Source organism: Pinus tabuliformis, chromosome 3_1 (genome assembly GCF_031772625.1).
Source record: "Pinus tabuliformis cultivar Carrire ecotype Pingquan chromosome 3_1, CPIR1, whole genome shotgun sequence".
NCBI lineage: Eukaryota > Viridiplantae > Streptophyta > Pinopsida > Pinales > Pinaceae > Pinus > Pinus tabuliformis.
In genome coordinates this window covers 515,657,521-515,729,609 of record NC_142301.1, presented here as the reverse complement: position 1 = coordinate 515,729,609, position 72,089 = coordinate 515,657,521, and the positions used below count along the sequence as shown (strand labels likewise).

Genomic DNA, 72,089 nt, shown 5'->3' with positions numbered 1-72,089 from the left:
TTTCTTGCCATGCAACTGGATACCTTGCGGGTCCAAAAGAAGCAAGAAGAAGCCAAGAGGGCTTTGGCCATTTTTTGTCCTAGGTGCACTAGAAAGCATCCTAGGAACGAATGTCCATTGTACTCCATAGAAGTGTGTTTTGTCTGTGAAGAATACCATCCTACAGATCAGTGCCCTTCCTTACCCAGAATCAAAGCTTCATATCAGAGAGCCAAAGGAGCCACTGAATCACTCTATTATATGAACCAAAGGAGGCCACATGGACCTAGATCTTACCAGCAGGAGCTGCAAGGGACACCCGAGACCTATTATGACCCCTATCAAGCCACTTTCATGCCTTCTTGGGGTCCCCCTGCTCATCCTTCATGGTTCACACCTCTTTCGTGTTCCTTCATAGATCCATATTATGCCCAACCAGCTGCTCATTCGTTTCACTCTTATGCTCAGCCACAGCCTCAGTGGAATGCACCTCATCAGGGGTGGAGGCCCCAGTACAACACTCCTCCCACTTCTTTTCCTCCACCACCTGCTCATCCACAACCATCACCTCCTCCTCCACCAAGGCAACCCCAAATGCCTACCTAGCCACAACCCCATCCGCATCCATCTCAAATACACACCTCCACTCAACTACCCATACCACCAATTCCAAAACCATACCATGGAGCAGCTCAACCCAATTGCAAAGCTGAGGCACAACATGTCCAAACAATTGCTCTTGAGCTCAATGATCTTCACCATAGCTCAGGAAGAGTATTGCAAGAAAGAGACTATATTGAAAGCATTGAAGGACCACATCAGGCAGAAGAAGATTCAGAAGAGGAAATCAAAGAGCCATGGGCTTTACTTGATGAAGAGAAGACATCAGAAGCAGAGATAAAGAAAGATCCCTCATGGTTACCATCAAATATTCCATGTATCCAAGAGAAAGATCAGCAAAAAGAGGAAGATGAGAAAGTCATGTTAGAAGGTCACATGAAACATGATCCAAATCAGCAAAAGAACCAAGGATATCAGAGCTATATTGAGATATGGTTTCAGACGGTCACTAAGTTGCAGCAGTACGCTCTTCTTCAGCTATGTTTGATCCCTTCAAAGTCAAATCATTTGGTCTCTGAGATCCGGATAGCTGTCAAAGCATGCATTTCAAGCCTCCACATCAGTTTATCTCTAATCTCGATGTGCACATGGCTCCATTGGAAGTATTCTTATACTTGAGAACGATTTTGTTTTTCAAGTAGGGTAGGGTAGAAAAAAAGAAAAAAAAGACAAAAAGACAAAAAAAGAAAAAAGAAAAAGAAAAAAATGAAAAAAGAGGAAAATAGAAATCTAAGGTGAAAACCTCCTCGGAGGCGCCTTAGATTGGCTCATTGATTGACAACCTCCATGAGGCGGTCAATGGGTTGGGAAAAAAGAGAAAAGAGAATAAGATCCCTGGGTGAAAACCTCCCTTGGAGGCGCCCAGGGCAGGCAATTAGGGTGAAAACCTCCATGAGGCGCCCTAGTTGTTTTTCAAAAAAAAAGAGAAAAAAGAAAAAGAAAAATAAATCTAATTCCCATTGAATAATTTCAGGTTGCAGCAATGACATTGCAGGTCAGGAGGATCACTCAAAACAAACACAAAGGAGTTTTTGTGTCTTCTAGAGGAGGTTCTATATTTCTACAGGAAACATCCTGTAGAACCTTCAAGCGAGCCAGATTCAATTTTGGAAGGGGATCTAAAGCTTGGAATCCATTGGTTATGCCTGCAAGCATCCATGTTCCCATTCCTCACCCTTTTCCATCATCTTTTCCACCTCATTGTGCTTCTTCATTGTGCTTTTACAGGAAGTTCCTGTAGAAATTGTAGGAAGCTAGAAATGGATTTCAAAAAGGTGGTTTGGCGAACATGGTAGCTTCCTCGAGGGTTCAGAAGTCCTCCTGCAATCTTCAAACTCCTCCTCCATCATCTCCATACCTGCATCACAGCCCAAGTTCATTTTTCATACCATGCAACAAAATTGCAAAATGCCTTGAAGCAAAAATACCTAGAACAGAATTTGTTTTTGCCTTAACTTGAAAACCATGCATCCATTTGAAAAACCGTTTTACAGAGAATCATACAGGGATGATGGCAACATTCTTGAGCAGTTTCAGCCAATTCCGGTGCACGGTTTCCAAGAAATCAGCCTCCATCTCCTTCAGCCATTTTTGCATTTTCTCCATATCTGTGCATCCGTTTTAAAACCTGTTTCATGGGAAGATGCACATGGGTGATAGTAGCCTACCCAAGTAGTTTCAGCCAATTCTGATGCACGGTTTTCGAGAAATTGATCTCTGACATATTCAGCCATTTTCCATTTTTCTCGAAATCTGTGCATCCATTGATCACGATTTTGCTATGGGAGGTGCATCATGATGATAGGAACATGCTCAGAAATTTTCAGATCGATCTGGTTTACCGTTTGGGAGCAATGGTGAAAACAAGTTCTGGTCCTGTGAAAATTCAGTAGCAGCAGCTTGAAGGTGCAGATCTGAACGTGGAAATGAACTCCTGCAGCATGCATCCGGCCAGAGGACACCTGCACAAGGAAAAACAACCAAAAATCATCAGCCAATCCCTCATGCAACCAAAGGATCCAGGCATGCAGCAGCAGAACATGAGCATGCAGCAGCAAAAAGCACTTCACAGCAGCCATTTGATTTCAGGTACGTGACTAAAACCTGTTCCTCTATTGCATGAATCTAATTAAAGAAATGCATGAACGAATGGAATGGTGAAATTAAGCCACGAATATAGCAAGGTTGACTTGACATCCAGTTCTCTAGCGCTCAAAGAAAAATCACGCAGCATGCATGGGTAAGTCATTCACGTGGAAGTTGAAAAACACAGTTAGTGGTAGATCTGTTGAACTCCAGTGCACAGGACGTCAAATAATTAACAGATAGAGGAGAACATACAGTTTATGACATCACTGTAGTTCGAATAAAGACAGCACACGTTTTTTCCAGCTCACCACAAATCACGCAACAGTTAAAGAAGGCTCGGCTGAAACTCACAAACTGTTGTTCATCTGCACTTTCCACATCCTCAACTGAAGTGTGCACAATCGGTTAATTGGTTCTCTATCATCAACTCATTGATGGTTGTTTTATTTCTCTCTGAAATGGTTGCAATGATCATGATGCGAAAATTTGTACCAGGATATCTCAAAATACAACCAATTAGAAAAACAGGATGAGGCTCAAGAGGAAACAAGATGGAAGTCGGTCCATGGAGATGTGGTCAGGGTCCCAACCAATGCAAGCTTACTTTGTGTCTATGTGGGAACTGGAGTTCAGTTTTTGCCATGACACTAGTGACAATGATATTTGCAGTCCTTGGTTTCCTTTCTCCTTCGAACCATGGAGGTTTCATGACAGCTATGCTTCTATTGTGGGTGTTTATGGGTTTGTTTGTAGGGTATGCATTGTCACGTCTATATAAGATGTTCAAGGGCACAGAATAAAGGAGGAACACGCTGAAGCCAACGTTCTTGTTCCCAGGCATTGCCTTTTGCATTTTCTTTATTCTCAATGCACTGCTATGGAAAAAAAATTCAGCTGGTGCAGTTCCTTTCGGGACTATGTTTGCCTCAGTCCTTTTATGGTTTGGAATTTCTGTACCATTGGTCTTTGTGGGCAGTTACTTTGGCTACAAGAAACCTACAATTGAAGATCCAGTGAAGACCAATAAAATCCCCAGGCAGATTCCAGAGCAAGCTTGGTATATGCAGCCCATTTTCTCAATACCAATTGGAGGCACTTTTCCTTTTGGAGTTGTATTCATTGGACTGTTCTTCATATTAACTTCAATATGGCTGCATCAGTTCTACTGTATATTTGGGTTCCTGTTCATTGTCTTTGTGATCCTCATTGTTACATGTGCAGAGATCATCATTGTCCTGTGCTACTTTGAATTGTGCGGTGAAGATTACAACTGGTGGTGGAGATCTTATTTGACTGCAGGCTCCTCAGCATTTTACTTGTTTCTCTATGCCACATTCTATTTCTTCACCAAGCTGGAGATGACAAAGCTTGCTTCTAGAATTTTATATTTTGGCTACATGCCCATCATGTCATACTCATTTTTTGCTCTGATCGGTACAATAGGTTTCTATGCATGCCTTTGGTTTGTGCGGACAATATACTCATCAGTGAAGATTGACTGAGGCTCTACATGCAGCTACCATTTTTCAGAGGGGCTGTTTAAGTTTTGGTTTAGGGGAATGGTGCTTGCTCCTTTTATGTTGTTTTAGAGGTTTTTGGGTAACATTACAGGAGACACCAATGTCAATGTGCTGTTGTGGGAGTTAATTCTGAAGATGTTGCAGAAACAAAATGCCGAAAGGGGGCCTCCCAACACAAGCAGAAGGGTCCCTACCAAGTTACCGGGCATCCTCACATCCACTCCCTCCATGAACACTCATTTTTTCAAGGTTTGGACACAATCTAGTCACGGTTCAACCTTCTACAGGAAGCTACAGGACTTTCTACAGGAGGTTCTGTATTTTTACCAAAAACATATTGTAGAAGCCTTTGGGCAGGCCAGAATCAATTATGGAGAGGGATTTGAAGCTAGAAGTCTGTTGAAGAGGTATGCAACCAGTCTTTTCTTCCATCCTCCACTGGTTTCATCTCCTTTCACCACCATTGCCACCATCAGATTGAATATACTTGCACAATCATACCAAAGCTGAAACTTCTCTAAGAAAAGGAGCACAGGCAGTGGGAAGAACAAAGAAGCATGGTTTCATGATAGAGAAGAGGACATCACTTCAGAAGCTTGGCATGACAGGGAGGCCACTAGGGCCATCAAAGATGAGGAGATAGATTGGTTGCTCAGAGGATGAGCAACACTTTCAGTAGGGGGGTGATGATGAGCCCCAAAAATGGATAATTATTTGGGCTCATTCAACCTCCTAATTCGACTTAATCCACCATTATCATTAGTTTATTGCATGTTTTTTATTATATTTATGCTAATAGAGTGAATTGGGTTAGTCATTATGCCAACGAGTCTAATGTGTGCTTTGTGTAGCCTTTTTGGTCAATTTGGAGACAAAATCAATGGTTGAAATGAGCACTTGGCAGCCAAATTCATGGAGAGTATTTTTAGGAAGGTGTTCCCTTCATTTATGGGCCCTCACCTCGAATTCTCCACCATCAGCTCAGAGTTCAAGGGCCACCAAATCAATCAGCACAAGGGCAGCCAAGCAAGTCAAGTAGGACTGCTGTTAACTACAAGTCTTGGGCAGCCGAGTCCCTAAAGTTTAGGAGGACTGTTGGGGTCCTCAATTTGTATAAATAAGAAGGCTTAGGGCATCATTTGGGGTTAGCTGGTAGTTAGTCATTTCATAGTCTTGTTGTAGTCATTTTGTAGTTCGATTTTTTAAGCAGTAGATTAGCTTTGCTTTCAGCTCATTTTCAAGTTCTCCTTATGGACAGTTTTGATGTAACTCTTCATTTCTTGATCAATAAAGATGAATCCAGCTTTTCACCAGCTCTAAATCTCTCTTAGGAGGCTGTAGCTCTTGGGGTTGGTCCCATCTCAAGCGCCTAGTACCTCCTTTGTTTACTTTCATGTGTCTTTGCTGCATTCTTAAAGTAAAATCTGCTATTTAGATTTAAAACTTGTTGTGTTATTTAGATTGCTTTTGATGATTAAAGTAGATTTTCATGTTCAGATTGATTTGGATAGATTAATAACATAAAGGATCCTTGGAAAAAGGGGCTCAAGAACCTCTGATCTTACCTCTCCCTCAGTGGGATCGTGAGTTGGGACAAAGGTGACCTTGCTGCCCACAAAAACGTTGTTTTGCTTCACCATGCAAGTATTAGTGTTGGGTTCTTAGTTTTCAAACTTGATATCAGTTTTGACTGCATGCTTAGGGTTATGATTGCTTAGTTGCATAGTTAGTTCATCTGATTTTGTGCAAATAAACTTCTGTTCCATTTCTTTTTCTATTATCTAGGTCAGATTAGGTCAAGGTAATTAGGTTCTTGATTTTCCAAGTCTTCATTTGTTAAATTCGAAAAATAACTTGCAGAGCACCTGTTATCCTTCTCTATCTACCCATAATCCATCAAATAATCTGCTCCAACCCTTAGTCCATGATTCGTACCCTTCATTTGCCATACTTTCCCCGCCTTGCCCTAATTCCTACATTCTTGTGCATCATCGCTTCCCCCATCCTTGAACAAATCCAATCGCTCCTTAGCCTCATCCACCAAGTCCTAGACCTCTTCACACCCCTATTTCACCTCCATACTCATTCCTCCATCTTTTTCCCTCCATCCATGCTCCAAAATCCCATTTCGAAACATCCTGTAGAAGAATTACAGAACATCCTGTAGAAATCCTGAACATCCTGTAGAACCCCTGCAGACTTCCTGTAGAAGCTCATAAACACGGTTTCTTGGCAGCCAAACTTTGTGAGACTCTCTGGAAGGGTGTTAGGGACCCCTTAGACCCTCTCTAAACCTTCCCAACCTTTCCCAAGCATTTCTCCTCCTTGATCCACCTCTGCACAGTCAAAAATAGTTAAAAGCACATGCATGATAATTCCAACAACTTAATCAAAAATACAAAAAGATGTTTTCTTCAGATAGAGGTAGTCTAGACACATGTATTTTACCTTCATAGAAGTAATGGCATCTCTTTCAGTAGTTTGCATGCTCTCCTTTGCGTCAGTAGGACTAGCTGGTAGAATTAGGGTTTGCTAGGGTTTGCATTTCTTTTTGGCTTTCAATTTCTTTTTGCAATTAGATTAGCTTCCTTCGAGTTAGCTTTCATCCATCAATTAAAAAGCTTCTTCTAAGAGCTCATAGAATTTGGCTTAAGCTCCTAGTGGACTTGTGCCAGCTGACCAAGTGACAGCGGCAGCAAGAGCTAGTACTTGTGCATACAGCACCGTCGCTTCCAAGTTTGTTACGAACTACCGGGTTGATAAAATTAAAGAAGGGAGTTCCAGGAGTTGTAGCATTATTGCTACAATACTGGAGCCCACCAGGTAATGTGACAGATGTTGCAATAAATAACAATAAAAAACACTATGGAGTACATATGCACCATTTCTTGCTATGTTCCATAAATATGTATTCCCTTTATGTTAACTCGATATGTGATAATAACATACAATAATAGGAACATAATTTGTTAGGTCCCTATACTACTAGTGTATCCCCTTATTGTTATTAGTGCAACCCCCTTATTGTATTGTTGTGCCCATGTAGTCCCCATATTGTTATTATTGTGCCCCATAGAAGCCCACTATTGTTATTGTTGTGCCCTTACATTATTATTTTTATGTCAGCTATGATTATATTGTGACCCCTTAGACTCCTATATATAGAAAGGAGGTCTTTTCATTTGTATCATCCAAGAATTATTCATTTGTGTAATGTAAAGGAGGTTTCCCCCTTGAAGAGGCTTATTTTGAAGTCATTGATCTATCTCTTCTTTTATTTTGTGAGCTAGTTTCATAACATAATCCCTTATTCTCCTATTAGTAAGATTTTAACCCTTTATCTTGTATTTTATATGGGGCTTTAAATCCCCTCATTTCAATTAGGATTAAAGTTTGTAGTTGGTAGATCGCTTCACATTGATGGCACAATGCACATATTGGTTTTGGAAGCAATAATAATAGTAGATAACATTGTTTTTATATATATATAGATAGATAGATAGATATTCCCGAGGTAAAATCGTAACTTTTCATTATTTTTAAAAATTGCATGTACTATATGCCCTTGGCATATGCATAACTGTTGGTTGAAGCCATTTAAGTAGTGTTAAAAATAAGTTATGGCCGAGGCCATTTAAAAAGAGATGTACATAAATCACTACGCAAGGTGTACTTGATATGTCTAGTAACAGAAAAAGAAAAAATATAGATAGATAGATATATATTCCTAAGGTAAAATCGTAACTTTTCATTATTTTTAAAAATTACATGTAGTAGATGCCCTTGGCATATGCATAACTGTTGGTTGAAGCCATTTAAGTAGTGTTAAAAATAAGTTATGGCTGAGGCCATTTAAAAAGAGATGTACATAAATCACCACGCAAGGTGTACTTGATATGTCTAGTAATAGAAAAAGTAAAAATATATATACATAAGTCAGCATAGTGCAACTATAAACTGCAGATCATAAACAAAAAACAAAAAATTTAGTGCCTGTCCGCTCTAGGATATGCCCTATCAATGTAGGGCCAGTGATAGTATTGGTATTGTTCTTCACCAATATGTTCCTATATCATCCACAGGCTTCTGGGATGTGCCATAGCCTCCTTGGATAATTTGTAAGCAGCCAAGTTATGTTCCCTGTAAATGTGTTGATAGGTAACAGAGTTAAATTGTGCTTTGAAATCTTGTATTTCATCCAAAATGTTTCTGAGTGAATGTGCATGACAATTGTTAATGTTATTGAACCAATTTATGATGATTTTGGAATCACCAAAGATCTGTAATTTATTGCATGAGTGAGCCAATGCAAAATGCAAAAGATGCCTGAGGGTGATCAGTTCAGCATAATTGTTTGTTCCCTCTCCCAATCCCAATTGAATTTTGTAGTGATGGTGTTCAAATAGATGGAGTAAAATTCCACCTCCACACCCCTGTGCTTGGGCAGCACCATCGAAATATGCCCAAGGAATGGTGAGATCAATCGATTCAGTGGATAAATTTCGATTTGTAGGAGTGTGTATCTCGTTTGGAATCTCATGGTAGGTAGCAATGATTTTTGCAGCAACATGAGGCCATCTGGCCTCTTTTACCTTGAAAATAATATTGTTTCTGATCAGCTAGATTGACCAGCAAACAAGGAGAGGAAGGCAATGATTTTTTGAGTCATTTTTCATGACTGTCCAACGTTCTGAAGCCTCAGGTATCAATTGACCCTGCCATCGAGCTGTTTTGGAAAGCATAATTAAGACTTGTATCCATAGCTGATCACTCATCCGGCAGTATAGGAACAAATGATTGTTGGTTTCCTCGGCCTGTTTACATAGTACACACCAATGAGGACCATAATGGGTTCGATGCATGAGGTTTGCTCCAGTTGGGTTTTGTTCCGAAGGACATTCCACATGAATAATTTCATTCTCGGTGGTGCTTTGAGTTTCCAAACCTTCCCCCCCCCCCAGTCTAGGATTGCTAGTGGCCTTTGCATTGAGAGTAGGATGGGGTATCCAAATTTAGGAGAGTATAATCCATGCTTAGCCGAAGTCCATATGAGATCGGTGGGGCCTTCTTTGATGTGCACATGGGATTCTTTTAGGGCATTAATATACCCTTCCCAAGCCTGCTTCCAATGTTCAAGGATTCCTAAATGCAGAGCTGATAACCAAGCCTGTTCAAAGATGGAGTTGTTCTCCAAGTCAGCAACCTATGAAATTACTTTGATATTCCATTGATTGAGAAACAGGATGAGGTCAGGAGGTAATTGATACATATTCCCACCTCCCATCCATGGGTCCATGCCTATATGGGCCAATGTGCCATCATTTATTCTCCAAGCTAGTCCCTCTCTGATAGAAGGCAAGGTGTTTAATATTGCTTTCTAGACCATAGATATCCCAGATCGAGGCGAGGAGGGTAGTCGTATCCAATCCAAGAGATGATGAGGACATATATATTTATGGTAGGAGACTTCAGTCCATAGGTTTTATGATGTGAGTAGGATCCATCCCATCTTGGTAGCAAGAGCATGTGCAAAGACTGATAAGTCCTTTAGTCCCCATCCACCCCATTTCTTGGGAAGGGAAATGTGCTTCCATCCCACCCAAGCAAAGGGTTTTCCCTCTTTAGACCTATTCCAAGGGAATCTATAGTAAATATTCTGAATTTGGGCAAGGATTCCTTTAGGGATCCAAGCCAGCGACATATAGTAGACTAGGGTAGCCTCCAAGACAAATTTGATGAGGACTAACCAACCAGTTCTGGATAGGAATATGTGGTTCCAGTTTTGTAAACGTTTTTCAATTTTAACCACAAGCAAGATCCAATCCTCTATTTTGTAGCAATGTGGCTTGATCTAGAATCCCAGGTACTTAAGGACATCCTCTAGATGATGGCTTTGAAAAGGAAATTTATGTAGTGTGTACCTTGTTTCCCGAGGAGATGCATTGGAAAGAGTAATGGTAGACTTGGAGTGGTTTGCTTCCCTACTAGTAGATAAGGAAAAAAGGGTGAGGATTTCATGGAAAGTTGAGAAGTCCCTGATGCTTCCATTTAGGAAGATGAGTACATCATCTACAAAAAGTAGATGAGTGAGGAAGAAATGGTCAGACATTTTAATCCCTTGTATCTTCCCTTCTTTCTTGGGAGATGCAATGAGTTTGCTGAGGCCTTCCATGACAATCAAAAGGAGGAGTGGGGAGAGTGGGAATCCTTGTCGAAGTCCTCTCCCAACATGGAAGAAATTTGTTGCTGAGCCATTTATGAGTACACTGAAGGTGGCTGAGGTGATACAACACATAATCCATTCGATGAAGTGGGGTGGAATCCTAGGTGTGTAAGGATAATCTTAATGTATATCCAACTAACCCGGTCAAATTCTGTAGCAAGGTCAATCTTAAGAATTGCCCCTATTAGCCTTTTTGTTTTTAGGTAGTGTATGGCTTCCTGTGTTGTGCCAATAACTTCATGAATTTGTCTATTCTGGAGGAAAGCAAATTTCTCAATGGAAATGTGATAGGATAGGATGGACCTGAGATGATTGGCAATGATTTTATAGAGACAATTACAAAGTGAAATAGGTCGAAATTCATTGAAAGATGAAGGAGAGTCAGATTTATAGATCAAGGCAATGAAAGTGGTGTTGATGGCCTCATACATACGCTCGAAAGTCTTGCACTCCTCCACCACCTTGAGTAGGTATTGACCAATGATATCATGAAAGGCAAGATAGAATTCAATTGTCAAGTGTCTGGCCCTAGACTTTTATATTTTTTTAACCATTTCACTGTACCTTCCAATTCCGCCTGTGTCACAGGGGAAATGAGCTCCTCAGCCATTTCCAAGTCCAAAAATATGGGGAAGTGTCCTACAATTTGGACAATTTCAATAAGAAAGGCACTAGGATGGGCCTTGTAAAGATTTCAGAATGAGAATTCCCAAGGCGAGAGAGTTGGTTATAAGTTGTTGCCGTGCTCCCATCCTCTAAGGGTATATTCCAAATAGTATTGCTGACTTTTCTTCCCTTGGAAAAATTTTGAAATAATTTTGTGTTCTCATCTCCTGCTTTTAGCCAAACAGCTTGACTTTGGAGTCACCAAGTTTCTTCCCTCTCCCTCAAGATTTTTGACCTCTATTTCTTCCCTCTCCCTCGGGATTTTTGACCTCTTTGCCTCTGTCGAGGTAAACCCCCGTCATTGTTCATACAAAAGAATGGCCAATGTCTATTCAATATCTCCAAGGGTTGGGTCGTCCCTCAATTTATTATCCTTAGCCCAATTAATGGAAAGTCTCTTAATCTTAGAAAGATTGGTACAGAAACCTTCCTCCAAAGTTCTCCCCGAGGAAGGAGGATTTGATAGCCAGAAATTAGAGACCATTTGAATATAAGAGGGGTCTAATATCCAGGTGGAATTGAACTTATACTGGGCCCTTGGTTTCTGAGAGGGGCCAGAGATCTCCAAGTAAATGGGGGGTGGTCTGATAATCCTCTAGAACCAACCCATTGTCTGAATAGGGATAGTCATTGAACCAATGTGTCCTTGATGAGGAAGCGATTCAATCGATTGGCCAGGGTTGCCTCCCCAATTCTGTGATTTCGCAAGGTGGGAAGGGGATTTACCATGGGGATATCCTTCAAATGATGTTGTTCAAGTAGTTTCTCCATAACATTTGAAATTGGATCCACCTGAGCATTTGTCCCCCATGATTCCCCATATCCAATGGAGAATTTTAGGTCGCCACCCAAAATGAGGTTTTCAAAATTTGTGAGGGATAGATTAAGGAGACGGTTCTAGAAGGCCTCTCTGTTTTGACTACCCAGAGATCCATGCCCAAATCCAATGAGAAGATATCCATTCCAATAAAACTAGCACCGCCCCAGGAGGACTTGAGGTAAATAGATCAAGGGTTATATCCCAAGGCCAGTCCACCCAATCGTCCCATGACATCAAGGGATTAGAAGATCCAACCAGGTTTCAGGGAGCAAAGAAAACTGGAGATAAGGTGAACCTCACCCAATGTTTCTTGTAGGAAGATAATGTCCACAGTCTCAAATTCAAATAGTCGTCTAAGGGATAGATTTTTGGGCGAGCTAGCCAGACCCCTGCAATTAAAAGAGAGCCACTTCTTGGGGGAGATTTAGGTAGGGCATTCAGAGCTATAAGTACCCGATCAAGTGATGATTGTCTTCCCGAAGCAACTTCCACCCCAGATAATAGGATGGCCTTTGATAAATGGGATTTATGACCTCTAGTGCATTTGGGGGCACTTGTAGGGGGGGTTAGTCCCAATCTAGAGGATTCGGAGTAGGCCGTTGAGGGAGGGAGGCAGGGATGGATATTGTAAGGGTGGGGGGTGCCGGGAGGGGAGATGTTGATTTGGGATAAGAGGGTGGAACCTTAGGAGGGAAGGATGGTGGAGTGGTCGAGAGGACCGGCTAATGTGAGATGAGGGGATAGGGGATGGAGGTGGAGGTGAAATCTTGAACCGATGCAGATGAAGTGTGCAAATGCAATGCAGAACAAGTAGGATAAAAAGAAAATATAGAGTTAGGGAGAGGAGGAGTACCTGAGGAGCGAGCAGCCTCAGCAACAGCCCTCGATTGAGTCATCGGTGGGGAGGGACGATGAGGAGTGCTCGAAGTCAACAATTGATTTGGTGTCCCCTTCCTGGTCATCGGTGAAGCATCTGGAGGAGTCTTCCCTAGAAAGGATGTAGGAGCCCTAGCAGCTTGACCCTCTGGTACCTTAGAAGAGTCCGAGTCTTTACAAACCAAGGGACATTCCTTGAAGAGGTTCCCTACTTTGTGGCACCTACAACATCTGAACGAGACTCCTTCATAGTCCGGGATTTAGATCCTGGTAAAATTCTTCCATTGTAGAGTGACTTTCTCCTCTAAGCCCTATCTTGTATCAAGGTGGACCAAGATGTGATCCAGAGACCAGTTCCTTGATTTGATATAAGACCTATCGCAGTCCAAATAGGTCCCCAGCATGTTCCCAATACGTACAAACACATCCTCTGACCAGTATTGCAAAGGGAGCCCTGACAGCCTAACCCACAATGGTCCAACACCGATATGTTCTGTTTCAGGGTCAAATAGTGAGCTCCAGTGTTTCAGCATGACCGGGGCCATTTCAATGTGTCAGTATTTGGCCAGTGCCCAGTTGGTTTATTTCTCCTACAAGAAGTGGAGCGCAAACCATCCGCGAGGTAGTGTCTGCACCTTAGGAAGATATTTTAAAATGTTACCCCAAATCTCCTTAACCCAGAGACTGAGCCACTCTGCTAAATAGGTTCGTCCCCAAACCCTACCCACCAGAACCTTACCAGCCATAGCGACAACTTCAGCCATGTTCAAACCCTCCCCAAATTTGAGGGTGAGGTCCTTACCCGAGGCTTTCGCATAATTTATCTTCCTCTTTCCCGATCTAGGTGCAGTTAAGTTGTCCTGCAATGGGTCAAGAGAGCCCTGATTCTCCTAGTGATGATTCTGTGCAAAGTGTCGAACCTAAATGACCAGGGCTTCAAAGTAAACGGATGGAATGGTGGAGGGTGTCACCACAACAGAAGTGGAAGGTGCTAAAGGCTCAGGCACGGTCTGCCTAGGCATAGAGGTGTGATCATCTTCAGAGGGGGGCAAGAAGGGTGGAGTGCACAATAGATCCCTGGAAGGTGAGGGTTTGAAAGGAAGGGATGACGGTGAGCAAGCAGTAACAAGTGGAGGGTCGCTAGCGAGAGTGGAGAGCAATCAAGCTTCGGGGAATCAATGGAGAGGATGGCGAAGGGGAGGATGGATGTAGATGGTTCGAGGAGAGTAACGATAGTAGGTGAGACAGAGAGGAGAGGTTCAGTCAGTTCCCGGTCATCAGCAGACGGATAAACTAGCGTAGGGTTAGGGCTACGAAAAATATAGACATAGGGGTTAGGGTTGGCAGAATAATCCACCTCCTCTAATTCCATATCCGACATAATGCAGCGGGCCCGACGAAAATGAAAGGAAGTAGTGACAACGGGAAGCATGGAGAGTAGCCAACAGGTGACGGAGAGTGCTAGAATGCACCTGTACAGATCAAGCGATTAACAATGAAAATAGGGCAACATTATCTGTAACCCTTGTTCGGAACGGCCGCCAGAGATAGGGTTTCCATCCTCCATCAAGGAGGCATTGTTGACATGTAGTTAAGGAAAACAAATTTCACCACCATTTGAGAAAACTCGAAAGCCACACACTGAGCACGGTACAAAATGATGGTGATGAAGAGAAGCACTAACGTCAAGGTGCTTGCATGAGGAAAGAGTGGCACCGATGCTTATATAACATAAAGTATATTATAGAGATTTTTTATAATATCAAATATTTAAATTTTATTGCAATAATATAAGATGTTTTTAAAAATAGAATCTATACAAGTGAATTAAATTTAAGAAAATGTGGAATAACATGTTATTATTTCTTTAAAAAAATTAATAGTTAAAAATTTCAATTTTTATATGTTAAATGTAAATATTCAAATGTAATTGATGAACACAAATTTATAGACTGTAGTGAAATACATATAAGCATAGCTTATAACAACTAAATAATTGATTAAGTAGTAAAGTGAGAAAGTCAAAGATAAGTCCATTATTGGTCTTGCACTTTCAGTTTCGAAAGTACATCAATTAATTTAGAAAAAACATCTAAAGAAATTTGTGATGAATTAAACAACTTATATGAATTAAAAGTGACAAAACAAAAGTTTTCCTTGAAGCTACATTTATTCAAATTCAATGTTTCTACCAGAAGCACTATATCTAGCCATATAAACAATCTAATATCTCTATTACACAACTCAAAAATATTAATGCTATGGATTAAGAGGATGCCAAGGTCATTTTGTTAAATAGTGCATCATCTAAGAGCAAAAATGTCATTTTTTCTCTTAGTTATATGTCTTCAGAAACTATATAAAACATGAATTCATCTCTCTTAACTTAAAAAAGAGAGAAATTACAAGAGATTGTCATTTAGAGTTTACCTTAAACACAAAAGAAGGATGAGGAAGAGAATGACATGTAATATAGAAATTGAGTGTTACTTTTATAGAAAAACATGCCATATAACAATAAATTGAAAAATCCATACTAATAACATTTTCAAAGGGAGTCTTGGGGGCAGATCAATTGGTAATCCGAGATATGTGAAGTCGTTGAAACTTGAGAGACCCAGGTTCAAATCCCCCCTATTGTGACCCGGGCTATGGGGAAGAGTCAAAGATCATATCCCTTCAAAGGTTTACTAGTAGTTACGTGTCAGGAAGGTTGTTGGGTTCCTCTGGGTCACCAAAAAAAAACAAAAAAACAAAAACAAAAACCTTTTCAAATGGAACCTTAAAGAATCAACAAATATCACTATTGTTAAAAACTCGTAGAACACTTATAGAGTTTATGATCTTATTGAAGGTAAAACATTTTTAACATTTTAAGAATCTTTCACTTTGAATATATGGAAGGGGGTGCAATAGAAGAGATATAGTTTTGCAATGGTGCAGGATGCTTGTGAATTCTAAAAGCTATATCTCATTGGGGTTATGAGATGTGCATGTAGGGATCATTATCTTATAGTTGTTGGGAGATCTAGTATATGGAGTTTGACATCCTACATTTCCAAGGGTGATAAGGTGCTTCATGTGCAAATTATGTCCAATGACATGGGGAACTCTTATATTTTTGGACTATACCTTTCAAAGGAATAGGAGGTAATGTGAATGAGTCTTACTAGTCCAGGAACCATTTTCAAAGAAGAAATTTTTAAAGAATGTTTGTTTCTATTTTTTTTTGTTCACCTACTATGTATTTACTTTTAGAGCTATAAATATTGGAAGGAGATGTTAGAATATTAACTTACTTTCAAAAATCATGTCATTAATAGATTATAAATAAAAGTAGATAGATGATGGCTGTGATTATTTATCGACCTCTTTATCTAATAAGGATCAATTAGATTATGCAACAAATTGTGAACTTTATAAAAAAAAATTAACATGATTATATGAAAAATATCTACATATAATTAATTATGTTTCTATGATTTATGTGTTTCATGGTTCATATTTGTTATAAAGTTTAGTGAAATAAAAAAAGTTTTAAATTTAATTTAATATGGTCTGAGTCAGCTTATAATAGTGATAATGGTCGAAAGTAGATGTGTTGTTGGACATGGAATCCACCCAAGGCATGTTTTGGGGCTTAAAGCCCAAGTTTTGACCAAATCTTGTTGTAAAGCTCCGCGAATTACGGGCGCAGGGTGTGAAAGTATGATAGAGTCACAGGGTTATCCACCCTAGTTTTGTAATGTAATGTCAGCTGGATAGACCTACCCATGGTCCGCGGACCATGGGATTGTATAAATAGAGCAATGCTCTACGTGTAAAATAAGACTAACGAATAATGAAGGAAGCATGAGAAGTTTGAGTGATTGAGTCGCAGTGTGAAGTGTGTCTTTGGGTCGTAGAGTAAGGGAAGGCTCTGCAGCTGAGTGCGTAGAGTCCTAGTAGTCCGCAGCTAAGTGTGCAGACCACTACAGCTAAGTGCATAGGGGAGTTGAGTCTATAACTGGGGAAAGAATCAATAAAGAGAAGCTTTGCTATGATTCTGTGTATTTGTTTTTGGGTTAATGCATGATTGATATAATTTGCAAATATATTGTTTATTTACTATGCACACCTGTATGAAGGTCTTCTGTTGTTAAGTATAACTTAAAGCACTCAAATAGGTAAAGATAATTAACTAACATTGGATTATAAGCAAGGTCTTCGATAATAACACAAAGCACAACGCTCAAACCCTAGGTAGGGCTATGCGAAGACAGTATATCAGGCCGCGAGGAATGGGAAAGTGCACGAAGCAACCTGCACGTAGGGACAAACCGCATACCAAGAAAACTCATCAGACATCTCTAGGGTGCGAAAAACTGGTTCTAGCACCCTCCCATACTACTTCGGGTGAGACATCAGTCCACACTCTACGGACTGTTTCCGAAAGGGCCATTAGTACCGAGATTTGTTCAGCTAATTAACTCCGAACCTGGGTCAGGCCCAAACAAGCCAACAAATGGTTCCGTTGCCGAGACCGAGATCTGCATAAAGATGTCTGATGTCATATCACTAGAATCCGACAAAGAAAGGAACTGAAGAGTGGTTGGACAGAAAGATTCACGAGTTCATGGCGCAGGAAAACAAGAATCCACGAGTATCAAAGGAAGAGTGGTTAGATTTCTACTTGTATATGAAAATACGCAAAATTTTCTTTACGTCCTTCCCTACCGATTTGTACAAGTGGATCGCGAAGCTAGAAGATAGCCATGGAAGGTGTAAACTCAACAAACCTAGTGTGTGGACTCCAGAGTTGGTGCACAGACTGGAAGCATCGAAAGATAGGATCGCGCGCGTTGTCGATCACTGGCTGGATCAGATCATAGGAGGGTTCATCACTGAATTCACGGTAGATACTTAGGTCAGCTATAGTGAGGCAGAATGAAGCTTTCTCAAGGGACTGCGAGGTAAGTACGATAAATATTTGAATAGTTGGATTAAAATTCTACTGTGTGAAATGCAGGTTATTCGAATAAATTTATGTTTGGGGCTATGCGGAGTGGGAGGATCTATAGAAATGAAGGTAGCACAGAACTAGAAACTAGCCCCTTGATTTCACCTCCACGAGGAGGCGAAGAAAATCTCGCAAAGGTTTCACCAAGAAGTGTGATCAATCTGATAAAGCAGAGAATTCCACACATACCATCCCCATCCACACCACCACCAGTTTCACCATCTTCACCCCTGACTTCACCCATACCACCTCTGCCACCACCATGAAGCAGTATGGCCAGCACGATAAAGTTACCAATGTTCAAGGGAGTATGGAATGAAGATCCAAACCAATTTTGGTTCGTGGTAAAAGCGGTATGGGAAGCGCAAGGTGTCACAGACGAAAATATACAAAAGGAAACGTTGGTCAATGCTCTACAAGATCGTGCGCTGACCTGGTACATTAAGAATTCCAATGAAAATCCGAATGCAGGGATAGCGGATATCCAATATGCGCTAAACAAGGAATTTAGCAAGCCAAAATCGAAAACACAGTGAATCATTAGATTCAAGGAAATCACAATACTACCTAGAGAAACCTCGTGGGAGTTGGATCAAACACTGAAGTGCATAATTCATGAAGCAAACATGACCTTAAAAAATGGACAACACCACGAATGGTTTGTAGCCTCATTAACACCACATCTACGAAACGCGTTGTCGCAACAAAGGCTAACCACTCAGGCTGAAGCTTTGGAGATCGTGATGAGATTGCACGAGACTCTGATACAAGATCCTAACCTAGGAGTCCAGTGGATTCACGTGCAGTTGAAGAACTTGTGCCTTGAGATGAAGAGTTTGAAACAAGAAATGATGGCTCGTCCAGAAGTGCGCGACGAAGTATGGTGTGTAATGTGCAAGGGCTAGGGGCACGATAGGGACCATTGCCCGGTGTTCGCAAATTACCTCGCGGGAGGAGGACCAATGCCATTGAGACCAGAGGCACAAGTAGGACTAAGCGTGGCACCTACATTGTGGTGTGCGATTTGTCAGATAGGAGGGAAGCATGCTACAAATAACTATCATCTATTACAGAAGTATACGCAAAATTCCCAGCAGTTGTTCTGCAATTTCTGCAAGTCAGTAGGCCATGATGAGCGCACTTGTAGAAGTTATGAATTGATGATGGATCAGACTCCTGCCTACAAAGTTCAGGCTGAAACATGGCCCCTCGCTCAAAATGCAGGAATGATGCGCACTGGATTTCAGAGATGTCGATGAGGTCGAGGTGGAATGGGACTAGGAAGAGGTCGCAGATAGCTGATATGTTACAATTGGGGAGGGTTGGGGCATTATGCCCATGATTGTACAAATCCAACAAGATCATCATGCTTATATTGTATGCAATTTGATCATGAGATAGAGGAATATCCCACACTGATAGCAAGGTTGCTTAATAAAGGAGCACTCTAGCCTCCCCAGACTCAGAACCTACAAATGATGAGGTCTGAGCCACGTGAGGAAGACCCGAATGTAAATATTATGCTCTAGAGTGGTATCACAACAGGGGATGACAAAGGTAAGTAGCCCGAAGAAAGTACCTGGGTTCGCAAGGCTCCAAAAAAGGAACCAAAATTTGATTTGGAGCGCGCTAATGGAAGCTAAGAAGATCTTCACAGATGCCTCCACTTCAGGAAGTAAAGACAGAATGGAGTTAGAAATGGACCCATTGATGCTCACTACATTCTTGGAGACATGCATGAAGCTGTTTTGCAACAACAAAGCTGTGAAGGGGCTACAATAACTCATAACTAGATGTGATGGGACCACACCAGGAGAACCACGTGTAGTTCGGAAGCTCAGGAAGCACATGACGTGAACAGGGAGGGAGATGAGATTGATTGCGCAGATTGGGGAATATGAAATGGATCAAGTGATTTTGGATCTAGGATCGAACGCGAACGTCCTACCAAAGCAGACATGGGAGCACATGGGAAGGCTTGCGCTGAAATGGTCTCCTATCCAACTGCGAATGGCGAACCAGCAAAAGATCCTACCTATGGGGAGATTGCAAGGAATCACAGTAGACATCGAAGGAGCGAGCGCACTAGCAGATTTTGAAGTGATAGAGATTGTGGATGATAGCAATCCCTATCCCGCATTATTGGGAATAGATTGGGCCATTGACAGGAATGGAGTAATAAAGCTAAAGAAGCGCAATATGATTATTGAGACAAAGTCACTGCACGTAGTGGTACCTGTAGACCCTGTGGAAGGATCACGTTACATAGAGACAGTGCGTGATTACGACAAATACGATGATCTACACTGCATCTACAACATAATGACATGGGAATAAGATTGGGTAAATCCAACCACGGATGGCCGAATATCTTGGGAGTGTGAAAGTTCCTGCACATCAAATTCTAATGAAGAGACAGAACGATGGCAGAACCAATTACACGAGGTAACCACGCTCAACTGTAACATGATGACAAGGTCGTTGCACTGCGTAGCAACAGAGGTAAGGGATATTCCTATGTACGACGGGTTAGGTGAAGTGGAGGAGTTCCTTAACAAATTTGAAAAAGAAGTGTCGGAACAACAGCGTTTCGACACTCTGAAATGGGTACTTCGCGCTATGCCCGCAAGGTGGTGGGGTACGCACCAATAGAGTTTTGAGGATTGGCGCGAATGTAGGAGGGTGATGCACCTACAATTTGGGAAGCCTCAGATGCATATAAAAGCCAAGTATGATGGATGAAATGTCCCACACGCCCACTTCTCCAGATGGATACAGGCATATGGTGTGCAACCTGCACGAAGGCACACTATCCTCGCGGTAGGAAACATGATCGATAAGTAGGAACTGGTAGGACAATGGCGCGAATGACCCCTATGTTTGGGACCGGGGAGTATGGTAAGGCCAAGCGTGCAAAAGCATCTTCACGCAGAAGCTTTTGACAAAGTACATGAAGCACTGAACACAGTCCACCATGTGAAGCGGGCTGACTATAACCTCCGCGTACCAGCGGTTCTCTGGGCATATAGGAGCGTGTGCAAAACCCTGACTGCGTAGGCACCGCCAAGGCTGGATTATGAAGCAACTGAAGTAAGCCCTATAATACTTGGAGAACTTAGGTTGCACATGATCACACTAATAGATATGAAAATTCGTGGAACCTTGGAAGCAGAAATCCAACAGGGAAGCTTTGGGCTCCAAGAACTTGAAAAAGAAAGGGTGTGATTCAGGAAGAAAAGCATTGTGGTAGAAGCAGAAGTCAAGAAGCTGGAAGACGAAATAGGGGACAAGTTTCTCGATAAGAAGACCATGGTGATAAAACAGGGTGCGCACGATCATGCTGACAAGCTTAAGGACTATCGCCGCAAGTTGATCAGTCTGATGCCTTGGCTTGGACCGCATATTACTAAGAGAATTAACCAAGGTGATGCACTGCAGATGATAAGGTGCGCGGCGCTGCCAGTAACGGTAAAAGGTAGGTATTTCCCAGGAAGAATGTTGAATGACCAAAGGAAACTGCACACAGGTGGCATGGCTACCTGACTAGCCGAGGGAGGACCAGTCTTAGCGCTCTAGGCAGTTGAAAGGGAGTGCGAGACTATAAACTATTCTGCCTGGGAGCTACACGATATTGGAGACGTGTGTAGAAGCAAAGAATCACAAGGTCTGCGACTGCGCACGGGAGGCTGCGTTGCCGTGCGGGTTGGCCAAAAAGTGATCGTTGAAGTCACTATTCACGATGGGGTGCTCGACTTGAGGCCAAATGGAGCGGGCGACAGGCATTTAAGAAGCGATTTATGGGCAAGATCTAGGAAAATCTACTGCCAAGGGAGCATTGATGAACCGGATTTTGGGGGAACAATTGAATTCAAATTCAAAAAGAATTATAAATTACAAAGGGCTACCCAACAAACAACACGTGGTCATTTGCGAATTGAGCTATTGAGCAGAGCCTTGAGTGTTGTGAGCCGAGCGTTGATTGAGCCCCTGAGTTCGCAAGTGCTATATTTCCAGACGAATATGATGGCAACTGCTCAAGACATTATGGAGATAACTGAAATGACCACCGGAAAGGCTGCACAGGCCCTGGCTGTGGAAGATGCTCCGGAAGGAAGCGGGATTGTGGTAGAAATCCTGAAATCACCACGCACGCCAAGACCTAAGAAGGACAAACAAGCAATGGTTCCCATACGAGTGTCCCCAGGGAACCCGCTGCGCACCAAGCTGTTAATGGAGGAGAAGGGGAAAGTTGTCACCATAGAGACAAATGAAGAAGAAGAAGATCTGGACGATCTTATCATCACGGAGGACGAGGATGAAGGCATGGAGGAGGACACTCAGCCTGCGCACCATGCGATAAAATTGTCTGCCTATGTCCCACTACGAAAAAGGAAGGTGAATGTGCCCAAGGACCTAGACAGGACCAAGAGATCGCTCCAGACCCCGCTCCTTCCAGACAACATTATGTTTGAAGGAATGCACCTAGGACACGTGTCGAGCCTGAAATTCAAAGATTGGGACCTCACTGACCACGAGAAGTTCCCTCACCTTAAGAACAGGAACCTTATGAAGCCCAAGCAGAACACCGCGGTGGGGGTGACAGAATTAGAGCCACGAAAGTGGTTGCGCGGAGTGGAAAAGGCTAGGCTACTGAGCCTGCTCTATGTGCCGCACTTCCACCGTGCCCCAATAACTATTTTTGTCATCAGGAAACTGCTCTGCCTAGTGCATGATGGGTGTTTTTGGCTGGAGGAGCCCATCCCCATCACGGCAGATCTGATTCACCGCATCTCCCAGCTTCCATGCAAAGGAGAGGACCCCGTGGACATATCGGAAGGGAAGGGCAGTGACTTGGCCATTACGGAGGCCATGAAAAAAAAGTACAAGATGGAAAAGAAGAAGAGGGACTACGCCATCTCCAACATCAAAGAGAAAGCAATGCACGTGGTGACCCAAATCCTGGCAAGAAAGGTCATACACAAGTGTCGCACGGATGAAGTACCCGCACCGGTGGTAGCACTAGCTGAGCAGTGCACGGAGGGGGTCCAGTTTAACTAGTCTGAGTTCCTCTGCAAGGAGTTTTTAGAAAATTTCCATGAAGCTCAGGAACAGGGCAAAACGTTCCACTATGCATGGCTTTTGCTATCCATAGTGCTCGTGGCAAGGGAATTACCAAAGGATAGTCAATTCCCCATAATTGACAGGGACCTACCAGAGGCCGTAAAGTATGCTTCACTCTAAGCCACAAAGGACGCTAAGAGGATCTGCGACGATAAAAACTTCTGGGTGTTCATGGAAATGAACCTTCGAATCGGGATCAACAGCAAGTTGCGGTTGTCGCCCATTGTCTACAACAATCTGCAGAGTTTTGCATAATTCAAAGTGGACATGCATAATATTTATATCAGGGCAGGTAAGGAATCTACTAAACAACTAAAAAAGCTACCCTTCATAGCCATAGATGATGTCATTTTCAATGTCCTGGAGGCATGGCCACCAGAGTGGCATGCCCCAAACATTGCAGATATTGAGAAGTCGGCAGCACAAAAGAAGAAAGACTAGACCAAGCTACGCATTGCACATTTCGCTGAAAAGCGAAGGAAGGAAGCAGCGGCAGCAAAAGTGTGAGTGACACGAGACGCAGCAAAAAAATCAGCTGAGAAAGAGAAGTTTGTAGTAGCACGGGAGGCAACCGCGAAGGCAAGCGAGGGCCACACGACATAGGGCAGGGAGCATAGACAAAAGAAGGAGACGTGGACCCACAAACCGCGTCAACACAGTTGAAGCACCAGCACCTAGCAGAGCGGACAGGGTCGCATAGGAAGGTCAAGGCCTCGAAATTGTCCATTGACCCGATCACCTTAACCAAGGGTGATCTGCATGGCATCGATGAAATGGTGCGTGATTTCACCAATGAGGCTCTCCAAGATTTCATGTAGGAGAACTAGATTATGTTGGGGGCCCTCAGAACGCAGTTGCAGGAATTACAGGCATGCCCCCTCAGGTTAGTACCCTTTCAACCAACCTCGCAGTCTGATCCATGGCTGCAGAGTAGATTTTGTGCACGCAGATGACAAATACCATAGTGCCGTTGGAAGGGGCACTAGTGATATCAAATGAGGCTGACAAGCCTACGATAACTGCGCTAAAAGGTCTCAATATCAATATAGCTACACTCCCACGTGAGACCTTATATTTTTTGCAGGATGGGATAACTGCAGAGCTGCAAGCTAGGGAGAGTTGTGCCCTCCAAGTCCTTAGTGAGCAAAAACCTCCAAGTCCTTAGTGAGCAAAAAATAAATATCGAACAACTAAGCTTGCAGCGCGACAAATTGGTGTTGCAGAATTAAAAATTGGTACATGTGATAGACGACACTTGCCAAAGTGTCCCAGAGTTGGCCATCGTCGCAGACATACCAACAGAGGCGTGGATCCACAGGTTAGTAGCAGGGTTCTGTGAGGCAAGGGAAGAAATGACAATGGTTCAGCTAGATCTGAACCTTTAGATCACCAAGCTGCAGTTAAAGGCACAGCCATCCACTCACCTAGAAGTCAGAGAATAGCGCGCTAGCGCTATCACAACAGGATTGGAGGAAATTGGAGGTGCAGTGCGAGACTAAACCAGTATGTTGGAAGAATCAGTTAAGGTCCTCTCAAATCTGCAGGAGGACCCAACATCCAGCACTTAGAGATAGAGGCGTGATAACTCTAACAGCAGTATGAAAATGTCCAAGGAATTGCGCAAACAATGGTCCTCACTTAGAGGCTTACGTGGATGCAGCAGGCTAAAGCACTGAAGGAGCAGGTGGATGCCACACGACATAAGGAAGCATTCCTAAAGGTGCGTGTCTAGCCTTGGATCGACGAGGCTTTCACCATCACGACAGAAATCAAAGGCAAGCTCGCACACATGCAGAGGATGCACACATTGATGCAGAGAAGCACTCCTGACATAGAGGTCACAGAACAGCATATGCAGCAAATCCAGTAAGCAGCAGCTCAGTGTGCTACTGACCTCCACGCAGTTTAAGAAGAATTGGAGGGACTCCATGCAAAGATCACCGTGGCCAACAGAGTGACTCGAGGGCGAGTCACAATGTTTGTGTTGGGGGCCTGTTGGGCATGGAATCCCCCCAAGGCATGTTTTGGGGCTTAAATCCCAAGTTTTAACCGAATCTTGTTGTAAAGCTTCGCGAATTGTGAGCGTGGGGCGCGAAAGTATGATAGAGTCACTGGGTTGTCCGCCCTAGTTTTGTAATGTAATGTCGGCTAGATAGACCTACCCATGGTCCACGGACCATGGGAGTGTATAAATAGAGTGAGGCTCTAAGTGTAAAAGAATAATAATGAATAATGAAGGAAGCATGAGAAGTCTGAGTGATTGAGTCACAGTATGAAGTGTGTCTTTGGGTCGTAGAGTAGGAGAAGGATCTACAGTTGAGTGCGCAGAGGCCTAGTAGTCTGCAGCTGAGTGCGCAGACCCCTGCAGCTGAGTGCACAGGGCGAGTCGAGTCTGTAACCGAGGAAAGAATCAATAAAGATAAGCTTTGTTATAATTCTGTGTATCTCTTTTTGGGTTAATGCATGATTAATATAATTTGCAAATATATTGTTTATTTACTGCGCGCACATGTATGGAGGTCCTATGTTGTGAAGTATAACTTAAAGCACTCAATTAGGCAAAGATAATTAACTAACATTGGAATATAAGAAAGGTCTTGGGTAATAACGTAGAGCGCAACACTCAGAACCTGGGTAGGGTTGCACGAAGACAGTATATCAAGCCACGAGGAATAGGAAAGTGCGCAAAGCAACCTGCGCGCAGGGACAAACCGCGGACCAATCGAACTCATCAGACATCTCCAGGGTGTGGAAACCTGGTTCTAGCACCCTCCCATACCACTTTAGTTGAGACCTCAGTCCGTGCTCTGCGGACTGTTGCCAAAAGGGCCAGTGGTATTGGGATTTGTTTGCCTAATTAACTCCGAACATGGGTCAGGCCCCAACAAGCCAATAGTTGCTAATTGATTTGAATTCACCGCACCCTTTCAGAAAGAAAGGAAGAAAATGGTTAAGATGATTAGATATTTTATTACATTTCAAATTGCATTCTTACAAGATTTAGCTGGTAAAATTAAAGAAATTAATAAATATTTTTAAAGGTAGAATAAACAGGTTATGGCAATTTAATTTCTAATACCAAACAAATTGAAGAGTTTTTTTCCGATGTAATTTATTAAAAACGTGAAGAATAGAAGGATCAAAAGTATAATAACATTTTCTTATGATTAAAGAAATTAAGATGGATTTGTCTTATAATTGAAATACTAAGGCTTCACTTTGTTAATCAACATTTTTTCTTATTCATTCATAAAGGGGGTTTCGTAATTGTGAAAAAGAGAGTCAATATATTGTAGGTATTAAGGCGAGGGGTTGAGATATATGATAAGGGGAGTTATAGGTGTTGAGATATATGGTAAGGGGAGTTATAGGTATTGGGGGTATAAAAAGGTATATTTAATAAAGCTAAGAGATATATATTAAAAATAAGGATTATTTTTATTAGAGACATCTATTGAGAGAGGGATCCAACAAAAATATTTTGAAAGGTTTTTATATTATCCAATTAAATTAGAGATTTTATTTAATATGGCATAAACACATGTACTGTGGCACAAGTTGAGTGAGTGAAGATCTTATAAGTTGAAACTGGACCTTATTAAATTGTAAAAATATAAAAAAAACACATTTATGAGAAGACCATTGAAAACTAAGAATAATAAAGACACTTAACAAGTTAGAAAAAATTATCAAATTTACTTTATTTCCTCCTCAAATTATTTTTAACCTTTCTTAACCCCATTTACTATTTTGTAAAAGAATTAAAATTAAATAAAAAGTAGTAATATCGATTCATTGAGCTTTGAATTTACAAAACGCTAATAAAACAAAACAAAAAAATACTCTCTTAAATTAATTTATTAAAATAGTTATCTTAAATTTATAAATTAAATATAAACCCAAATCCTAACAATTCTCTAATCAATAATAATATCAAAACCATCATTCAATTTATTAATGAAAAAACATATAACATCATTAGATACTTAACTACATCAGGTAAAAGTGTGCAAGTATCTAGATGAAATGATAGAAAAACTTTTTTACAAACATATTATAGTTCCATTTCAATAAAAGAAACAACAAAACCTGCGAGGCATATAAAAGAAAAACTATGGCAATGTTGTGATACGATTAGTTAAATTATTGGTTGGACAAATGGCTCCATTAATATTTTCCTTTTCAGTATTATTTATAAAAATGTTTAATTTAAATAAAAATATTTTATTTTAATTTTAAAATTTAATTATATATATTTTAAATTATTTAAAAAAAATTAATAAAATTATTTAAATAAAATTTAAATTTATACTAAATAAATTATTAATATGAAATAAATATAATAAATTTTTAAATAAAATAAATTCTAATAAAAAAAACTTGCATTAATAATCAATTATTTTACTCTCCACCACATCACTTTAATGAAAATTCCACAAATTATCTATTATAAATTTTTTCTTTAATGGTTTGAATTGTTGAAAATACATATATAACTCAGACCACAACATCCAAACATCAATTCCTATCCATTTAGTTATTATATATACATTTAGATTATAAATATCGTTAAAATCCTCACATGGTGTTTTCGCTAGTGTTATAAGATCCATTTTTAAACCATTTCTACTCATTTGACTTAGATTTACTTTATTTATTAAAAATAAATTTGGTATTTTAAATCTTTAAACTTTATAGACACATTTTAATTAGATTATTTTTATTAATAATTATTTAGGTAAATTAAATTAAATTGTCAATGAAAATATATAATGATTATTTAATTTTATTTATATATATAAATTATCTGAGAATTAATTATAGAGTATAAGGTAAGATGATAGTTTTAAGTATTCAAAAAGTATAATCTTATGATAGACTTATACTCAAAATGTTTTTGCTGTATAGACTTAATAGAAGACACTTTGTAACACAATATTTTGCCTTTATGGTGATTTAAATTAATATTAATTTTTTTGTGACCGTGAGAAGAAATAGGCTTTATATTTAGAGCTTATACATTCAAATCAAGAAAAATAAGAATAAGACTATTGACATAGTTGATAGTGGAAAAGGGGGAAAGAGTATCCTAAGCTTTAGCTTGTTGTAGATATTCAAGTTGGCTTCTTTGGTTACTAATTTCATTCTCTACGCATTGAATTTGTTTTCTTCATTAAATCAATAAGCTCATTGTGATAATAATTGGGTTACTAATTGATTATAAGACACTTGCAAATGTATCATTGCATCTTGAAGTTCCTTGAATTTTTAGCTAAGGTTGCATGTAATGTTTCACTTACAAATGATGGCTTTTGAATCCACACTATTCAATTTCCCAAATTCAGCCTTTGAAGGCCAGAGAACCATCAATGTCCAAGTACATAGAGCCAAACTCTACGCAATGTTTGTCATTGAAATAAAGGAAGGAATTTGGTCATTTCAAACCATAAGCCAAAACATTATAGGGTAGCCATGTTTCTACCCACACGAATACCTCAAAAGCCCATAGAAAGAAATTCAACATCAATGCAACTACATTGAACTTGAATATCACCCAATCCAAACCTATAAAGCTAAAATCCAAACAAAGACATCAACAATGACCAAAGATATAAATTGTTACATCAATTTGTCGCATGTAAATAAGTTAAACCCTGTAAGCCAAGATTCCACGTCATATACCCTAACATCAGCCACCTTGGGAACAAAGCAGAAATAATTTTATATTTGAACCATTTCACTAAATAAATTCATTAGTGAAATGAATTAAGACACCTTCATGCCACCTAAATTCATTAGTGAAATGAATTAAGACACCTTCATGCCACCTAATGAAAAGGATACGTACATTACCCATGACACCATAGGTTTCTAGCTCGGGAGAGCATAAAATACCACGTAGCATTATAAATCAAAGAATAAGGAAGTGTCTATTTTGATCATTAACTAATTTAAGATAATCTTGCTTCATAATGGTTGGCTAGATTTGTGAAGGAGTTTCTCTTGGCAATGTTATACCCAAGGACATGCTTTTCTTAGAACTCTAAAATCGAACCATAATTATAATGAATTCTTTTGAACACTGCATTGAGGGTCAAATATGGAGGAAGAACCATAATGTAGATGTGCAGTGTAACCTCACAGATGTGTCACTCCATTAAAAATAATATTTTGCTATTTATAAATATAAAACATTAAAATAATATTATTATTACTCATTTGCTATTTATAAATATAAAACATTAAAATAATATTATTATTACTCATAAATATTTTAATGTATTTAATTTTTTTTACAAACTATTATAATAGAGATGTATAACATTTTATACCTAATATGGAATTGAAATGTAATACTTTAAAAATAAAATATTTATTATAAATAAAATATTTCAATAATCACATAACTTAATATATTTTTATATCAATTTTATAAATAAAAAATAAAAAATATATAAAAATATTTTACAACCAATTATAAGAGAGATGTACAATTGTTGTTATATTCAATATGAAATTGACATATGACATTTAAAAATAATGTTAATAATACTTCTTTTAATGTGCATTGTGTATAAAATATTTCAATATTCACTTTAATTAACATAACTATATGCCAATTTTATGAAGAAAGTCAAAGATATTAAAAAAAAAAATCATTTCATAATTAATATGGAATTTATTCATATTATTTGAAAAATATATTAATAATAATTTTTCATAATATTAATAATAAGTAAAATATTTCAATATCCATTTTCTCATCTATATATATATATATATATATATAATAATTTTGTATTTTCTTTCATATTTATTAATATATATGAGAAATAAAAATTTCTATCATAAAAATTAATAATAAATTAATCAAATTCTAATACCAATTATATATATATATATATATATATAATTTTAATTTCTAACTTATAAATAATGAATATTAAATTAAAATAAAAATTTAATATTCATAATACATAAATATTTTATTATTGATTTTAGACTTTGTAAAAAATATTGTTATGCTTCAAACATAATTATAAATGATAATTATAATTTAGTATGAATTATTTTTTTCCCTATTTTATAATTAAAATATTTTAATATTAAAATTGAAAATGAATGTACACTTATTTTTAAAATCAAATTCTAATACGAAAATATATATATATATATTTAATTTCTAACTTATAAATAATGGATATTAAATTAAAATTAAAAAATTAATATTCATGATACATAAAATATTTTATTATTGATTTTATAAAAAATATTGTTACGCTTCAAACATAATTATAAATGATAATTATAATTTAGTACGAATGATTTTCCCTATTTTATAATTAGAATATTTTAATATTTAGAGTGAAAATGAATGTACATTTATTTTTAAAATATTTTTATATAAAAGATATATATTAATATTTAAAAAATAAATAAATAATTTCAAAAATTAATATTAGTTATAAATAAAATATTGTAGATTAATATTAATTATAAATAAAATATTTTAATATTTAATTCAAATCGAAATTTTTATTATTAATTATAATCAAAAGATTTTTTATATATAAAAGATACATGATGGTGGTGGTTAACATCCATTGAGACCAAATTTTAGTCTATCCGACCTAAAGAAATGAATTATTATTTAAATTGATTTAAGATTTTATTCCTATGCTTAAAAAGCTTGGAGAGAAGCCTCAGTATAATTTGAGCTTGGAGAGAAGTGCCAGTATAATTTTGAGATCATAAAAGGCTAGGAAGGTCAACATTGCAACAAAGATTATGAAACTGAGATCTAATGCGGTTCTATGCCTGGCACTCTAAGAGGAAGTGATTTTCATCCTCGATGTTCATATTCTCACATAGATGGCAGATCCTTTCCATCCATGGTGTTTTAGGAACTGCCCAACCACCTTTTCACTATAGAGCTCATGAGAGTTCGTTCTAATCTTGGCTATATTAATTTTCTTCTTTGAGCTAGTTAAAACAGAGAGATACTTTTGATCTTCTAGGGTGGGGTTGATGACCTCCTTATAATATCTTAATTTTCTTTTCGCTGCTAAATCTTTCTCACACCACATTTTTTTTGTGAACTTAGAAGTAACAATATTTTTAATGTTATTAATATTTTGCAATGCAACATTCAGGTTGATCTTCCAATGGTTTAACCAAGCCCTGGTGTCTTTATACCAACCTCCTTTGAGACTTAGCCTATTTTGACTAGAATTTAAAACTTGCTTAAAAATATATATATTAATATTTAAAAAATAAATAAATAATTAAAAAAATTTATTAATAATAAATAAAATATTTAAATATTTAATTTAAATTTTATATAAAAAAAACTATTAAAATATTTAATATATAACTAAAAGATCTTAATTAAATTGATTTCATAAATAATTAGGTTCCCATTATTCTGCATTTAAGTTTTCATAGACCTATTATAATTGACTTTTTTTTTTAATTCTTGTTCCTTCTTTTTTATATATATAGATATATATAATTACTTAATTTTTTAGGTGAAAATGTTTTTCTATGAAATCAATTTGAAGCGGAAAATAAAACTATATATGTGACAGAAAATTACTTCCAATAATATTTAAAAAGGTTAGTCAAGTCTATACAAATGTACCTCGTCCGATGGACTTTAGTTTCTCCAAAATTCTGAATTAGTTTAGAGCCCGTCAAAACCTCTCAGACTATAATTGAGGTGAACTATAAACACTGTTTCGTAATTTTTCGCCCTTTTTGGAATAAGTTTCAATCCGCTCACATTTCTTAATGGCGGAGGAATAATACAAAAGGTGTGGCTTTTAACAGTTGGTAAGGTATTTTAAAAATGTAATCAATCTAATGATGCATGTCTATGAGCCTCTCACATTATTTTTTTGGCCGTTATAATTCTAAATATTTAATTATTCAAGTTATTTTTTGTTGTTCCCCTAATTTCTTGTCTCTGTAGCCGTGTCAATTCATTCTACCAATGATGCATGACATAGAATCTTAGCTTATAATGCATGGCATGGAATCTTGGCCTAGAGGGGTTAACTCTTAAGGGTGACGATGCAACAACTTATCCTTTGGTTATTGTTGATATTTTCGTTTGGATTTTGGTTCTATAGATTTGGATTGAGTGGTCTTGAGGCTCAATGTAGTTGGGTTGATGTGAATTTTTTTCTCATTAGCTCTAGAGGTAGTCGTTGTTGGGTACAAACATGGTTACTCTGCAATGATCTGGTTTATGCCTTGAAGTGATCAAATTCTTTTCCTTGATCCCAATGAAAGACATTGTGTAGAATTTGGCTCTAAGTACTTGGTATTTGATGGTTCCCTAGCCTACAAAAGTTGAATTTGGGAAATTGAAGAGGGTGGTTTTAAAAGACATCATTGGTAAGTGAAACATTACAGCAACCACATTTAAAAAATCAAGGAATTATGAGATACAATGGCACATTTCCAAATGTATTATAATCAATTGGTAATCCAATTATCAACAACAATGAGCTTTTGGATTGAACATCAACAAAAAATTCTATGGGTAGAGGATGAAATTAGTAACTGAAGAAGCCAAATTAATTATCTACAACAAAGTAGAGTTTAGGGTATTCTCTCTTATTTCTTCTATCAATTATGTTAGTAGTCTTTATCATCTTCTTCTTGATTTGAATGTGGAAGCTCTAAATATAGAGCCTATTTCTTCCTACAAGCTAGAAAATACTCTAGTTAATTTAAGTTACCATGAAAGCAAAAACTTGTGTGATAAGGTATCCTCTATTGAGTCTATATAATTATAATTTTGACATCAATTTAGAAATTAAAGTGAATTTATATTGAATATAAAAATATTTATATAAAATTATATATGAAAAAGTAATGTCTAATAATATTTAAGTGATCAAATATATTTTAAAATCAAAATCAAAAAATTAATATTAATTTAAATAAAATAATTTATTACTAATTTTAAAATTTCTAAATAGAAGACTTAATTGGTTAGGATTAGAATCTAATTATAATTTATTAACAATTATTTTCTCTATCTCTAAAATATTTTAATATTATTTGTATAAAATATTTTAATATATTTTTTTGACCTGTTTCGAACCAACTTGTCCAAACCACACTTGTTGGTTCCAAAAAAGTCGATAAATATATCATGATGTAATTTCACATAAAAATCTTCTCAACATTGATATGGATCAAAGAAACGTCAACTCAATAAGTAAATAAATATTTTTAAATTAAAATTAAAATATTTAAGATTATTTATCAATAAAATATTTTAATGTATAATTTAAATTTTATATTAGAAGAATTGTTATTATTAAAATATATAATATATAGTTAAAAAAAATAGTTGGAGTGATTTGATGAATAATTTGTTTCATATTTTTATGGGTTAAAATATGGAAAAACATTATAATTGACCATTTTTAAAAATTCTTATTCCCTTTAAAAAAAATGTATAAGTTTAATATATGAAATATAAAATAATTTATGGATAAAATGTTTTTTTTAATATAATAAATTTGAAGTGAAGATAAAATTATATTAATATATATAGCTGAGAGAAAATGATTTCTAATAATATTTAACATTAAGCAAAGTTATTTTTTGTAGAAATCATGTAAGAGAAATTTTTGGCCTATACATTTCAACCCATAAATCTACTTTGGTTGATTCTCTTATATAATTTTTACCAAAAAAAATACTTAATTCATTATGAATCACAAAAACTTGAATACTTGTACTAAACATAGTTCTCTAATAAACTTTATTTTCTATTTTCTCCAACATTCTGAATTGTGTTAGAGCTCGTCAAAACTATCGGTCACTGTAGATTTACAAGTGAAACCATAATTGAGGTGGTGAACTATAAACACTGTATCATAACTTTGACCTATTTTGGAATAATTTTGAACCCGCTCGCACTTCTTAATGACCGAGGAATAATGCAAAAAATTGTGGCTTTTAACCATGGTAAGGTATTTTAAAAACGTAATCACTCAATGATGCATGTCTGATGTGCCTCTGACATTACTCTTCCGGCTCCTATAATTCTAAATATTTAATCAAAATAGCTTGTACCGCGTTTGAAGCCATCGGCGGTGAATCGCTTCCCGCCGGACAAGGAACCGATGCATATGTGTCTGGCCATGTCAATGGAAAGGGATCAGACTTTTTCGAAACCAGTGACCTAAGACCGAGCGCTCTTTCCAAATATAAAGATGCATGCATCTTTTAGAAGAGGGGAGGCAGGCACTCAGTCATTCTCGTTAGGTTATCGCATTTCCGAACGTAGAGGCAGGTAGCCAGAATAAAGTTTTAGAGAAATCAGGGCATGAAGAGGAAGCACAGCAGCGAGGTGATCGCAGTGAGGCCCTTGATGTCATATACCCTCCTTGGAATAGCGTTCGGATACTTGATGGGTGCTCTTGGTCCCCATATTACTCTATCTTCACAGCCTGCCTATTTTACTCCTCACCGCCATTCATATAGAAATTGCATTTTTGCGCGCTGCAACCCCAATATTGTCTCCTTATCCATGGTTAAAAATGGCAGAAACGGCAGCTTAGCGGCGCTGCCACTGCCCCCGGCCATTTCAGTTCCACATACGGATCTGTATATGCGCAGGCCGTGGGGAAAACCTAGCGAGGACTTGCCGCGGAAGCCCAAATATCTAGTCACCTTCACTGTGGGCGTAAGGCAGAAGGATATCGTGGACAGCGCCGTTCAAAAGTTTTCGGAGAGTTTCACGGTGATGCTCTTCCACTACGACGGGAAGGCCAGCGAGTGGGACGAATTCGAGTGGTCGAGGCGGGCCATCCATGTGTCCGTACGCGGACAGACGAAGTGGTGGTTCGCCAAGCGCTTCCTGCACCCAGATGTGGTGGCGCCGTACGAGTATGTTTTCATCTGGGACGAGGATTTAGGGTTGCAGAATTTTGACGCCGAGGAGTACGTCAAGGTTGTGGATAAGCACGGGCTGGAGATATCGCAGCCCGCGATGGACCCGGATAGCAGGGGTCTGACATGGCTACTGACGAAGAGGAAGCCGGACATGGAGGTCCACAAGGTGGTGGCAGTGCCCTACAACAACAAGCGCCGCGGCGGAGGGCGGTGTCAACACCCGCTGCTGCCGCCGTGTGCAGCGTTTGTGGAGATGATGGCGCCGGTATTTTCCCGGGAGGCGTGGAAGTGCGTGTGGAAATTGATACAGAACGACCTGGTGCATGCTTGGGGTTTGGATTTTAACTTCCATAGATGTGTGGGCGGAGGAGCCATGGGTGCGTATGGGAGGATGGGTATCGTTGATTCGCAATGGGTAGTGCATAAACATCTAGCTTCCTTAGGGTTAGAGGGATTGGTTAAGCAGAGGTGTCTTCTGGAGGCGAGGTTATTCAGCGATCGGTTGGATGAAGTGGAATTTGAACATGCTTGCTGCAACCTGTTGCGTCGTCCTCATTTGACCATCAAGTAAGTGAAATCTGTTATCAAAAACCATTGTAAAGGTACTTGGGAATTGTTTGGCATTGAATTGTTTACGATTTGAATGCATAAACCCTGAACGCCGAGGTTCACATCCATTACTGCACAGAGGTAACCCAGGATTAACTAAATGCCACACTTCACATAACTTGTCGTTGTCTGATTAATTTATTCATTTGATGCCTTCAATTTTATCTCAAGGAGGCCCACTTGTTTGTAATACCGACAGATACAGGTTTTTTGCCTTTGGCACGGGTGGAAGAAGTCAAACAAACATGTTTATTATTATATTTATTTATTTATTGATTTGTTTACTTGTGCATAAAACTCTTCGTCTGGTCCATTTTAAGTGTTTACTTGTGCATCTCAATCTTCTTCTGCGTATACTGTAATTTATGCTTGATACAATTTGCAATTATTTCATGGTTCATACTCGAATGGTATTATCGCCATATACGATAAAGGACTACAGTGACATTAAACTTCGTTGGAAAAACAAACTTCTGCTGACCCTCTTTTTGGAGTTTTCCAATATAGGCAATTTGGTGGAGCCATATGATATCATATCCTTGATGTTTGAGTTTTATTGGTGGAGCCATATGATATCATATCTTTGATATTTAAGTTTTATTTTTTACTCCGTTGGAAAACCAAACTTCTGCTGGCAATTTGGTGGAGCCCTATGATATCATATCCTTGATATTTGAATTTTATTGGTGGAGCCATATGATATCATATCTTGAGTTTTATTGTTTGTTAGTTGATTTCAAAATTCAGGATGATTTTAAGATCTCTATTTATTCATTTCAGAGAGATCTGTCTTATATTTATTCATTTTAGAGAGATCTGTCTTATATTTTTATGGTTAGAAATGTGGATTCACATAATTATGGATACTATAAATCTAGAAGAATACTTTACACAAAGTACAAATCGTAGAAGCCTCAAAACTATAATTTTTATATATTAAATTTTAAATTTAAATTTTGTATTTTTTTATTTATATGTCATGTTTAGTGTATTGATGAGGTGTAGCTGGTTTGGGTGGAATTAGTTTATGTAAGATTTGAAATTATATTTTTAGGGGAAAGGTTGGTGATGAAAATTATTTTAGAGAAATTAAAACTATTTTAAAGAACATTGAAGCTCATTTTTCTTAGAATAGTTCCAATATAAACTAGTCTTAGTCAAAAATAAGGAGAAAAGGAATTTTTATACAATTTTATAAAGTAGATTTTATATAAACTAAAATTGTTCATTCTAAAATTTAAAATTTTAAAGATATAAAATTATTTATTACTTTTTTTTACTAAATATTTAATTATGTTTCTTTTAAGCTAGATTTTATTATCTTAGGTCAACCAAAATGTCATCACATAGACTATCCATTCACCAGATGGTCTCAACTTGTCAAATGGGAAACCAAGTATTTTGACCATCTACCAATAGAGTAGCAAGACCAAACTAAAATTGTTCCAACATCACTAGAGAGTCTATGCAAATATCTTACTACACAAAACTAACTGTAACCATCTAACAACTATGAATTAGAAGAGTTTATTGGGGCAAGGTCTCGTACACTGGACCTTGGAACAAGGAATGTGCTACTCAAACTGAGCCAACTAATCATCCATGCTCTCCATGTGAAAGTGCATGTTTTTCTACTCTCTTTTAACATCATCTAGGTTTGTTAAGACATTGTACTACTTAACCCCTCCCTCCATCAGAATTCTCACCATTAGTGTTTTCATGTTCTAATACAAAAAGAGAGCTTGTTGGTATTGTTTCCTATGACCCTAGTGTGGCAAGGGTCCGAGATTAACTGTCCAAATTATTCTAGAAGTTCTGAGTCAAACAGGGCATGGCAGTCTTTGGCGACCATGGCTTCTAATTTTTTCATTTCATTCCAAGTATCTTCAGGGATATTCAAGTGGAAGGAATCCGTGACCTCCTAGGCTTGCTTTTGGTTGTGATTCCTTCCATGAGAACCTTGATCACCTCCTCCACCTCTTCATTTCCTCATTCATTGCCTCTGCACAGTGGTTGGCTAGCATGGATTAGCCTCAACTAAAACACTGACTCCCTCAAAATAAAACACTAGAGATGCCTGACATGGCTCTATGCTTAGAGATTGCAGAAGAGGATTTACCATCATAACCACAATGGGAACAAACCCACTAAGAATTTTCCTTATGACATAGCCTGTGTAACCAAATGGAAAGGCAACATGAATAAGAATTTATTATGCAACAGAAACCCACTAACTGTTTTTTTGCGAGGTGGCCATAGAGGAACCGAACTGACCAATATCCCAAATGAAGAGGAGCCCCCCCAAAATACTCCTAATAGACACCATGGGTTTAAATGGAGTAGGGAGGAACCTTTTCACTAACCCATAAAATAACTCAATTATAATCCAAGTACTATCATTATGACCAAGAGCCCACACAATGCACTAATTATAATTACTATCATTATAGATAAAACACTAGGGGGCAAACAAATCCACAGGCCATGACATATTATCAGACCTATAGATTTTTGTAACAAAAATTCTACATATGGGACAAAGCCACACGACTAGCTTTCGGAAAATCTAGATGAGGTTAGTCATACCAATGGAATTCTCTCTCCTAGACTCAAGACTCAACCCAATAGCACCACTTAAAACACCATACCAATAAGGAATCCATGCAATTAACCAACTAATATTCACATCATTGGCAATGGATTCAATAGAAAAAACCATACTTTAAGTCATAACCCAATAGCTGAACAAGAAGACATAACGAAGTTAAGAGTTACCTTGAAGGAGCCAAGTCACAACTTTTTCTTCTAGGGAATACCAACTCGCCAATTGGTTGATACTTGCGACCCTATACCATCAAAAGAATGCAAACACACTAGGTTCTCCCCCATGTTCAAACCTCTATACCAACAAGGATTCCCACATTCTTACCAGTAGCTATTTTATGCCACCGAACTATTCTTCCTTTCTGCAATCCATTTTTATCATCCCAAAAATGTTTTTACAAAACAATAAATCGCATGTGATTACTTATAATGGGGTGCCATGCAACTCTGTATTTAATAATTGTTATTCTAATTATCACTAAAGTGCCGAGAATTTTACACCTAAAATGTTGAGAATTTTACACCTCTATGAAAGATATGTTTGTTTAACTTTATTAAAAATCAACATTAAAATATTATTTTTCCAAATTAATTTAATAATATATTAAAAATATTTAAATATTAATTTTTTGAATTAATATTTATTATTTTAAATAACCCTATTAACAATATTCAACTATTCAACCTTGTTCTTTTGCATTAATTTTATCACTAAGAGATATTAAAATATTATTTTTTAAAATTAATTCAATAATATATTAAAAAGTATTTAAATATTATTTTGAATAGGTTTAATGATATGCTGAGTACATATTTCAAAAGAGATTAATGGCAAAGCCATCGAATAGATTCTTGGAAATGAATAGGAGGATATCTTTTAGAAAAAATTAATGTTCTTTCCTCATGTATTAAGGATGTTTTTAAAAAGGGACCATTATAATAGGAGTTGTTTATAATGTGATTTTTTGGAGTTTTTGGTGATCCAGTGGAAAAATTTGAGATGAAATCTTGATTTGTATTATTTAAAATATCTTTTTGACAATATATATGGATTTAGCAACATTAAAAACTTCTAGGGCATTTCTATTGTGTAGGATTTACCCACCAATCTTGTGATTTCAATGAACTCCGGCAGGATTTTAGAGAAATTAAACCAGAAAAATATAATTAAACCAGAAAAATATATCAAAAATCCACCAAAAGGATTTTAGAGAAATTAAACCAGAAAAATATAATTAAACCAGAAAAATATATCAAAAATCCACCAAAAAAACTTCCAAAAATCGCACTAAAAACAACTCCATTATAATATTTAAAAAAAAAATTAAGAAGAGAACAATTTAATGTTTTAAATGTACCCTAAAATATTTATAAAATATTTTATGGATTTTTATTTTTATTTTTTTAATTAGGCTATTGAAAAGATGTTTGATGTTGAAAATGTTTTGGTGATATTTATTTTATTGTTTTTTTCCGTAAAATTTTATGTTTTGGTCTTATATTTAGTAACATTAACCACTTGAAAACGGGTACGTTTAATGTAGGCAACAATAATATCAAGGGATATGGATAATCAAAATTGTGATGGTTATCATGTTTATGAGTTTTTTAATTAATATTCTTAATTAATATAAATCAAATGTGTGATTTAGGTTGTTGGAATGGGATTTTTTTTCTTCTGGATTTATGTTTTTTTTAGTTTTTCTATGGAATTGGTTTGTTGATTTGATTTAAGATTTTTAGATAACGCGCGCACACATTTTTTTATTAATATATATTAATATAATTGGTTTGTTGATTTGATTTAAGATTTTTAGATAACGCGTGCACACATTTTTTTATTAATATATATATATATATATATATATATATATATATATAAAATAAAAAAAATAAAAATAATAAAGTTATATAAAAAAAATTTACAAGGGTGAGGCTTTGGCTGATAAGTACATTCACATTTTTTAATGCTAATTTTCTCAAGTTCTACTGGGTTTGTGGGTCCATGAGAAACAACATAGATGCGAGATTATTTATTTTATAATAGAAGATTGCATATGCACTTTATTACAAGTATGTGGGTATTCTAGAAATGTGTGAGTATTTATTTTCCATACAGAGGTTTAACAAGCACCAAACCTAAAATAAAAAGAAATTATGTGCATTTTTTTATTATCGCACTTAAATCGGGTTGCATCATTATGTGAAGATCTCAGGGTGATCTCAAGGTGAGTCAATAATTTATTGGAGTGATGTGGGTAAGGTTCAGGATCAACATTTTCAACCGCCATTATACCATTAGGATTATATCCAATAGCTCACAAGCCAAGTAAATCAATAACTTATGACATAACAAGAGTTTAGATGTCCCGACCTCACTAGAGTGGGATCTTTCCTAAGGGTCATTTAATGTTCGAGCCTTATACCAATTTATGATTGGTAGAATTAAATAAATTAATGAATACTTTTAAAAGTAGAATAAATAGGGTGAGTTATTTTGATTTCTGAAACCAAATAACATTATAAAAAGGCATTAGAGAACTTTTGAAGTCTAAAATGGGCCTCCTAATAAAAATGTACAACAAATAAACTTTATAAGAACCAATAGGATTCAAGATAATGATGTCAACATGGAGTGATTCACTATTTTTGGGTTAAAAAAGTAAAAAGATTAGAAAATAATAAAATAATAAAACTATTTTTTCAACTTATCTCCCTAAGGTTTTACTCAAATTTTGAGCGGGAGTAATTGTTGGATGAAAAATTTAATTCCTCATGCAAGGAATACCCATGTTTCATACTTTCGATGGGCCCTGCTACACGAAAAATGAGAAATACATGAAAAAACGTGATTGCAATCACGTTTTTCATGTATCTCTCATTTTTTGTGTAGTAAGGTCCATGGAAAGTATGCAACATGGGTACTCCATGGATGAGGAATCAAATTATTCATCCAACGATTTTTCCCACTCGAAATTTGAGTAAACCCATAGGGAGACAAGTTGAAAATACGAGTTGAAAAAGTAGTTTTTCTTTTTTCCCTCTAAAATTTGATGATGTAATCTAATATTATTTTATTATTTCCACTATTATTTTATAATTTCCTTAGGAGGTCCATTTTAGACCTCAAAATTCCCCTAATGAGTATTAACTCAAAGTGATATCTATTAAAAATAAGGGTTTAATTTTAATAACGGTGATGCTCTTCTGCTACAACGGGAAGGCCACCCAGGGGGACGAATTCAAGTGGTCAAAGCAGGTCATCCATGTCTCCACATGCAAACATACAAAGCGGTGGTTCATCAAGCGCTTCCTCTACCCAGACGTGGTGGCGTCGTATGAGTATGTTTTCATCGAGGACGAGGATTTAGGGTTGCAGAATTTTAACGTGGAGGAATTGGAGATATCACAACCTGCGATGGACCGGGTATCAGGGATCTGACATGGCTATTGATGAAGAGGAAGCTGAACATGGAGGTCCACAAGGTGGTGGTGGTGTCGTACAACAACAATCACGTCAGCAAAGGGTGGTGTCGTGACTCTCTAATTCTAGTGTGTGCAGCATTTGTGGAGATGATGACACCAACGTTTTCTCAGGAAGTGTGGAATTGTGTGTGTAAATTGATACAAAATAACCTGGTTCACAGTTGGGGTTTGGATTTTAACTTCCATAGATGCGTGGTCGGAGGAGGCATGGGTGCGTATGGGAGGATGAGCATCATTAATTCACGATGGGTGATGCATAAACAACTAGCTCCCTGTGGGTTAGAAGGAGTAGTTAAGGAGAGGTGTCCTATGGAGGAGGTTATTAAGCAATCATTTTGATGAAGTGGAATTTAAACATTCTTGCTGCAACATGTTGTGTCATCCTCATTTGACCAACAAGTAAGTGAAATATGTTATCAAAAGCCATTGTAAAAGTAGTTGAGAATGGCCTGGCATTAAATTGTTTACAATTTGAATGCATAAACCCTGAACGTTGAGGTTCACATCCATTACTGCACAGAAGTAACCCAGGATTCACAAAATGCAACATTTCACATAACTTTTCATTATATGATTAATTTATCCATTCCATGCCTTGAATTTTATGTCACAGAGGCCTACTTATGTATCCTACCAGATATAGCTATGTTGTTTGGATAGGTGGGAAAGTTCAAACAAACATGTTTATTATTATATTTATTAATGGATTGATTTGTTTATTTTGCATCTCATTCTTCGCCTGGTCCATTTTTCATTTTGTTCCATGTATATTCTTATTTATACTCAATATTGTTACGAATTATGACATGATTCATGCTTAATACACTTTGGGATGTGATTATGCCAATATTAGTTGTGACAATGCACTACAATGATATTAAACTTCATTGGAAAAATGAACTTTCAACTGACCCTCTTCAATTGTCGCACTATAGGCTTGAATTTTGGGCTTTTTGTAAGTTGATTTTATAATTGAGGATGATTTTAATATGGAGTTGTCTTTAAGTGATTTTTTGGAGTTTCTGATAGATTTTTAGGCATAATCTCATGAAAATTTTTTTAGTGAAATCTTGATTTGTGTTTTTTAAATATGTGATGCAGGAGCATCCAACTAGGACACCATGACCGAGTGTTGGTCCCCTCCAAGATGGAAGTTGTCTTAACAAGTTGTTTTTTTTATGTTAGTTTGTCAAAGTAGGGTGTAAGTTTTTGTTTACTTTTAGTTTCAGTACTAGTTAGGGATAGTTTGGTCGGTTAGGGTCATTAGTTTGTCTGTCTTTAATCAATAGAGATTTAATAACTGTTCTGTCATTCTGGAGAAAAAAACAAAATGTGTTTGATGTAAAATCTTGTCAAAGAGCAGAACCGAATACAAGCATCGTTATGTAACTAAATAGAATTATAATTGAAAACAGTAACTACATAGCTCAAGTAACTGTGAACAGAGACTACAAATATACATGAAAAATCCATTGAAAGGGTTCATCATTTTTAGCATTCAAGCAATAATAATAAAGGAACAAACAATTCGAATCCATCTCTATATCCATAGTATTTTCATTTTGCTTCCTAATTCACCGAACATCAGAGTAAACGATACAATGCTCACAGGGAAGTTTATTTAATTCTTCTTTTCTAAGAGACAGAGTCCAGACAGCGAGATAGAGATGCATTTCCAGAACGAGGGTTTGTATCCCATAGAAGAAATCAACCTTGAATAAACAGGAGTGAATGTAGACAGATAAATCAGACGAGTTAATCACATATGGGCCATACATTATTTTCTTAACTTCGAATCGACCACTAGAACAAATTACTAGAGCAACTACAGAACTTTCTGTTCGTGGGAAAAAAAAAAAATTACAAACACAGTTGCAAATTAACAATTGTAATTCGAAGACGTTGAAGCCAGAATGAAAGGAACGACAGCCAATCATCATCATTAAAACAAGGTAAACCGAAACCAACGTTTTCCTGAAAGTTTTTTCTTTAAATTATAAAATGAAATGTACGAGCATCCATAGCAGAGTTCCAGAATAAACTGGAAACGATCACATAGCCGACGGTCCACAAACCCTAGGTGAGGGTTTTGGGAAACGGCTCCCACACATTAAAAGTTATAGCCAACAATCACAGAACCGAGGAAGCCTATGATAACAAAATGACTGGGATGCTAGCTACAACCAAGAGACAACATTGACTAAGTATTGAGGAAAACCAAACCCTCAATCTCACAGGCCTATTCTAAAGACTGAAGACTAGTTGCGTTGATAGAGCCTACCAGGCAGAGGCCGACGCGTTTGTTCCGAGCATACCCAACTGCAAACCCCAATACCTGCAAAAGAATCAACACACAGTTGTTAGCAACCTGTCGACAGAGGAAAACAAAACAAGTGCATGAGTGCAAGTATAAGAGGGATACATTTTTCCTACTTGAAGGATTCGCAGCGAGAACAGAGAACAAGCCTTTAACCCTTGAATTCCAACCAACGACTGAGACAAAGGAGCGGCCACATTAGGAACAGAAGAATGGAAATGACAAATTGAATCATGGATAGAAGAGGCTACCTGCATTGAAGCCGAAGACCGGAGAGCGCCATTGTTTCGAAACCTGAGTGCATGTCAACCCACTGAGTTTCACAAGCAAGACAACCTCATACCAGAACTCGAGCTCGTGGAACATGTAGGAATTTACAGGGTAAGTTCCTCAGACAGAACACCAAAGGACACCGCTCACACACAGATCACAGATCAATACACCAGTATTTTGACGTGGTTAAAACCCTCAAAGAGGGAAACAGTCCACGGCCTGAGCCAACGCTTCCACTTCAGGCAATTTATTAATAAAAGAATGAAAATTTACATAAGCTTCTCTCATGAACGGGTTAACCTACAAATGACCCTCCATGCTCTTTAAATAGAGATCATGGACCAATCGGGTGTTAAGCCACGGATCAAGTGTCGGTAATACCGAGGAGAGAATGAACCGTTGGATCACTACATATCGTGACCGTCGGATTGTAAGTTACAAAATGTACATAGTAAAGAAACACACTTTACCTAACTCTATACTAGACCAAGTTATACTTAACTATTTCCTATGTTCCAGAATATCCTAACATCCCCCCTTAAGAACAACTTAGGATAGGATTGAAGGATTTACAAATATGACACAATAGGAGAAGGAAGGAGGCACTAGAGCCTATCCCCCCTTAGTGACAACTTCCTGAACTCCAACCATAAATCGAAGTTTAGTGAACTTCGCCTCTGTGAGAGCCTCTGTAAAGATGTCTGCAACTTGATCATCTGTTGAACAATATTACACTTCAAGAACATGGTCGTGAATGAGCTTTCTGATGAAGTGCATGTGCAGTTCAATGTGTTTGCTGCGCTGATGTTGGACTGGATCTTTGCATAGTTGAATGGTACTTTGATTATCACACCAAAGTGTAGTCGGATGTTGCTGTTGAAAGCCAAAATCTGACAGGATCTGACGAAGCCACAAGGCTTCCTTACTAGCTTCTACGGCACCACGATACTCTGCTTCTGCTGAAGAAAGAGAAATGGCACCTTGTTTCTTGCAAGCCCATGTAATTGGTCCTGAACCAAGAGTGAACACATAACCTGCAGTAGGCTTCCGATCATCAGGGTCACCAGCTCAATCAGAATCAGTGAAACCAACCAATAGAGGAGTTGCTTCGACACTGTAATGAATCCCAAACTGAACTGTACCTCGAACATAATGAAGTATTATTTTCGCTGCTTTCCAATGACTTTCATGTGGGTTTTGCATAAATCGAGCAACAAGGCCAACAGCAAAGGAAAGGTCAAGACGAGTATGGGTTAGATACAAAAGTTTTCCTACAAGTTGACGGTATAAGGTAGCATCAACTTCAGGAGAAGTACAAGTGACTAAAAGTTTGACTCCAGACTAAAAGGGAGAAGGGGCTGGCTTACAGTCTTCCATGTGAAAATGGCGTAGAATATCACAGGCATACTTGGACTGGGAAAGGGAAATACCTTCCTTGGATTGCAAGACTTGAAGACTAAGAAAATAATGTAAATGTCCTAAGTCTGTCATTTCAAACTTCCTTTTAAGGCTAGACTTCACATGGTTTATAAGGTTGGGATCACTACCAGTCAGGATAAGATCATCAACATAAAGAACAAGAATGATAAGAGACTTGCCCACTTTCTTGGTGTAGACAGTATTATCAGAATGACACCTAGAAAAGCCATTTTCTAAAAGAAAGTTATCCATTTTGGCATACCAAGCTCGAGGAGCTTGCTTGAGACCATAAAGGGATTTCTTAAGCCGACATACAAGGCTGGAGTTTGTTTGTATAAAGCCAATAGGTTGTTCCATATAGATTTCTTCATGCAAGTCCCCATGCCAGAAGGTAGATTTAACATCCATCTGATGGACTTCCCATTTGAAAGAGGCAGCAAGGGAAAGAACAAGGCGGATAGAGTTCATTTTGGCAACAGGGGAGAAGGTTTCAGTGTAGTCAATGCCTTCAACTTGTGAAAAACCCTTAGCAACAAGACGAGCTTTATGTTTATCAACTTTCCCATCTGGTCCATACTTGGTTCTGTAAACCCATTTGCATCTAACAAGTTTTCGTCCCTTTGGTAAAGGAACAAGATCCCATGTATCATTTGCCAATAATGAATGGTATTCTTCATTCATAGCTACTTCCCAATCTGGATGGCCTGAAGCTTCTGCAAAGGTGTCAGGATCATAATTCACTGAAGCTTGAGCCAGTAAAGAAGAGGCTCTATCAAACTGAGAACGTGTACGTCGCTGATCTGTAGGATCACCGGCAAGATCACCTGCTGCATCCCGAGTAGCACAGACCCATTTTGGAAGCTGAGGAGCTGAAGGAGGATCCTGAGAAGGTGGGGGAGGATTTTCATCCTCGCTTTCATCATCTGAAGAAGAAATGTTTTCAAAAGTAGAAGAGATAGGGAGAGGTGGCACATCCGCCGAACTAGGCTCGTAGGCCGATATATTTTCAGCAAACTTTACATCTCTTCTAATGATAACATTTTTGGACTTAAGTGGAATAACTCTATATCCTTTGACATCTTCAGAATATCCAACAAAAATGCACTTTTCACTCTTAGGTTCTAAAGCTTTATGTTTCTCATCTGGAATATGGGCCCATGCTTCACTTCCAAAAACACGAAAGTGACTTACATCCAGTTTAATTGAGCTCCGTGATTCTTCTGGAGTGATATTCTTTAAAACCTTAGTAGGAGTGCGATTTATTATGTAATTTGCACAGTTAATTGCTTCTGCCCAATAATTAAGACTAAGTCCTTTAGATTGAAGCATACAATTAGCCATTTCCTTTAAGGTGCGATTCTTCCTTTCAGCTACACCATTTTGTTGTGGAGTATATGGAACAATATGTTGCATTTGAATTCCATTCTCAGTGCAAAAGTTGATGAATTTTTTGTTAACATATTCTCCGCCATTATCAGATCTTAGCTTAAGAATTTGATATCCAGATTGTTTTTCAACAAAGGCCTTAAAGGCCAAGAACATGTTAAATACTTCACTCTTGAGTTTTAAGAAGTATACCCAAGTGCGTCTGGAGAAATCATCAATGAAAGTTAAGAAATACTTGTAGCCAGAGAAGGAAATAACTGGAAGTGGACCACATAAATCACTATGCATGAGCTGTAAAGAGGCTGAGGCGTGCCAAGAGGCACGTTTTTCAAAGCTGTCCCGATGATGTTTTCCGAGTACACATCCAGAACAAACACCATCTCTGCAAGATACCATTGGAAGACCTGTCACCATATTTTCTTTACATAGATTCTGAAGAGAGCGATAGTTTAAGTGACCAAATCGCTCATGCCAAAGTTAGATTCTGAAGAGAGCGATAGTTTAAGTGACCAAATCACTCATGCCAAAGTTTGCTCTCTTCATCATTATAAGCAACAAATACCGAGGGAAGATTTGATGACCCAAAGTTGTGAAACTTATACAACCTTGTAGAATCATCAGCAATGCCAGTAGCTAAAATCTGTCTAGGATCTCTTAGGTCCTTAATTACAACATCGTGAGGTCAAAATTCAACAACTTTACCTTCACCTAAATGAGTTATCTGATATACAGATAGAAGGTTGCAGGATAAGGTTGGAACACATAATACATCATTAAATTGACCATTGTCTATATGAACAGTTCCAGTCCCTACAACACTAAGAGATCTATCATCACCAACATATATATTTTTGGTGTTACAATCATTTAAAGAAGAAAACATGGCTTTGTTTTTGGCCATGTGATAAGAAGCTCCAGAATCAATGAGCCACTCATGAGAATGAGAAGAAGAAGATACATTTAGTGCATAGCCAGACCGAGATGCTTGACAACCACATGCAGAAAGTGCCATTCCTGAAGATGAAGTTGAAGTTGAAGAGTGCTCCAAATGGATGTTATGTTTCTTCATTGTTGCTTCCAAGGCTTCCATCTTCTTAAAGAATTTGGATTCTAAGTGGCCATCTCGATTACAAAAGTTGCAATGTCTATCAGTCTTCTTCCCTTTGTTTTTATTTGTCTTATCATTTTGTTGAAATGATTTTTCATTTTGAGGCTGAAATTGCTTAGGACCCTTGTTTGGTTTAGGACCATTCTTTTTAGGATACAACTTCTTAGGATTCTTTGGATTTGGTTGCTGCTGGGCGGCTAACGCTTTCTTAGAAGAGTTCCCAAGATTAAGAAGACCAAGGTGTAAGAGTTTTTCTTGTTCTCTTATTAAAGAATCACAAAAAGAATCAAAGGAAGGGGACTTGTAGTCTTGTCCTTGAGAAATGAAGTCTTCTCTTGTATAATGGAAGGTGGAAACAAACACAGAGTAGGCTGGTCCCAACTTAGTAAGAATGGAATAGATAAGGTTACTATCATCTTTCTTAACCTTAACACCTTCCAAGAGAAGTCTAAGGGTCTTGAACTTGGACAAAAAAATTTCAATGCAAGAAAAATTATTGGGGTTCAATGTAAGCAACTCATTTTCAAGTTGATGGGCTCTAAGTTCATTTTTTATTCCAAAAACTTTAGTAATCTGTTTCATTGCTTCATCAGGAGCATCAAGTTCTGCAATATGGAATCTAAGATCTGGAGAAATAGACATCCCTATCAACCCACGTGCTTGGTCTTGCCTATTTTCCCATTTAGCTGCCTTATCTTCATCTTTTGATTTGGTCTCTTGGCCTGAGGCTATTCTGTAAAGACCTTTACTTCTAAGTAAATCCATAATGTAGGACCACCATTAGAAGTAGTTGGTGCTGTGAAGAATAACTTGGCATGGACTTTCCATTTTAACAAAAACTGAAGCTATAAATGCTGAAACTAAGTGTTCCAATGGAAAGATCTTGAAAAATTAGGATGTTTAAAAAAAACGGTTCTGAAAACGGCTTCCGGATGAAGAAGTTATGGCTTTTTGAAGAAAATTTGATGAAGTTGCCGACGAAGTGCGGGAATGTCTGGAAATGAAAAATCTGCCCCCACAAAAAGGAGACTTGAACTCAAGACCTCTACTCTCATAAATTAGCTTTGGACCAAGTGAGCTATACAAAAAGTTTGAGAGAGAGAGAGAGAGAGAGAGGGGATGAAGCTTTGGGTTGCATGCTTGCTTTGAGAAAGCTCCTTTTCCCTACAAAACAAAAAACACAAAACCCAACACAGACATACAAAAAAAATGAACCTTGCGGCTTGAAGTTAGCTTTAGCCGGAAACTAAATATTTTCCTCAATGTTTCTGATTTTTTGAGATCACACTAAGGCGCAGCGGAAAAGAGCATATGCATGAGAAAAATCCTTCCTTTCTGTTTTTGATTTTCCTAGATTGCACAGAGTCGCGGGGCAAAGAGCATACGCAGAAATGAAAGGTTCAGATCCGGTAATAAAAAAAGCTAAATAAACCGAAACCGAAATAAATAGAGAGAAAATAACTGTAAACTGCAAATAAACATTGTATACCTCCAGATCTTAAAAATGACGCATCTAGGGCTACCGAAAACCTTTTCGCGTGAAACGAAAGGGGTTCCTCACTGGAATAGATGCTCCCAACACAACAGAGCAGTCCTTTCGGCCCGAAAGCAGTCAAAAACAATAGATCTAGGAAACGGTAGTCAGATGCAGTTCTACCGGCTTCAGGTTTGGATCACCAACGGACGCTGCCCTCAAATAGCTCTGGTACCATGTAGGAATTTACAGGGTAAGTTCCTCAGATAGAACACCAAAGGACACTGCTCACACACAGATCACAGATCAATACACCAGTATTTTGACGTGGTTAAAACCCTCAAAGAGGGAAACATTCCACGGCCTCAGCCAACGCGGCCACTTCAGGCAATTTATTAATAAAAGAATGAAAATTTACATAAGCTTCTCTCATGAACGGGTTAACCTACAAATGACCCTCCATGCTCTTTAAATAGAGATCATGGACCAATTGGGTGTTAAGCCACGGATCAAGTGTCGGTAATACCGAAGAGAGAATGAACCGTCGGATCACTACATATCGTGATCATCGGATTGTAAGTTACAAAATGTACATAGTAAAGAAACAAACTTTACCTAACTCTATACTAGACCAAGTTATACTTAACTATTTCCTATGTGTCGGAATATCCTAACAGAACAAAGACTAGTTGAAACAATTGTAAAAAGAGCACAGAAATCTACTTACACAGGTGGCGGCAGAACCATTTTTGGTTGCCCAACGAACCAGGACCAAAGATTATCCAAGAAAGCATAAGAGTCAAGCAAGTATAAGAGTCACACTGTCGGACAAGAAAAACCAGAAGGCGCACCCAGCAGTTGCAGCGTAGCTGCATTCACAAGCAGCAAAACCACACCAGAGCAAACCCTCGGCGAACAAGTGCAAAATGGTTGAATGAACGATGGAGAAAGAGTTTTGGCATGAAACGAAGAGCGGGAAACGTGACCCGAGGTATAGTACACAGTATTGATTGCACACATAAATGCCACCTAACATTTTCCAGAAAAATCCGAAAGATTGGTAATCATAAACTAATCCATAGCTAAATCACACTTAAGTCATTTAATTGTTGATTAGTCCGAACAGTGTTGGGCTGGTCCCATCAATATGGATTCATCATCCTGGAAAATATCTCGGGCACTTCTATTCTACAGATTTCACTAGTTAAACTTGTGACTTCCATGAATCAATGCCAAATTCTAGACAAATTAGATCTAAAAATAAACCAATTTTTTTTTCAAAAAGTCACACGTAAAACAACTCATTTTAGTATTGGAAACTTAAAAAAAATACATTTTTTTTTAATTATATGATTTTTTTTGGTGTATTGATGAAGTGTAGTTGATTTGTTTGAGATTATAAGTTTAAAATTTATGGAAAGGGGTTGATCATGGAAACTATTTTTAGAGGAATTAAAACTATCCCAAGAAGCATCCAAGCTCATTCTTATAGAGGTTTTCCCAAGAAAAAGAAAATTGATACAATTTTATGAAATAAATTTTATATTAATTAAATTTTCCATTTTCAAATTTTAATCTGTCAAAATATAAAATTATTTATTAACCATTCTCAATAAAATAATTAAATATATTTTTTTTACTTTCTGAATTCAAGCTTCTGTGATCCATAATGAATTAAGAAAAGTCTTTCGGTAGAAATCACATAAGAGAAATTTTTGGCCAACGCGTTTCGAACAAACCCGTGTGTTTGATCATGAGGACCAGATTAAGAGGCAGACCATGGCAAAGGCTTAAATAGAGAGCAATAAGAGAAATTTTTGGCCAACGCGTTTCGAACAAACCCGTGTGTTTCATCATGAGGACCAGATTAAGAGGCAGACCATGGCAAAGGCTTAAATAGAGAGCAATGTAGAGACCATAATTTCAAGTAATGAGTATTTTTGAAAATTAATATTTTAATTACGACATTAATTTATTAAAAACAAATATTATTAAGTAACATCTATATTAAATGACTAGTTTTTGAAAAATAATATTTAAATTAATTTATTAAAATCAAATATTATTAAAAAATTCTATTAATGGGAAATAATTGAAAAATATAACTAACAAGAATGAAAAAAATCAAAATCAAACTCCAAAGAAGGAGGGAAGTCAAAAATTATAAAAAAGAGTCAAGAGCCGAGACAATATCATCTAATAAATAAAAATATTAATGGAAATAAAATAAATTAATATAAAAATAAATAATGGAAAATAAATAAAATAAAACATATATATATATATATATATATATATATATATATATATATATATATATATTCTAATGAGACTGCTTTTTTCTGTGAAAGTTATGGAAATTCCGGCCATATTTTCAAAAAATCTGGCAAGGAGTTTTGTAAATCCAAGTAAAAGATGTTAAACTTCATAATTTTAGGTGCCCCAAAAGTTTTGATGTGTTAAATCTATTTCCACTCCTCTACAAGATTTTTTGAAAATGTTTTGCCCAAATTTCGGCGACTTTTGGTCATCCGGGCAATTCCTCCGCCTCCGTGGATGACTCATATATATATATATATATATATATTCAAAGAAAAGTAATCAATAAATAAAACAGGGTCAACAATAAAATATGGGGCTAAGGCCCATTAAACAAATAACAAAAATACTAAGAGGAGTTAAGAACAAAAAGGAAGATAAAAACTTAAGAAAACACGAAGGATCAAGAATATAAACTCTAATGAAGAATAAAACAACAACAAATACTGTAAAAAGGACATCAATGCCTACATATATAAATAAAGAAACAAAATAAATCCCAAAACGAAACCTCAGAAACTAGGACAGGGACCCAACTTCTACTAATAATCCAGCGATCATCTCTAGAAATCAAATAAAGACTCAATAATTTGAATAGAGATGATGGCTAGATTATAAGTAGAAGTTGGGTCCTTATCTTGTCATGTCGTCCTAGTTTTTTAGGTTTATTTTTGGGATTTATTTTGTTTATTTATTTGTCTTTGTAGGTAATGCTGTCATTTTATAGTACTTGTTGTTGGTTTATTCTTCATTAGAGTTTATATTCTTGATACTTCATGTTTTCTTAAGTATTTTATCATCCTATTTGTTCTTAACTCCCTTTAGTATTTTTGTTATTTGTTTAATGGGCGTTAGCCTCTTATTTTATTGATGGCCCTCTTTTATTTATTGATTATTTTTCTTTGAATATATATATATATATATATGTGTGTGTGTGTGTGTGTGTATATTTTTATTTTATTTTATTTATTTTCCATTAATTATTTTTATTTTAGTTTATTTTCTTTTCATTAATTTTTTTATTTGTTAAATGATTTATTGACTCATTTTTATAATTTTTTACTTCTCTCATTGTTTGGATTTTGATTTTTTTTATTATTGTTAGTTATATTTTTCGATTATTTCCCATTAATAAAAAATTTAATAATATTTGATTTTAATAAATTAATTTAAACATTATTTTTCAAAAATAGTCATTACTTGGTCTCTATATTACTCTTTATTTAAGTATTTGCCAAAATTTCCTCTTATATAATTTCTACCAACAAATTATTTTTATTTTTATACTTTATTAAAAATTAACATCAAAATACTATTTTTTTAAATTAATTTAATAATATATTAAAATATATATAAATATTATTTTTTTAATTCATATTTATTATTTTATATATGTCTAGTAACACATAATGGTTTATTGGGAGCATTCAACCCTGTTCTTTTGAATTAATTTTATTTTATTTTAAATTAATTTAATAACATATTAAAAAGTATTTAAATATTATTTTCTTGAATTCATATTTATTATTTTACATATGTTTAGTGACGATAATGGCTTATTAGGAGCATTCAACCTTGTTTTTTTAATTAATTTTATAATTTAGAAATATAAAATATATATTTTCAAAATTAATTCAATAATATATTAAAATCATTTTTACTAAATAGATATTTATTATTTTGGATATATTTTGAGTACCTAATGGTCTCTTCTCGTGTATCAATTACATTTTTTAAAATATCAATATAATATTTCAAATGTATCATGGCATATTTGATAAAAAAATTTAATAATATATTAAAATTATTTAAACATTATTTTTATTAAATAGATATTTATTAGTTTGAATATATTTTGAATTACCTAGTGGTCTTTTCTGGTGTATCAATTACATTTTTTAAAATATCAATATAATATTTCAAATGTATCATAGCATATTTGAAAAAAAAAATTATGGATTTATTTTTATCATTTTAATTAGGTTATTGAAAAGAGTTTTAATGTTTTGAATGTGTATATAATGTAATATTTAATTTTTTAACTTGTTTTTTATTAGTATTGGTGGTTTTTTTTTTTGCATTTTGATTTTGTATTAAGTGATATTAAGCTAATCGATAACGAGTGCTATTAATATATTAGTTAATTGCCAATAAGTATTATTAATGTAGAATATAATATTATCAAAAGATAACCATGGGTACTATTAATGTATTAAGTGATATTAGCTAATTAACTAGATACTATTAATGCAGAATATAATATTATCCAAAAATGTGATTAATGCACAATATAATATTATCAAAAAATGACCACGGGTACTATTAATGTATTAAGTGATATTAAGTAATTAACAATAGGTACTATTAATGCAGGATATAATATTATCAAGAGATGTGGTTAATACGAATTGTGATAATTTCTTTGTTTTCCTAAACTTTTTTATCAATATTATTAATTCGTTGATTTGGATTTATGGAACGAGTTTTTCCTCCAAATTTATGTTTTCTTGTAGCTATTGTATGGGGTTAGTTTATTGATTAGTTTCAAGGTTTTTAGTCATAGCCATTATGTTTAAATTAATTTAAATAAAACAAATATTTTTATTTATTTATTATTTAATAAATTTAAAAAATGAATAAAAGAAAAAACAGCCCCAAAAAAAATACCTTTACTGTGAGGAGGCTTTGGCTCATAAGCATATGCACGTTTTAATGTTAGTTCACTCAGGGTCTACTGGGTTTGCAGGTCCGTGAGGAAAAATGTAGTCCCAACGCTATTTCTTTTAACGCTTAATCTAACGAGGTGGAGAAGTTGCTTGGAAAATTACAGAAATTAGGGTTATATTTAGAGAAATTTTGATAAGAATTTTTGTAAATCCAATTTATAATTGTTAAACTTCAAAATATTAGGTGTGTTAGACGTTGTTGATGGTGCTGAATCCATTTCCACTATCAAAAACACGATTCAAACACTACCTCTACAAAATTTTGTGAATTTTTTTTTCCAAATTCCAATCACTTTTGACTGTCTAGGCAATTCCTCAGCATCGTTAATTCGTCCGCATGGTTACACGACTCCTTACTTTTAATAATAGACAAATGCACATGCCCGTTTTTAACCGCATTTGTGCATGGCGATTCCTATTTCCGCCACAGTTTTTTAATTAATGCCCCTGACATGGGGGCGCGATAGGGAAATATAACGCGAGAAAAAAAACTGGAGGAGAAAAAAAACAGTCTCGCGTTATATTTCCCTATCGCGCCCCCATGTCAGGGGGCATTAATTAAAAAACTGTGGCGGAAATAGGAATCGCCATTTGTGCATTCTAGAAATGTGTGTGTGAGCATTCCATTCCCATGTTAGTGTGGACACCGCCGTCCAAAAGTTTTCGGAGAATTTCATGGTGATGCTCTTCCACTACTACGACGGGAGGGCAGCGAGTGGGACGAATTCGAGTGGTCGAGGCTGGCCATCCATGTGTCCGTACGCGGACCGACGAAGTGGTGGCTCGCCAAGCGCGCCGTACGAGTATGTTTTCATCTCGGACGAGGATTTAGGGTTGCAGAATTTTGACGCGGAGGAGTACGTCAAGGTTGTGGATAAGCACTGGCTGGAGATATCGCAGCTCGCGATGGACCCGGGTAGCAGGGGTCTGACGTGGCTACTGACGAAGAGGAAGCCGAACATGGAGGTCCACAAGGTGGTGGCGGTACCGTACAACAACAAGCGCGGCGGAGGAGGGCGGTGTCAACACCCGCTGCTGCCGCCGTGTGCAGCGTTTGTGGAGATGATGGCGCCGGTGTTTTCCCGGGAGGTGTGGAAGTGCGTGTGGAAATTGATACAGAACGACCTGGTGCACGCTTGGGGTTTGGGATTTAACTTCCATAGATGTGTGGGCGGAGGAGCCATGGGTGCGTATGAGAGGATGGGTATCGTTGATTCGCAATGGGTGGTCCATAAACATCTAGCTTCCTTAGGGTTAGAGGGATTATTTAAGCAGAGGTGTCTTCTGGAGGCGAGGTTATTCAGCGATCGGTTGGATGAAGTGGAATTTGAACATGCTTGCTGCAACATGTTGTTTCGTCGTCATTTGACCATCAAGTAAGTGAAATCTGTTATCAAAAACCATTGTAAAGGTACTTGAGAATTGTTTGGCATTGAGATGTTTACAATTTGACTGCACAAACCCTAAACGCCGAGGTTGTTCACATCCATCACTCAGGCACAGAGGTAACCCAGGACTAACTGAATGCCACACTTCACATAACTAGTTGTGTGATTAATTTATTCATTCGATGCCTTCAATTTTATCTCACAGAGACCCACTTGTTTGTCATACCGACAGATATAGGTTTTGGGCAACTCTTATTTCTTACCCCATGGAAAAGTTAATGCAGTCTGACATGCAAGGGGAATAGCAGTTTCTTTGCATTTATATTTCCTTCAAAGTTGACTTTGGCACTTTAGCAGCAAGGAAACTGCTATTCCCCTTGCATGTCAGACTGCATTAACTTTTCTATGGGGTAAGAAATAGGAGTTGCCATAGGTTTTGTGCCTTTGCGATGGGTGGGAGAAGTCAGACAAACATGTTTATTATTATATTTATTTATTGATTTGTTTACTTGTGCATCTCAATATTCGTCTGGTCCATTTGTCCTTTTGTTCCATGTATATTCTAATGTATACTCAATATAGTTAAGAATTATGACATGATTCATGCTCAGTACACCTTGGGGATGTGATTATGCCAATATTATACAATGCACTACAATGATATTAAACTTCGTTTTTAACTTCGTTGGAAATACGAACTTGGAGCCATGTGGCATTATATCATTGAAATTTGGGCTCTTCAATTTTGGTGGCGCCATGTGGCACTATATGATTGAAATTTGGGTTCTATGAAATTGTTTTTAAGTGATTTTTCTAAGTTTTTTTCTGGGATTTTTAGGTAAAATTTGATAAAAATATTTGTAATGAAACTTTGATTAGTGTTATTTAAATATGGATTTAGTATTTTGAAAAATTTCTAGAGCATTTTTATTATACAAAGCTTACTAGTCAAATTTGTGATTTCAATGATTCCGTGAGGAATTCTACACAAATTATATCAGAAAATAAACTGTAATTTTTTTAGAAAATCACATCTAAAATAACTCATTTTAAAAAAAATCAATTTTTTTTTTTTTATATGAATTTTTTTTTATTGTATTGATGAAATGTAGTTGATTTGTTTGAAATTAGAAGCTTTTTAAACTGTATAAAAAAATTGATCATCGAAATTATTTTTAAAGGAATTAAAATTATTTCAAAAAACATGTAAACTCATTCTTCGTGAGGTAATCCCAAAGAAAATTGATACAATTTTATAAAATAAATTTAATATAAATCAAAATTTCCCATTTTCAAATTTTAATTTGTAAAAATATAAAATTATTTATTAACCATTCTTAATAAAATACATAAATATATTTTTTCATTAAAAATTGACTTAATAATATATTACAAAGTATTTAAATATTATTTTTTAAAATTGATATTTATTATTTTACGTACGTTTAATTAGTAACATAAATATATTTTTTTCATTAAAAATTGACTTAATAATATATTACAAAGTATTTAAATATTATTTTTTAAAATTGATATTTATTATTTTACGTATGTTTAATTAGTAACGCATAATGGCATAATGGCTTATTAGCAACCTTCAACCCTGTTCTTTTGAATTAATTTTATAATTTAGAGATATAAAATATAATTTTTAAAATAAATTTAATAATATATTACAAATTATTTAAACATTTTTTTTAAATAAATATTTATTATTTTGTATATGTTTAATGAAATGTTGAATACATATTGCAAAAGAGATTGAGGGCGAAGCCACCCGGGGAGATTCCTCTTAATAAATAGGAAGATATCCTTTGAATAAGTTTAGTGGTTTTTTTGGTGTATCAATTATATTTTTAAAAAGGATCAATCTAATATTTCAAATGTATTATTTTTTATTATTTTAATTAGGTTATTGAAAAGAGGTTTAATGGGTGGAATGTGTACATGTTTTGTTTAACTTGTTGGTGGTGTAAAATTTTTTCATTTTCTCTTGTATTAAGTGATATTAGCTAATTGACAATTTAACTTGTTATTTATTAATATTGATGGTATAAATTTTTTTCATTTTGGTCGTGTGCTAAGTGATATTAGGTAATAAACCATGGGTATTATTAATGTAAGATATAATCCTATCAAGAGATGTGGCTAAGTTCTTCCATCAATATTATTAATTTGTTGATTTGGGTTAGTGACATGGGATTTTCCTCCAAATTTATATTTTCGTGTGGCTATTTTATGGGGTTACTTTATTGATTAAGTTCAAGATTTTAACCATAACGATTCTTTTTAAATTAATATACATTGAAAAAAACATTTGTTTTATTTATTTATTTTTAATAAATTTAAAGAATGAACAAAAAAAATACCTTTACCGTGGAGGAGGCTTTGGCTGATAAGCGTATACCCATTTTAATGTCAGTTCACTCAGGTTCTACTGGGTTTGCACGTCCGTGAGGAAAAATGTAAGCCCCAAGGCTATTTCTTTTAATCATAGACGAATGCACAATGGCACATGCACGTTTTTAAAAGCATTTGTGCATTCTAGAAATGTGTGAGCATTCCATTTCCATGTTATTTAACCAAACGTGATGCCTCAAAAACGCCAAACCTAAAATGGTAGGTAGGAAAACATGCGCGCTTTCTAAGAACCCATGTGCACTGCCAAAAGAAATTACAACCACATTTAGTTGTTAAATCAAAATGGGGTAGTATTTTTGTTATGTGAGTAACTCAAGGTGAATCAAGAATTTGTTTGAGTAATATGACAAGGTTGATAATCAATTTTTTTGACTGTGATTATATTACTAAGAGCATACCTAATTTCTAACCAGTTAGATAAACTAATTGTTTATGACTTGTAAGAGTTGAGATGTCTGGACCTCACTAGAGTGAGATCTATTCCAGAGGTCACTTACTATTCGATCTTTATCTTAATTTATAGTTGGTAGAATTAAATAAATTAATGAATACTTTTTAAGGTAGAATAAATAGATCATGTATTTTAATTTCTTAACACTAAACACAATTATAAGACACAGTATTAGGTGAAAATAAAGGATATCTATTAAAATAAGGGTTAAATTTTGTAGGCATATGTGTTAGCTTTGGGTCCAATAGAATACTTTAAAAGGTTTTTATCAAAATTTAGTAAAATTAGAAGCATTCTTTAAAATGCCATGAAAGTAGATGCTATGACAAAAGTTCATTGAGTGGATAACTTGTTTGTTAAAATTTGATGCATTTTAAATGCTAAAAGCATTGGAGAAAATAACATATACCTAAAGGCCATTGAAAGCTAAGAATGGTAAAGATAATGATTCAATAGGTTGAAATTTTTATTTATGTTAAAGTGTTTTATCTTTATTTTTCATCTTTTCTTAACATTTTTTTTTAACAACTATTCACTATTTCCCAAAAAAAAAAATGATAATATATATTAATATTAATGTATTTAATTTAAATTTATAAAATGTGGATGGCCCTGGAGTATGCTTTAAAACTGCTTCTTCTCGGCTAAGTGTCACATACCCCAGGATTATTTTTTTTTTATATTTACATTACCATAGGTTAACATTAAACTCTGTACGAAGTACAACTTACAATTTAACTTCCCAAACTATGGTCCACCAGATATGAATTTTTGGTTAACGCATCTTCACCTTTTCCGTTGTCGGAATTAACAAGACAATGCGGGCACTGGATAGAGGGCACTGCTGGCATTACCAGCGTTTAACACCCGGCCATGGCATTTATTTACGCCGGCTTGTTCACGTGAAGGGGTGAGGTCCCGGGTGTACTGGGGTTCGCGCCTTTGGTTTTACCGCCTTACTCGACGGTCAGGATGTTATGGTGTTTATCCAAGGGTTGCGCTGCCTCTGGCGTTACCCTCGAAAATTAACCTTATAACACAAGTTTCTATTCAGTTTCTTTGATATTTCCGCAAGGCTTGGCGACCCTGCTTCCATTCGCTCCACCTCATAGCTGCCAGAGGATCGACTTGAGTTCCTCATACCGCCGAGCGACCACCCTGAGGCATTATATGCACCCTATCGATGAATTCTTGGTATAGTTACATCTGCTATCCTTATGTATTTTAAGTTTTATCATTTTCGACTTCTATTTCTATTTAGAGATTTTTTCCTGAGTTGGTACAGGACTAATGGATATCATGCTTGTTTATTTTTCATGGGGCGCGGCTGCCCAGCCTCCCGAGTTCGCTACAGGAAGAGGAGGATCTCCTTCAAATCTTTCGAGTTATCCGGCTTCCTTACAGGTGTGTTTCTTCTCTTTTAATCCCTCTTAAAGTAATTGTTCAGGGTTAGTGGTTTTCGTTTATGCCTGACAGCAAAGGGTCTCCCTCGTACCCTGGACATAGCCCAACAATTCATTACCTTACCCCTTCCCATTGTTGGTCACAGATGGCGACGGGAGGCTCACATCTGATCTGCTTTACGCCTCTTCTGATTGCAAATATATGGGTTCCAGGTGGAACCCTAACAGTTCAAGTTCCAGGATTGAAAAATGTTTAATCTATGAAGGCCTGTAATCGGCTAATCTAAATAGTTGTAAATCTGACCTGATATTCAAAAATATATGTATGGATATAACTTGAAGCACGTTCTTGTTGGTTTACAATGTCCGAACCCAAACTTTTACTTACTTCTTATGATCAGGATGTTTGTAGCCTTGCGGCTTTTGCTATTTCTTTAACATTAGAGTTCTGTCTTTATTCCTATGAATGGAATGTTAGCTATGAGGGTTGTTTCGGGTACTAACGACCCAGATATTGTGTATATTCTTAACAGTCACTCGCTGTTCGTTAATCTGGTTGCACAGTCTTTTTTAATGATATAGGTTTATGTATATTTGTTTTGGCGAAACCCTCCTTATGGTTTCGGTAAGGAAGATTTATGGATAAATTCACATGATTTATAAATAGCAGTTTCAGTCATGATTCGACTTTATGCATTACTTTGTATAAGTGATTCGACTGTTAATTTCGCTCATAACAGGCAGTCAAAGATTAGTTCTCTGCTAAATAGCTCGATTTATAGCTCTGTTTTTCTTTGAGATTGTGGATTGCCGGAATATGCTATCTTACTTCTGATATTCGCTAAATGTTAATGTATACTTTGTTACAGTATTATTGAAAGAAGGTTCTATACCATAGAAATTTACCCGACTCGAAGGGTTTATATTTTTTTTTTTAGTTACAGTTTAACAATTTATCTCGGTCCTTTTAGCATGCTGCTATAGTCTGTCTTGTTCTTTCCTTTACCTTACTCGTAACCAGAACTCGTTTACAATCTCAGGAGTTTTGCCATCGTTTTTCCATACTATGCTTAAAGCTATTGTTATTCCATTCCACTGCGTTTATACATGTAATTTCTTTGTTCTGACAAGGGTTTTCTACTAGGGTAGAATATTCAGGGAACAGTTTACAAGTAACCCTTATTACTACTAGTTTTACAGTTTTGTCCCCGTCTGATTATAGTGAGACTGAAACTTTTGCGGCTCAGGGATGTTCTCTGCTCAGTGATTTGGTGAGGTTAACCTCAGTACCTAATCTCTGCGCCTGAATCCCCTTGCTCAAAATATTTCCACCCCGCACCGGTTTCTTTTTCCTTTGCACTTTACAGGGGTAAAAGAACATAGTCTCTATGTTCAGATATCCATTACTCTCAGTCATTTTCAATGCAGCAATATATAAAGTATTGAATATATCTCTTTTCAAGAAAACAAACAAAGCAGATAACTTTGCAGATGTCCAAGGGATTTTCTACTTACCTGGTCGCTGTCAGGCAAATGAATTCCTCAATGGATCACCTGCAATACCTGTTGCATTCTCTGTTTATCCGCCCAACTGTGAGACTCGTCCTTCAAGACCAGAGTCTCCCCCCTAGCTTTCTCTTGCCGGATCACTATCCTCAGCAAGATTGCACTCAGTGCTTGACTATCTGGTCCTTACCAGACTTAGTCTTTTCGATCTTTTCTTTCTTTTTCTTTTCTGCCTGTCTCTACAGCGCAGATTTTTGCCACCCCCCTTCCCTTTTCCCTGGAAGCCTTTCCAGTTAGGGAAGGTAGTTGAGTGCAGTTTCAATAACTGATTTTCTTTTCCAACTCCCTCTCAGAAGTCGCCAGCATTTCCATAAGTATTTCTTTCTTAATATATTTTAATACACATATAAATAAAAAGGAATACTATTAAAGTTTTAAAACAGTCTTCCAATGTTATACTTAATTCCGTCTTTTACCACAGTAAAATTCAAATATCTACATTTTTCTGAGGTCATCACATCTCCCCCTCCTGAGATTGGACATCGTCCCGATGTCTGATGTTCACAAACAACCCCGGATAAGCTTTCTTAATAAGCTCTTCATCTTCCCAAGTGGCCTCATCAGGCCCATAGTGCTGCCACTGCACTTTAACTTGGGTAATAGCTCGCTTCCGCAGCTGTACTTCTCTCCGGTCGAGGATGCTCAGCGGCTCGACCAGGACCTCTCCTTCCGGTTCGACCTGCAATCAGCAACATTACCAGTCATTTTCCTTCAAAAATAAATTTTTAATTAGTTCAACCGAAATCAGTCCTTACCCGTATGTCCTGCCATTTGATCACATGTTTAGGGTCGTAAATGTATTTTTTAAGTATAGAAACATGGAAGACATTGTGGATTCTAATGTGGCTTGGCAGGGCGAGCTGGTAAGCTACCGGCCCAACTCTTGCCAAGACCTGGAAAGGTCCAAAATAACGGGGTGCAAGCTTGGCACAACCGCTCCATTGCAGGGTACTCTTTCTGGCTTGAATCCTTACGTAAACATGGTCTCCGACCTGGTATTCTTTGAACCTTCTTTTCCGATCAGCAAAGCTCTTTTGTCTGTCCTGAGCAGCCTTTAAATTAGTACGTACCCTTTTTACCATGTCCTCCATTTCTTTGAGAATTTCTTGTCCCAATCTTAATTTGTCCTCAAGTCCACTCCAACTTGAGGGTGTACGGCATTTCCGTCCATACAAGACCTCAAAGGGGGTCATTTGTATTGATGTGTGATACCCATTATTATATGCGAATTCAACCAAATGTAAATATTCCTCCCACTGTGTTGGTTTCTGCATTACGCATGCTCTTAACATGTCCTCCACCACTTGATTCACTCGTTCTGTTTGACCATCGGTCTGGGGATGATAAGCTGTACTGAAATTCAGCTGTGTTCCCAGTTCCGTAAACAATGCTCTCCAAAAGGTTGACGTGAATTTTACATCACGGTCAGATATTATTGTCTTCGGAAGTCCATGCAGTTTAAACACATTCTGCATAAAAATGTGGGCAATTTGCACAGCCCTGTAGGTGGATTGCATGGGTATAAAGTGTGCTGCCTTACTCAATTTGTCTACCACTACCATAATAGAATCATTGTTCTTCTTTGTCTGAGGCAGCCCTGTTATGAAATCCATAGATATAGTTTCCCATTTCCATTCCGAAATGGGTAAAGGTTGCAATAACCCCGCTGGATGTAGATGCTCTGCTTTGATCTGCTGACATTCCAAACACCGCGCTAAATATTCAGCTACATTCTTTTTCATTCCTGGCCAATGGTATTCTTTTCGAAGTGCGGTGAGCATTTTTTGGTACCCTGGATGTCCCGCATAGTGGCTGATGTGAAACTCATCCAAAATCAGACTTTTAACACTGTTTTTACTAGGTACATACAACCTCTTTTTATAATGCAGCATTCCAGCATCATCTATTTCATATCCCTGCTGATTTTTTCCGCTGGAAAATTGTTGTACCTGCTGTTTTATTTGCTGGTATTCAGCATCTTGATCTGCTGCTGTTTTTATCATTTCTTTCAAGGGATTCTTCCATTTACTGGACGAAATTTCATATAAACATTGCACCTTCCGACTTAGCGCGTCAGCCACGCGGTTTTCCTTCCCTTTCAAATGCTTAATATCAAAATCAAATCCGCTTAAGAAATCTGCCCAACGGGCTTGCCTCATATTTAAGGTAGGCTGGCTGAAGTAATTTGTCAAACTGTGATGGTCTGTTAACAACAGAAATTTTCTTCCCATAAGATAACGCCACCACATTTTTAGTGCATGTATGACAGCTGCTAATTCTAAGTCGTAGGCAGAATATTTCTGCTCATGCTCCTTTAGCTTTCTTGATTCATAAGCGATCACTCTTCCTTCTTGCATCAACACACCGCCCACACCCTCCTTACTTGCATCAGTACATACCACGTAATCCTTATTAGGATCAGCTATACTCAAGATGGGTGCAGTGGTGAGCAAATGCTTAAGTTGCTCAAAGCTTCGCTGACACTCTGAAGTCCATTTGAATGCCCTTCCTTTCTTTTGTAAGGAAGTAATAGGGTATGCTACCCTTGAAAAACCTTCCACAAATCTTCTATAATAACCGGCTAACCCCATAAAATACCTGATGTCTACCACATCCTTTGGTACGGGCCATTCCATTATGGTCCTTATCTTTCCAGGGTCCACTGCAATCCCTTCTTTTGTGATTATATGGCCTAAATACTGGATCTCCTCTTTGAAGAAATCACACTTGCTGAACTTAGCATACAGCTGGTGTTCTCGGAGAGTTTGTAGTACTAACCTGAGATGCTCCTCGTGCTCCTCCTTAGAACGAGAGTAAATCAAAATATCATCGATGAATAACAACACAAATTTATCCAAAAATCGATGAAACACGTTGTTCATTAAACACATAAAGGTGGCAGGTGCATTGGTCAACCCAAAAGGTAGCACTACAAACTCGTAGTGCCCATACCGTGTTCTAAAAGCTGTTTTAGCGATATCTTCCTCCTTAATCCTGATCGCAAATCGATCTTAGAGAATATTGTTGCACCCTTGACTTGATCAAAAAGTTCATCGATCCGAGGTAAAGGATATTTATTTTTTATCGTGAGCTTGTTCAGCTGACGATAATATATACACATTCGAAGAGTTCCGTCTTTTTTCTTGACAAATAACACTGGGGCTCCCCATGGAGATACACTGGGGCGAATGTAATTTTTGTCTAGAAGTTCTTGTAATTGCATTTTTAATTCAGTCAACTCAGGTACACTCATTCTATAAGGTGCCCGTGATACTGGTGCTGCCCCTGGTGTCAATTCAATGGTGAAGTCTATATCCCTTTTAGGGGGCAGCCCGGGTATCTCTTTTGGAAATACATCCATGAATTCTTGTATTACAAGGAGGTTATCCAGCGTGGCTGTTTTATCCTTTGAATTTGCATAGCCTACCTGAATGGCATAAATTTGACATCCTTTTCTGATACACTTAGCTAGCTGAGATGCAGTGATTGGCCGGACCTGCACTGGTCGTTTAATCCCTTGCATCTCCTGCTTCTCTCCAAAGTCATCTTTGTAATAAATGGTTTTCGTCTTGCAGTTTACTAGTGACCAGTGCTTTTCTAGCCAGTCCATCCCAATCAGAACATCATATGAACCAAGAGGAAGCACATTCAGATCTGCCACTACTGACTGTCCCGCTATTGTTAAAGGGAAGTTATTAACTTTTGCCAACACTCGTCTCTTGGCCCCCGTAGCTAGCTGTACCAGCCATGGATTCTTGAATTTTTCAGGCTGTAGCTTACATTGTTCTACTATCTTTGGGCTAATATAACTTAAAGTAGCTCCTGGATCAATTAGAACAGCTATAGAAAGGTCTGAAATTTTACCTTCAAATTCCACCATGGTTGGCTGGTACTCCGCCTGACGGTCGTCCAGGGCTGCATTAATCCTTGGCACGCTACGTCCCACATCGCCAACGGTTGATGCCTCATGGATCTGGGATATCTGATCAGTTCCCTTCCATTGCGGGCAATTTTTGACGTAGTGTGGTCCTCCACAACCCCAGCATTGAACTGGGGGTCTGGTTATTCCTTTGCCCTCCAGCCTGGCAGGCTGCTCGCTCATTCTGGATTCACCGATTGGCTTGGACCTGAACGAACCTCTTTGTACAGTTCTGTTGTTCTGCCCTTTACTACCTCCCTTAACTCCACTGCTGCGACTTCCTTTACTGTTCCCAACTGTTTTACTACCCCTTTTTTCATTCCATCTTTTATTTGGAGCGTCCCCTTTCTGTTTGTTCTGTTGATAGAAGATTCTGGCTTTGCGGATAGCTTCATCCATCGTCCTAGGATTGTCAAATTCAATCCTTTCTCGTATATACATGGGTACACTACTGACAAATCTTTGCACCTTGGCTTTTTCTTCTTTAATGTAGGGCACATAGCGAAGCAGGGAGGTAAAACGATTAATAAACTCGTCCATAGTCTGTTGTCCTAACCGCAAATCATGGAATTCCCTTGCCTTTTCATCATAGAAGCGCTCGGTTAGATATCTTTCTTTGAAGTACTTCTGAAACTTTTCCCACGTTATGGTCCGTTCACTTACCCCCTTGACGATCTTAACCTCTTCCCACCACAGGGTCACTTTCCCTTGTAACTGAAAGATGGCCAGTCGTGCCTTCAGGTTATGGTCATATTCATACAGCTGAAAATATTTGTTCATGTTAATTAGCCATGCTTCAGTTGCTTCCTCTTGTTCCCCATCAAAGTGTGGGGGTTTAATTTTTCGAAATTCTCCCTGTAATTCCACCCTTTGACATTTTGAAGTCTGCTGTTCGGATGCATTATCAGAATGGTCCTCTCCCTCTTCTGATTTTTCAGGCTCTGTTTGATAGTTTCGCTCTTCTGTCATCCTCTGTTGTTCCGCGCTAGGGTTAGCTAGTGGTGGGTTCTACCTATCAGACAAACTCTTTAAAATTCTTTCTTGCTCCACCGTCAGTCGTGCATTATCCTCTCGTAATCGGGCCATCTCATTTTTCAGTTCCTGGACCGTCTCTAATATTGCAAGGTTCGTGCTACGTGTCTCCTCGCCAAGCTGTACCCACAGCTCTAAGTTATTCCTAGGATTTATTGTAGGTTCCTGGCCTGCTATCGATCTGTGCGGAGCACTGCTAGATCTCTGCATACTTACTGTCACTGCCTAGTGTCTCGCTGTTGCTTTTTTTTTCTTTGCCTCGGCCTAAAATGAAATCAGGAGAGTAGTTGGCATTATTAGCTGTTTTTATTGTACATAATAATTGGTGACTGCATCAGCTAAAAAAAGTTTGCTATGTTTACTACCACATGTTTAACGTGTTCAGACTTGTCCCAGAGGTCACAGTATGGAAACCTTTGCTCTGATACCAATTTGTCACATACCCCGGGATTAATTTTTTTTTTATATTTACATTACCATAGGTTAACATTAAACTCTGTATGAAGTACAACTTACAATTTAACTTCCTGAACTATGGTCCACCAGATATGAATTTTTGGTTAACGCATCTTCACCTTTTCCGTTGTCGGAATTAACAAGCTGATGCGGGCACTGGACAGAGGGCACTGCTGGCATTACCAGCGTTTAACACCCGGCCATGGCATTTATTTACGCCGGCTTGTTCACGTGAAGGAGTGAGGTCCCGGGTGTACTGGGGTTCGCGCCTTTGGTTTTACCGCCTTACTCGACAGTCAAGATGTTATGGTGTTTATCCAAGGGTTGCGCTGCCTCTGGCGTTACCCTCGCAAATTAACCCTATAACACAAGTCTCTATTCAGTTTCTTCGAGATTTCTGCAAGGCTTGGCGACCCTGCTTCCATCCGCTCCACCTCATAGCTGCCAGAGGATCGACTTGAGTTCCTCATACCGCCGAGCGACCACCCTGAGGCATTATATGCACCCTATCGATGAATTCCTGGTATGGTTACATCTGCTATCCATATGTTTTTTAAGTTTTATCATTTTCGACTTCTATCTCTGTTTAGAGATTTTTTCCTGAGTTGGAACAGGACTAATGGATATCATGCTTGTTTATTGTTTCATGGGGCGCGGGCTGCCCAGCCTTCCGAGTTCGCTACAGGAAGAGGAGGATCTCCTTCAAATCTTCCGAGTTATCCGGCTTCCTTATAGGTGCGTTTCTTCTCTTTCAATCACTCATAGAGTAATTGTTCAGGGTTAGTGGTTTTCATTTATGTCTGACAGCAAAGGGGTTTCTCTCCCTCGTACCCTGGACGTAGACCAACGATCCATAACCTTACCCCTTCCCATTGTTGGTCGTAGATGGTGACGGGAGGCTCACATCTGATCTGCTTTACGCCTCTTCTGATCGCAAATGTATGGGTTCCAGGTGGAACCCTAACAGCTCAAGTTCCAGGATTGAAAAATGTTAAATCTATGAAGGCCTGTATTCGACTAATCTAAATAGTTGTAAATCTGACCTGATATTCAAAAATATATGTATGGATATAACTTGATGCACATTCTTGTTGGTTTACATTGTCCGAACCCAAACTTTTACTTACTTCTTATGATCAGGATGTTTGTAGCCTTGCAGCTTTTGCTATTTCTTTAGCATTAGAGTTTTGTCTCTATTCCTATGAATGGAACGTTAGCAATGATGGTTGTTTCGGGTAATAACGACCCAGATATTGTGTATATTCTTAACAGTCACTTGCTGTTCGTTAATTGGTTGCACAGTCTTTTATAATGAGATAGGTTTTATGGATATTTGTTTTGGCGAAACCCTCCTTTTGGTTTCGGTAAGGAAGATTTATTGATAAATTCGCATAATTTATTAATAGCAGTTTCAGTCATGATTCGACTTTATGCATTACTTTGTATATGTGTTACGACTTTTAATTTCGCTCATAACAGGCAGTCAAAGATTGGTTCTCTGCTAAATAACTCGATTTATAGCTCTGCTTTCTTTGAGATTGTGGATAGCGGAAATATGTTACCTTACTTCTGATACTCGTTAAATGTTAATGTATACTTTGTTACAGTATTATTGAAAGAAGGTTCTGTACCATAGAAATTTACCCGACTCGAAGAGTTTATATTTTTTTTTTTTTAGTTACAGTTTAACAATTTATCTCGGTCCTTTTGGTATGCTGCTATAGTCTGTCTTGTTCTTTCTTTTACCTTACTCGTAACCAAAACTCGTTTACAATCTCAAGAGTTTTTCCATCATTTTTCCATACTATGCTTAAAACTATTGTTATTCCATTCCACTGCGTTTTATATATGTAATTTCTTTGTTCTGACAAGGGTTTTCTCCTAGGGTAGAATATTCAGGGAACAGTTTACAAGTAACCCTTATTACTACTAGTTTTAAAGTTTTGTCCCCGTCTGATTACAGTGAGACTGAAACTTTTGCGGCTCAGGGATGTTCTCTGGTCAGTGAATTGGTGAGGTTAACCTCAGTACCTAATCTCTGCGCCTGAATCCCCTCGCTCAAGGTATTCCCACCCCGCATAGGTTTCTTTTTCCTTTTCACTTTACAGAGGCAAAAGAACACAGTCTCTATGTTCAGATATCCATTACCCTCAGTCATTTTCAATGCAGCAATATATAAAGTATGAGTATATCTCTTTTCAAAGAAAAAAACAAAGCAGATAACTTTGCAGATGTCCAAGGGATTTTCTACTTACCTGGTCGCTGCCAGGCAAATGAATTCCTCAATGGATCACCTGTAATACCTGTTGCATTCTCTGTTTATCCGCCCAACCGTGAGACTCGTCCTTCAAGACCAGAGTCTCCCCCCTAGCTTTCTCTTGTTGGATCACTATCCTCAGCAAGATTGCACTCAGTGCTTGACTATCTGGTCCTTACCAGACTTAGTCTTTTCGATCTTTTCTTTCTTTTTCTTTTCTGCTTGTCTCTACAGCGCAGATTTTTTCCACCCCCCTTCCCTTTTCCCTGGAAGCCTTTCCAATTAGGGAAGGTAGTTGAGTGCAGTTTCAGTAACTGATTTTCTTTTCCAACTCCCTCTCAAAAGTCGCCAGCATTTCCATAAGTATTTCTTTCTTAATATATTTTAATACACATATAAATAAAAAGGAATACTATTAAAGTTTTAAAACAGTCTTCCAATGTTATACTTAATTCCGTCTTTTACCACAGTAAAATTCAAATATCTACATTTTTTCGGGGTCATCACACTAAGAGTTTGTCTTCCCGAGACGTAAGGAAACAGGGTAACCATCCAAGCATCTGAGACGAGTGAAAATCTGCCCCTTACGAACAACCAACTAATTATTCTAGGTGGCGTGATTTTCCTTAAATGAGTCAACATGCATTCATGGATATGAACAAAGATAATATTCTCATTGTTAATTTAATCACTAAATTATGATAAATTTTCCCACTATAAAAAAACTTATAAAATGTAAAATACCAATACTAAAAAATTGAAAAATATTTATTTTTAAATCATTAAATTAAAATATTTAATTTAAAATTAAAAATAAAATAAACCAAATTATATCAATAAACAATCATCATCCGTAAAAATAATAAGAATGTCATTAATGGAAAAAAAACACATTAAAACTATGAAATATTTAACTACATGATACAAAAATGCGCATTTATTTAGATCAAATGATTTCACACGCGTTTTGTATAAACATATAATAGTTCCATCAAGGAAACAATAAAACATGACAGGCCTATAAAAGAAAAATGATGGGCAACGTGTAGTACAATTAGTTAGTTAAATTATTGGTTAACAAATGGGTTCATTAACCATGTTCTTTTTAATAATATTTATAGAAGTATTTGATTTAAATCATAAAAAAAATCAAAATAAAACATTAAAATTATATTAATTAAAATTATATTATTTATAAAAATATAGAAATATAAAAATTAAAATTAAAAAAAGAAATAAATTGAATATTAAATAAATATAATAAAAATATTTAATAATAAGATATTTCTATAATAAAAAAAACCTATATTAATAATCAAACACTTGTCTTATCACTTAATAAAATTATAATAAGGAAAAAAACCTATATTAATAATGAAACACTTGTCTTATCACTTAATAAAATTCAACAAACCGCCTATCATAAATATTTTATGATTTCAGCGCCTGAAAATCCATTTATAACGTTTAACAGGAATGCCACAACATACATTTCTACCCATATACCTATTACGGGTAGGTTTAATAATTAAAATTTGCTAAAATCCATGCATAGCATTCAACAATATTATAAGATCCCTTTTAACTAGTTTTTACTTATTTGACTTAAATTTTGTATATATTTAAAAAAAATGTATTTTTTTTAACACATCAATAATATTTTTGAAAATATTATAAAATTTAAATTTAAATAATTTAAATTAAATTTAAGTAAAAATTTTATCAAAGAAATATAAAATAAGTAATTAATTATTTTATTTTTCAAAATATTATAAATTTTATATGAATTATAAATAAATTTTTTTTATATAAAACAAATTTTTTTTTAAATATACAGTACTATTTTATAATTACATATAGAGTAAATTAGATGATATGAAAAATGAGTAAATTAGAGTATAGGAGAAATTCTAATTTTAGAAAATTGTATGTAATACGTATATACTTAAGACATCTAATATTAAATAGGATTTTACTTTCGTGGTGATCTAAATTAGTATTGGAGTGTTGTCTAAACATTGGGAAGAAATAAGGTTGATAGTTGGAGTGCATAATAGTTGGAGCTTTTTTATTAAATTAGAATGAAGATGGATACTGAAGACTAACATAGTTCACAAAGGAAATAGGAGATAGAGTACTCTAAGTTCTAGCTCTACTTGTTGTAGATCTTCAATTTTGCTCCTTTCGTTATTAATTTCTTCCTCTATACATTGAATATGTCTTTATTGTTCAATCAAGATGTATATTATTGATGATAGTTGGGTTGTTAATTAATTATAACATATTTGCAATTGTACCATTGTATCCTAGGCTTCCTTGAATTTTGAGGTAGGGATGCATGTAATAATCCACCTTCCAATGATAGATTTTGAATCCATCCCCCTCAATTTCCAAAAGTCTACTTTCAAAGGCTAGAGAGCCATTAAAGACCAAGTACTCAAATCTAGACTCCACACAATGTCTACCATCAGGACCAAGGGAAGGAGTTGTCGTAACAATTCAGTCACTTCAAGTTAAGAAACCAAAGAATTGCAAGGTGGCTATGTTCTTACCTAGAAAACAACTACCTTGAGAGCCAAGGGGAAGAATTCAACATCAATGCAACTACCTTTAGCCTAAATACTACTACAATCCAAACATGTA

At 36.8% G+C, this 72,089-nt stretch overlaps 1 protein-coding gene and 1 pseudogene across 1 annotated transcript; both read left to right on the top strand.

Annotated features, from left to right (window-relative positions):
- Window positions 1–34,217: 34,217 nt before the first annotated feature.
- LOC149188083 (uncharacterized) lies at window positions 34,218–42,729 on the top strand. Its single transcript, XM_089412923.1, has 2 exons — window positions 34,218–35,399; window positions 42,633–42,729. The coding sequence occupies exons 1-2, from the start codon at window positions 34,264–34,266 to the stop codon at window positions 42,727–42,729; spliced, it is 1,233 nt and encodes a 410-aa protein (XP_089269049.1). The 5' UTR covers window positions 34,218–34,263.
- A 7,720-nt stretch (window positions 42,730–50,449) lies between these two features.
- Window positions 50,450–56,012, top strand: LOC149188082 (uncharacterized; annotated as a pseudogene).
- The last annotated feature ends 16,077 nt before the right edge of the window (window positions 56,013–72,089 follow it).

Bases quoted from the DNA above. Each gene is read 5' to 3' on its own strand.
- LOC149188083 (XM_089412923.1), top strand. From the start codon at position 34,264: ATGAAGAGGAAGCACAGCAGCGAGGTGATCGCAGTGAGGCCCTTGATG. The intron at 35,400-42,632 runs GTAAGTGAAATC...TATGTGATGCAG, and splicing joins CGTCCTCATTTGACCATCAA to GAGCATCCAACTAGGACACC.